This window comes from Eschrichtius robustus, chromosome 15 (genome assembly GCF_028021215.1).
Source record: "Eschrichtius robustus isolate mEscRob2 chromosome 15, mEscRob2.pri, whole genome shotgun sequence".
Lineage (NCBI taxonomy): Eukaryota > Metazoa > Chordata > Mammalia > Artiodactyla > Eschrichtiidae > Eschrichtius > Eschrichtius robustus.
Genome location: NC_090838.1, coordinates 44,898,162 through 44,970,250, shown reverse-complemented (window position 1 = coordinate 44,970,250; position 72,089 = coordinate 44,898,162).

Here is a 72,089-nt window from a genome sequence, read left to right as displayed (position 1 = left end):
GTGCTAAGGTTTAGCTCAAGGACAAGGTCACTGGGGAGGAGAAATTCAAGGAATGAGTAACAAGGGTATTATTGGATAACTCTCTGGTGGATATTGAAATCACCAAAAATTATGACAGGAGGGGTGTTGGAGAGAGTTACAATGAACCAAGGGCTAAATTCTTCAAGGAATAAGCGACATGATCCAGGCATTTGTAGATGACTGCAACAATATTTAAATAAGTAAATATAAACCTTTTACCACTTGGAGATACTTGCTCCTGTCTGATCCCTCTTCCCTGACCAGTAGACTGGGGAGCAGTTCTGGTTTGCATTAGTCCAGTGGGACTATCCTTTATCTGGAACTTCAGAGACATTGAAAACCAGAGGGTATGCAAAATTGATAGTTGAATGGGATCAGTTGAATCAATCAACTGGAGAAATGGGTACAATTGGGTCATCAAAATGAGGCAGTGCTTGGGCAAGGTAGGAGATCTGAGGACCAGGAAGAGGAGAGCATAGGAGAGTGTGAGGGTCAGGTAATTGGAAGGCTACTGGGAGACAGGAAAGGCAGAGTAGGGGTGCAGAAGGTGGTTGTTACATTTGGGCTTTTTAGAGGTCTCTAAAATGAGTGTGACAGAGGTTGCCCAGCTTTACTTACTTAAAGGTCCGAGATCAGAAGAGACAACACTCAAGTACCAAAGAATATTGTCTCTCTTGTATAAAGACATTTTTACAATTATGACCACCCCAACCAGTCCAGAACCCCATCTCTCCATTCTGACCATTGCTTATAAAAGCTTGTGTTTTTATCATTTCATCAGCCTCTTTTATTTGGGCATATTGGTACCTTAAAGTTGAAAAGCATTTTTCTTGGATTAAGAATGTTAAATCAGTTTTACTGGAAGGACTGAAGGTTTTCACTTGAGATTGCCCCGCTGGAGGGCATTGAGAACAGCAAGGCAGCATCTGCTTACTACTTCAGGGTGGATCAACATTAATTAATGTAAGTAGGGAAGGGTGGGGTGTAGAGAGGTCCTGTTTACCCCACTGATGCTCTTGGGACTCTAGTGACTGCTGTCATTTGCACTGACATTTAAAATTCTCTCTCCTTTTTCCATCATGTGGCCTGCTTCCCTCACTGAGTCTCTTTATGTTCACAGCCTGTGTAAGATTTTCTCCTGTCTAGAAAAAGCTGCTCAAAATGCAGAACCTTGCTTCCCATCTCCTCTTTTTACTTCCTGCTGCTGTTCTTGAAAATAATTGCTGTATATAGTCAATCCACAAAACATGAGACTAGGTAGAACCTTTACAGATTCTACATTATAAATTTAAGATTGCAGTCTCTTCATTTTCACAAATGTCAAAGATGGGGGTCTCTGCTTTCATTTCTTTCCTGTCAAAAGGACTAAATTTAGCTGGTTGATTTACTTTTTCATCATCCAAACATTAATTCTGAAAAGCAAAGAAGCTTTACCAGATGGACTTTAAAAAGATAATACATCTGATCCCTAAAGCCCCAAATCAGAAGTAATAAATACATTAGGGACTTTTTCTGGTAGTGAGGTTTTATTTCACATTCCCATTTACCATTTAGTAGATTTCCTCTCTAAATGCAGAAATAAGGTGTGAGAGTATGCATTCATCTGTATTTTCTATTAAGGTAAAACAGGGGTATATCTTCAATATTATACCATGCTGTGCAGATTATAAATGAACCCTTAGAATTTTGACTTTCAGTATTGACATAAGCATATTATTTATTTGTTTTCCTTAATTTATGCTGCTTGTTTGTGAGAGAAATGAGTTGATTAGAAATAAAGACCCCTGAAGGTTGTATGTGTGGAGGCAGTAAAATCACTTTTGAGTTGGTGCATTACAAAACTCTTGGCATGGACATAAAGTTATTGTCATTCCTCTCCTTAACTCCTTAGTAAAATTTCCAGTTACTGTTCCAAACTGTTCTCATACATATCCAGCTTTCAGCCTCCCATCATCCCTTAGGTAACCTTGCCTCCTCTTTACTTGGGAGATTTTGAAACCATCTTTGAAACCACGTGGCTGCCTCAGTCTCCTCCTATAGTAAACTCACTTTATCTTTGAAGGTAAACCACAGTGTTATAACATGGCCATGGTTTTGAGACATTTCTAATTGACTGTTGTCCAAGCTGTTTTTAGGGCCCTTCAGCTGCAGTTGGTGCTTTTGAGGGATCAATGTAAGAAGAATCTTTATAATAAACTTGTTTTATCTAGGTTCTGTTTATATTCAACCAGTGCTTTCCATGAAGCATTTTAACATACTTTTCACATTTCTGAGTTTTTAACTTTGATTCACCTTTTCAGGTAGCCTGTAAGGGACACATGGGTGTTGTATTTGCTGATTTCTAGTATGCTTGAGAGTGTGGATTATGTTGCAGATTAGAAGTATCTTAATGCCAAGATTTAAAATCAGAGTTTTAAAAGTTCTTTTATAATCTGTATAGCAGGTAGAACATTGAAGATATATAATTAGGAAGGGGATGGGGTGAAATCTTAATGGTATTAACTGGAAATTTAGTTCATAATTGTCCTGGAAGCAAACTACTGATTCATTCGTTCTTTAATTCCACCAATATTTATTGACCACCTGCTGTGCACCAAGCATTATTTTAGGCACTGGGGATACAGCAGTGAAAAAAAGGGACAAAAATCCTTGCCCTCAATGAACTCATTCTCCTCAAAAATAAACCACATTAATTAATAAATAAAATACAGGGTGATAAGTGCAAAGAGAAAGAAGTAAAGGAGGAAAGGAAATACAGTTGTTGATTTGGAGACTGAAACGTTAGGTTGGCGAGGGAAGGACTCACTGAAGAGGTGATTCTTATGTAAAGACCTGGTGTATGAAGAAGGTAAATAACTTGCTTTTTTTTTTTTTTTTTAAACTTTTTATTTTATATTGGAGTATAGACGATTAACAATGTCATGATAGTTTCAGGCGAATAGCAAAGCGACTCAGCCATACATATACATATATCCATTCTCCTCCAAACTCCCAGTGAAGGCAAATGAACGAGCAACACTCCCTATGAACACATAAACAGAGACTGGTGCTTCCTTTACTCTGTTTGTTGCTGAGTTAGAGGTGGAAACTAAAGCAGTGGAGTGAGACCTTCCTAGGAGGTCTTGAGCCAGTGGAGCAAGCTGTGTGCTCCAGGTTTGGGTGTTGTATGTGTTTGGCTTAGGTAACTGGTGACCTAGGAATTAATGTTGAAGTTGGAAATGACCCCTAGAAACAATCTGGTTCAACCCTCTCACTGTATAATGGAGGAAATAGAATGGGCCTCAAAAGGCTTGTTAAGCTGAATTGACCAAAATAATATCCGAGAAGATCCAGCACTAAACCCACATATCTCTTTCGTGATTGACTGTTTATTAACAATACCTCACTTTCTTCCAGTACCACCACTGCCATGGGGGTCATTATGAACTATTTTAAACTCAGCTCATAAGATGTGGCTGGGAAACTTGGAAAATAATCCCATAATAACCATTTCTCTTCTCTGTCAATTCTCTTCTTTAAAAGTGGTGAAAGTTTTCATGACATTGATTTCTGAAGACATTGACAACATCACAAAAATCTCTATAATGGAAGCTGTGGGGCTCCAATTTCTTTTTTTTTTTTTTTGAATTTTATTAATTTTTTTATACAGCAGGTTCTTATTAGTCATCAATTTTATAACATCAGTGTATGCATGTCAATCCCAATCTCCCAATTCATCACACCACCACCCCCACCCCTTGCCGCTTTCCCCCCTTGGTGTCCGTACGTTTGTTCTCTACATCTGTGTCTCAATTTCTGCCCTGCAAACCGGTTCATCTGTACCATTTTTCTAGGTTCCATATATATGCATTAATATACGATATTTGTTTTTCTCTTTCTGACTTACTTCAGTCTGTATGACAGTCTCTAGATCCATCCACGTCTCAACAAATGACCCAATTTCGTACCTTTTTATGGCTGAGTAATATTCCATTGAATATATGTACCATATCTTCTTTATCGATTCGTCTGTCGATGGGCATTTAGGTCGCTTCCATGACCTGGCTATTGTAAATAGTACTGTAATGAACATTGGGGTGCATGTGTCTTTTTGAATTATGGTTTTCTCTGGGTATATGTCCAGTAGTGGGATTGTTGGGTCATATGGTAATTCTACTTTTAGTTTTTTAAGGAACCTCCATACTGTTCTCCATAGTGGCTGTATCAATTTACATTCCCACCAACAGTGCAAGAGGGTTCCCTTTTCTCCACACCCTCTCCAGCATTTGTTGTTTGTAGATTTTCTGATGATGCCCATTCTAACTGGTGTGAGGTGATACCTCATTGTAGTTTTGATTTGCAGTTCTCTAATTGGTGATGTTCAGCAGCTTTTCCTGTGCTTCTTGGCCATCTGTATGTCTTCTATGGAGAAATGTCTAATTAGGTCTTCTGCCCATTTTTGGATTGGGTTGTTTGTTTTTTTAATATTGAGCTGCATGAGCTGTTTATATATTTTGGAGATTAATCCTTTGTCCGTTGATTCGTTTGCAAATATTTTCTCCCATTCGGAGGGTTGTCTTTTCGTCCTGTTTATGGTTTCCTTTGCTGTGTGAAAGCTTTAAAGTTTCATTAGGTCCCATTTGTTTATTTTTGCTTTTATTTCCATTTCTCTAGGAGGTGGATCAAAAAATACTTTGCTGTGATTTATGTCAAAGAGTGTTCTTCCTATGTTTCCCTCTAAGAGTTTGATAGTGTCCGGCCTTACATTTAGGTCTCTAATCCATTTTGAGTTTATTTTTGTGTATGGTGTTAGGGAGTGTTCTCATTTCACTCTTTTACATGTCGCAGTCCAGTTTTCCCAGCACCACTTATTGAAGAGACTGTCTTTTCTCCATTGTATATCTTTGCCTCTTTTGTCATAGATTAGCTGACCATAAGTGCATGGGTTTATCTCTGGGCTTTCTATCTTGTTCCATTGATCTATATTTCTGTTTTTGTGCCAGTACCATATTGTCTTGATTACTGTAGCTTTGTGGTATAGTCTGAAGTCAAGAAGTCTGATTCCTGCAGCTCCACTTTTTTCCCTCAAGACTGCTTTGGCTATTCGGGATCTTTTGTGTCTCCATACAAATATTAAGGTTTTTTGTTCTAGTTCTGTAAAAAGTGTCATTGGTATTTTGAAAGGGATAGCATTGAATCTGTAGATTGCTTTGGGTATTATAGTCATTTTCACAATATTGATTCTTCCAATCCAAGAACATGGTATATCTCTCCATCTGTTGGTATCATCTTTAATTTCTTTCATCAGTGTCTTACAGTTTTCTGCATACAGGTCTTTTGTCTCCCTAGGTAGGTTTATTCCTAGGCATTTTATTCTTTTTGTTGCAGTGGTAAATGGGAGTGTTTTGTTAATTTCTCTTTCAGATTTTTCATCATTAGTATATAGGAATGCAAGAGATTTCTGTGCATTAATTTTGTATCCTGCAACTTTACCAAATTCATTGATTAGCTCTAGTAGTTTTCAGGTGGCATCTTTAGGATTCTCTATGTATAGTATCAAATCATCTGCAAACAGTGACAGTTTTACTTCTTCTTTTCCAATTTGTATTCCTCTTATTTCTTTTTCTTCTCTTGTTGCCGTGGCTAGGACTTCCAAAACTATGTTGAATAATAGTGGTGAGAGTGGACATCCTTGTCTTGTTCTTGATCTTAGAGGAAATGTTTTCAGTTCTTCTCCATTGAGAAGGATGTTTGCTGTGGGTTTGTTGTATATGGCCTTTATTATGTTGAGGTAGGTTCCCTCTATGGCCACTTTCTAGAGAGTTTTTATCATAAATGGGTGTTGAATTTTGTCAAAAGCTTTTTCTGCATCTATTGAGATGATCATATGGTTTTTATTCTTCAATTTGTTATTATGGTGTATTACATTGATTGATTTGCATATATTGAAGAATCCTTGCATCCCTGGGATAAATCCCACTTGATCATGGTGTATGATCCTTTTAATGTGTTGTTGGATTCTGTTTGCTAGTATTTTGTTGAGGATTTTTGCATCTATATTCATCAGTGATATTGGTTGGTAATTTTCTTTTTTTGTAGTATCTTTGTCTGGTTTTGGTATCAGGGTGATGGTGGCCTAATAGAGTGAGTTTGGGAGTGTTCCTTCCTCTGCAATTTTTTGGAAGAGTTTGAGAAGGATGGGTGTTAGCTCTTCTCTAAATGTTTGATAGAATTCACCTGTGAAGCCATCTAGTCCTGGACTTTTGTTTGTTGGAAGATTTTTAATCACAGTTTCAATTTCATTACTTGTGATTCGTGTGTTCATATTTTCTATTTCTTCCTGGTTCAGTCTTGGAAGGTTATACCTTTCTCAGAATTTGTCCATTTCTTCCAGGTTGTCCATTTTATTGGCATAGAGTTGCTTGTAGTAGTCTCTTAGGATGCTTTGTATTTCTGCAGTGTCTGTTGTAACTTCTCCTTTTTCATTTCCGATTTTATTGATTTGAGTCCTCTCCCTCTTTTTCTTGATGAGTCTGTCTAATGGTTTATCAATTTTGTTCATCTTCTCAAAGAACCAGCTTTTAGATTTATTGATCTTTGCTATGTTTTCTTTGTTTGTATTTCATTTATTTCTGCTCTGATCTTTATGATTTCTTTCCTTCTGCTAACTTTGGGTTTTGTTTGTCCTTCTTTCTCTAGTTCCTTTACGTGTAAGGTTAGATTGTTTGAGATTTTTCTTGTTTCTTGAGGTAGGCTTGTATAGCTATAAACTTCCCTCTTAGAACTGCTTTTGCTGCATCCCATAGCTTTTGGATCATCATGTTTTCATTGTCATTTGTGTGTAGGTATTTTTTGATTTCCTCTTTGATTTCTTCAGTGATCACTTGGTTATTTAGTAACGTATTGTTTAGCCTCCATGTGTTTCTGTTTTTTACGTTTTTTTCTCTGTGATTCATTTCTAATCTCATAGCATTGTGGTCAGACAAGATGCTTGTTATGATTTCAATTTTCTTAAATTTACTGAGGCTTGATTTGTGACCCAAGATGTGATCTATCCTGGAGAATGTTCCATGCGCACTTGAGAAGAAAGTGTAATCTGCTGTTTTTGGATGGAATGTCCTATAAATATCCATTAAATCTAACTGGTCTATTGTGTCATTTAAAGCTTGTGTTTCCTCATTAACTTTCATTTTGTATGATCTGTCCATTGGTGTAAATGAGGTGTTAAAGTCCCCCACTATTATTGAGTTACTGTCAATTTCTTCTTTTATAGCTGTTAGCAGCTGCCTTATGTATTGAGGTGCTCCTATGTTGGCTGCATATATATTTATAATTGTTATATCTTCTTCTTGGATTGATCCCTTGATCATTGTGTAGTGTCCTTCCTTGTCTCTTGTAACATTCTTTATTTTAAAGTCTATTTTATCTGATATGAGTATTGCTATACCAGGTTTCTTTTGATTTCCATTTGCATGGAATATCTTTTTCCATCCCCTCACTTTCGGTCTGTTTGTGTCCGTAGGTTTGAAGTGGGTCTCTTGTAGACGGCATATATATGGGTCTTGTTTTTGTATCCATTCAGCAAGCCTGTGTCTTTTGGTTGGAGCATTTAATCCATTCACATTTAAGGTAATTATCGACATGTATGTTCCTATGACCATTTTCTTAATTGTTTTGAGTTTGTTTTTGTAGGTCCTTTTCTTCTCTTGTGTTTCCTACTTAGAGAAGTTCCTTTAGCATTTGTTGTAGAGCTGGTTTGGTGGTGCTGAATTCTCTTAGCTTTTGCTTGTCTGTAAAGCTTTTGATTTCTCCATTGAATCTGAATGAGATCCTTGCCGGGTAGAATAATCTTGATCTTAGGTTCTTCCCTTTCATGACTTTAAGTATATCATGCCACTTCCTTCTGGCTTGTAGAGTTTCTGCTGAGAAATCAGCTGTTTACCTTATGGGAGTTCCCTTGTATGTTATTTGTCTTTTTGCCCTTGCTGCTTTCAATAATTTTTCTTTGTCTTTAATTTTTGCCAATTTGATTATTATGTGTATCAGCATGTTTCTCCTTGGGTTTATCCTGTATGGGACTCTCTGCACTTCCTGGACTTGGGTGGCTATTTCCTTTCTCATGTTAGAATTTTTCGACTATAATCTTTTCAGATATGTTCTCTGGTCCTTTCTCTCTCTCTTTTCTTTGGGACCCCTATAATGTGAATGTTGTTGCATTTAATGCTGTCCCAGAGGTCTCTTAGGTTGTCTTCATTTCTTTTCATTCTTTTTTCTGTTCCGCAGCAGTGAATTCCACCATTCTGTCTTCCAGGTCACTTATCCGTTCTTCTGCCTCAGTTATTCTGCTATTGATTCCTTCTAGTGTATTTTTTGTTTCAGTTATTTTATTGTTCATCTCTGTTTGTTTGTTCTTTAATTCTTCTAGGTCTTTGTTGAACATTTCTTGCGTCTTCTTGATCTTTGCCTCCATTCTTTTTCCGAGGTCCTGGATCATCTTCACTATCATTATTCTGAATTCTTTTTCTGGATGGTTGCCTATCTCCACTTCATTTAGTTGTTTTTCTGGGTTTTTATCTTGTTCCTTCATCTGGTACATAGCCCTCTTCCTTTTCATCTTGTCTATCTTTCTGTGAATGTGGTTTCTGTTCCACAGGCTGCAGGATTGTAGTTCTTCTTGCTTCTGCTGTCTGCCTTCTGGTCAGTGAGGCTATCTAAGAGGCTTGTGCAGTTTTCCTGATGGGAGGGACTGGTGGTTGGTAGAGCTGGCTGTTGCTCTGGTGGGCAGAGCTCAGTCTCCCATTTCTTTTCACAAAAGCTTCCTTAAAGTTATTTTTTTTTCTCTCTCTCTCTTGAAGTGGGTAGAGCAGGTGGTTTTCTCTGAGCTATTGATTTGGAATTGGCTGCAATGATTGTTTAATTCTGTGTGCATCATTCAGCTCTAGTCTGCCCTGCTCCAGAGCAGACATTTATGGTTGAATGAAGGTGTGCACGTATACTTCAACAGGGACTTGCAAAGCACAATGCATCCTGGAAGCTCTTCTATTTAATGCAAAATACCCCTTATACTTTGTAATTATGAATTTGAATTTTGTCTTTTGGACACCTAATTTCATGGTTTCCTAGACAGTGAGGTTGAGATTTGCAACATTTTGGGTTGGTGAGCAGGTTAATTGTGTATGAAGTAAGCCTTCATTAATGCAACAAGCTGCTTCCTCGCTCTTATATGCACATTGTATTAGACAAATGGCTTCTACAATGTATAATCATAGAGGACATCTTCAGAGACTGTTTTCTGCCAGGCCTACAAAAATTATCAGGATGTTTGAGAAATCACAACCATGGTGATTACAAGGGAAATCTTGCTGTGATTCATGGAAGGCTGTTTACCTCATGTGAGTGAAGAGTTGTGTTTCGTGTGTGTCTCTGTGTGTGTACACATATGCACAAGTACATGCATGTGTCTGAACAGTATCTAATTACTTGGTTTTTCCTCCCTGCCTCTCATTGTTTCTAGAACTGTTTAATTTTCCATTACTATTCTAGGACTTTACTTAGAGATAAAAAAGAATACTTGAAATATAAATACCCTTAAAGGAATCATGATTTTTAGAGACTGACATATTGATTTATTTTAGCTACTTAAGATATTTTTACATGGCCAATCCTAGAGAAAGAATGTTTTTGATATTTAATCATTTCAGATATGCAAATTGTGACTATTCTAGTTAGCTGGGATGAAATCAAGTAGCAGATATTTCTAGCAGCAGTGTTCTTCAAAAGATTCAACTAGCATAGTGCTGCATACCTAGCATATGCTCTATAAATAGCTGTGGATTAGCTGACCATGGATATTGTCAGTTTCTTTTCATTCATTTAAAAAATTCAATTGTCCAAGTATGCATGCCTGCAGAGTGTAACAAATACTTATTATGAGTCCATTATGCTTTAGATTCTGGGTATACAATGGTGAACAAGAGAGAGTTTTTGCCTTCAAGGAATTTACTTATAATGGATGATAAAGAAACTTCTAAGGCCATTTTGTTGAATTATATATGTTATATTAAACATACTGAGTGCATTGCCCTATGCATGGTGCTAGCAATACAAAAAAAATTAACAAAGTACTCTTGCCCTCAGGGAACTTAAAGACTAATTAGAGAGCAAGACCCACACACATGACTAAATAGCTAGCAGTGTAAGGCCTTGTAGGGTGACAGATGAGGGATGCTCATCTGGTCCTTTCCTCTGTGTTCCAGACACATGGCTGTCTCCCTCATATACTCCATGGATGGAGTTTCCTGACTCCTCCAGTGACTCAGATTTCTACACTTAGAATTCTTCCCTGCTTTACTTTCATCTATCATTTTTAAACTTCTTTCTTATATTCTCTCATAGTTTCAAAGGGAAAATATCTAGTCGCTCTATTCTCACAGAATCCTTTCTGCTTGGAAGAATAATCATTCAGCACAGGGGCTGGGTTTTTTCAGGTATATTATCTCCACTGAACCATTTAAATCCCTTTTTGCTCTCAGTTTTTGATCATTTCAGATTGCATCTGCCGAAGACCCATTATTGCCACTCTTTAATCAACTTAGTGACCTTCATCACGCTGTAGGCAAAGACCCATAGAAGTAACTTTAGCAGAAGTGAATCCCTCATACTTGATTTGATGAAAGGATAAAATCGCTCTGTTCAACCTAAGTGACCCTATTTGGACTTTTTATTTAACAAAATCCTGGATTAGCTTAGATTGTCAGTGACCATCCTTGTGTAAGATAAAATATAATCACATGACAATGCTAACCTCTTGAAATTGGTTTTAAAGGGGAAAGAGGCACAATTAGGTAGAATAGTGAGAGAGGAAAGGAGGGAGGGCTTTAGGGTAGACTTTATTTTTAGTTTCTTTTTTGCAGATGATATATTCAGATTTCTAAATATGAATACAGCGTGTCAGACTGCTTTGTCATGGTGCAGACTGCATCATTTATTCTGTAGATAACTGAGCAGGGGAATGCTCTCAGGTTTTATGACTAAATCAAAAATACATTTCCTTTCTTGTAGATGCCTAAATAACACATACACCATAAAGCCTCTGACTGAATATTTCTTCTACAGAAGAGGTGTATAATCTTATAAAAAGATTGGTTGCTTTGGTTTGTGTTTGTATACAGAGATATATTTCGTTCTTTCTTGTTTTGACCATTGAAGTTGCCTTTTCACTGATTTCACTGTCTCCAATTTCTCCCTTTTCCAATCAGCTTTGTATTCTGCTATTGAATTAATCTTTGGGAAGCTCTTATATCACTCTTCTAATCCAAACTTTGACCTCATGTTGTTTCTCTAACAAAGGTCAAGCATTTTATCCTAATATTGTAAATACTCACTTCATTTTTTAAAATGTTATTTATGAGTGTTTTCTTTTATTGGTTCTGTTTCAATCAAATGAAACTACTGCTAATTGTCATATCCAATACAAACTTTTCAATTTCTAAGCCGTTTCCTTAAACACACTCTCCATTTTCTTAAAGTACGTTTCTCTGATCTCCGTACACCTAAAGCTTTTCTGTATTTCAAGACTGAAAGGCCACTACTTTTACAAAGTTTTCCCAGGATCTCCACTACCATAAGTCATCTTTCTTTAGCTTAAACTCCCAATACGTTTTATTTATGTATTTTGATGTTCTAACACTTCTTATCCTAATGTATGTAATGTATATATGTGTAAATACACACACACAGTTTATATCTATATCTTATTTACTTTGCTAGACTAAACCTACTAAAGGAAACAATAGTATAATCTTCTTCATTGTACCACTTCTTTGTGTGCTATCTTTCATACAATAGGCATCTAATAATTATTCGTAATTTAGAATTTGATATGAGGCTTGTCTGTGTTAATCTATAGCCAAAGGTGTAGAATTATGGAAATGCAGAAGTAAAAGGACCCTCAACATAAATAAATTTACTGTGGAGAACAGTGAAAGTGATTCTATTTCATGATGAAACTACATCAGAGAGTATATGGTAGCCCATCCATATCAGTTGGAATTTCTGGCAAGGGAATAGAAGGATGATGAAAATAGCTTGTGTAGTTAATTGGCAATACTGCAAAACGTATTAAAAAGTGATATAATTGAAATACTATGGTTTAGATTCAAAAGAGGAAGAGTAACAGCATGTGATAGACTACAATATGTGGTCCTGGTACCAATCAAGAGGGACAGTAAGGTCAGAAATCAAAGGCTACATACAGTTTAGGCAGCTATAAATGCTTGATTCAGAGAGGTGGCTCTCATTTTTCATGGCATTTAACTAAAGAGTTGAGTGGGGTGGGATCAATGTTCAAGATACACAATACACATACTTGGTGCCCCTGGAGGAGAAAAACAAAAGTGGGACAGAACGAATGTTTAAAACCATATTCAAGAAAATGTACTGCTATAAATGAAGATCTGAATCTACATATTACAAGGGCCATTTGTATCTGTAAAAATGGACCCATGATGATTATCTCTGAAACAGCCAAGAAAGAAGACAAAGTCATTCATAAAGGAAAGGAAGTAGGTTGACATCAAATTTCTCAATAAATGTTCAAAACAATAAGTGAAGGAATAACATCTTCAAGATATTCAAGAAAGAAGGTGAAGGATGTTATTCCATTCAAGTTGTCCTTTAAATGTGATATGGAACATGCAAGAACTCAGGGGTTATTGTCCCTAGAAGCTTTTCCTAAGAAAATTACTACAAGATGAGCTTTATAAAGAAGTGCCATGGGGGACTTTGACAGAGACATCAGTAGTGAGTATTTTATATATATAACTGTAGATCGAAGATCTTAACGTTGTGGACAAGGACTAGAGAAGAGTTTGTCAGTGTTAAATGCAATGCCAAAGTAAAAATGACAGAACTAAAACACAGAGCAAGGTGGGAGGGAGGGAATTAAATGATTTCTTTGGATATTGTTTAAAGCTGACGAATAATGGAAACTTTAGTATATTTAAGAGTACAAAGATTAGGCATAAGAAAGATATTAATATTGGCTAAAAGTACATGATGGAGAAGAGAAACGGGTGGAAAAGCTATTGTAAATGAATTTTATTGTGACTCACAATCGTGGAACAATATGTATGTATTGTCTGGTGGAAAAGGGGGGCTATGAGTGTTACCCAAAATATTAATAAAAAGACAACCAACAGAATAAAATTTCAACTTCTTTGATGCCAAAAGAACACAGAAACAAAACAAAACTTAGTGGCATACAACCTAAGAATGAAAAGAACTGCAAGGAAGTCTTAAATATCATTCAGTAATGTTATTGTAAATAGTGATATTGAGATGGCTACTTTGTGGTTTCTTGTATGTTACGGAATAAACCAATAATTAAACTGAGATTTTCAGTGTATGAAAAACAGATACAAGTATTAAATCGAAGAAATTAAATGAAAATCCCATAATGTTAAACTTGCTCTGGGAATATCAATTTGATTCATGATAATATATTTCCTGTTTCTGTCCAGGGGAAAGGCACAGGAGCTGTGGCACTCTGTCAGGAATCACCATTTTACTGCCCAAATTTTGTTTTCTAAATACTATTCTTCACAGAAAGGAATCAGGGTTCCTTGGAGAAATGGCTGATTGTAGGCTCGGAGGAAGGAAAATACAAGGTGAATTTAGGACACCTTGTGCCAGAAAGCAAGGGAAGACTCATGGGTTGGGTCATGGGGACAAGCACTAGGAAGTTCTCATTGGCCAAATTTGGCACATTTTGTACGTGCAAAAGAACATGACTATAGTGATTGAAACACATGGAGTACCTAAGCATCCAGAGTCCCGAATCTTTCAAGATATAAAAGAAGAGAAAGATTTAAAACAATGAGTTATTTGCCACTATTGGAGGTGACTATTAAGTCAAATCCTTCTGAAAATTGGTAATTAAAGACAAATTATTATACATTTATCCTGGTTCTTCAGTGGGAACTATAGTTCTGGCAAACCAAATGCTCTAATTCATGAGCAAAAGTTTTCTCTACAGAAGAATGTCAGTTAATAAATACAGAACAAATGAAAGAATTTTAAAAACACACAAAATAATATTATGATATATTTTATATATTTCTATGTATGTTTCATATATATACATATATATTTCCAGGGAAGCCTATAATTTTATATAAAAGTTTCCTGTTGTTAAATTTTTTTTTTTTTTTTTTTTGCCAAAAAGCATTCATTTATTCAGCAATCATTTGAGGACCTAGTATGTGCCTTTGGGGAAAAAAATGCTGACTGTCTAATGTTTTTGCATTATTTTCTCAAGCCAGGTCACTTAAGAGTTATGAATGCCATTAAACTATATAATTTCAGAACTGGAAGGACCCAAGAAGGTCATTTGGTCACTCCCTGCTCCATGCCCCTTCTCATTTTATAAACAGGAATCACATTATCCACTCTCATAACATGAATACTTTATGAACACTATCAGTAACTGAGGAAAGAGAAAGAAATTGACAAACTTCTAAGAAGCTAAAAAATCATTGCACCATATGAAGGTTCGGCTTGTAATTTTAAAATGCTAAGCACTTCTTTCATTTATTTGTTTTTAATCTTCAGAAAATTAAAACACGCAGATGGCCAATCTAGCTCATTATGAATTTTTTTTCTTTCTTTGACCGAATTGCTATTTCCTCTAGATTAATATCAGACTTGAGCTGCATGGCTGAGACAGAAGTTCAGGGACCAGGGCATACAAGTGCCCTCTCCACTCAATAACCAGCAAACTAATTTGATGTTCCTATTGACATGAATCTGTCTGCTTTATATCTTGAGCCTACGAGTGTGTGACCTCTTCTGCAGAGATCTGCTGCTTCCGGGCATTTTGTAAAGTGCTGAAATTGTCTGGAAAACTGCTCTTTGTGCTTTGCAAAATAATGGAAAGAGAGTATTTCCTATCTGACTCCTGCAGTGATTTCCTAGTAATAAAATTGAAGATGTATGTTTTAATTTTATTTCCATTTAGTTTTGAGAGCCATCTTGAGGTATTTTGGTTCTTAACTCTGACTCCTTATCTGTCATCTTTTATGATTCATTGTTTCTCTCAGCTGTAATTTCTTTTTGACTCTTCTTCATAAAAAGCAGCTCCATATTTTCCTGAGTCATTTTCTGTTTCTAATACAAAAGATAATATTTGGCCAGAATCTCAATCTTGAAACGCCATCCATTTCCTAATGTGTTTAGCAATCAGGCAATTAAGAAACTGGCCTTCTCTTTCATCATCTCAGGAAATTAGAGAGATTTTCTTCATGGTTGAATTGCATTTCTGAAAAAAATTGAGAGGGCTTTTGTAATTTATACAGAAATTTTGTTTTCTTTGAACTTTTGTGCATATATTGGTCATTTAAGAAATAAGGAACTTAATTTGCTCTTTTTCCTTTCTTCTTCTTACCTTTGTAATTGTCCTTTTGAAATCTTGCCAGGGCCAAAATGAGTTATTTCAGTGTCCAAGTAACTATGCTTTTGTTTTAGCCATTAAAATAACAAAGCATGTTATTTTATGGAGGTTATGAAGCAATCTAATAGTTTGTTTCTGTACTCACACAGCAGCAGGCTTTCCCTGGAGGCCTTGAACCACTTTCTGGACATAATTTATTTCCCCAGGTCCTGGGTCTTTACAGGCAGCAAGAAGTCTAAAACAGCTTAGGAAGGAAATAACCTTTGTCCTAGGATTTGCACTCATGTCATTGTCTTCTCTTTGCTAGGACTGTTGTTTCTGATTCCCTGACTGAACTCCGAGGCCTTGGGTCTTACCTCCCTGGATCGACTTACTCTGTCAGATATCTTCTCTAACGGAACTGCTCCTCCAGACCCCTGTTCACCCTGGTCACATTCTTCCGGTAAGATTTTTGCTAAGACTGTGACGTTATTGCAGGCTGGTGCTCTGTCTTCTTCATTCCTGGATCCTCTAACGTAGCATCTTGCCCAGAGTGGGAACTCGATAAACAGTGGCTGCATGATAGTATTGACTGTAGCACACAGTGAGTTGGTCAGAGGTGAGTTGGAGATGCTGCGTTGCTGAGAGTTTGTGTAGAATCTTAGTGTGAGAAAGCCGAGGAGGATGGAGTGGGTACCGAATTATTTTCTTGTATACTTCTCTTTTCCCTCTTCTGTATTTATTCGCACTGAGCTGAAGTAAGTGTTGGTCGGTGCTTGACTGGAAATAGACCATTCCTCTGAATTATATTCTCATTGGCTCCTGATTTTTCCAGTTTCTATCCTTCGTTGCCCTTACCAGAATGATATGAATCCCCTTTACCTGAGTAATAGGGCAGGGGATTATCACCTTCCTCATTTAAAAGATATAGTGATGGGCTTCCCTGGTGGCGCAGTGGTTAAGAATCCTCCTGCCAATGCAGGGGACACAGGTTCGAGCCCTGGCCCAGGAAGATCCCACATGCCGCGGAGCAACTAAGCGCATGCACTACAACTACTGAGCCTGCGCTCTAGAGGCCACAAGCCACAACTACTGAAGCCCGCAAGCCTAGAGCCCGTGCTCCGCAACAAGAGAAGCCACCGCAATGAGAAGCCCACTCACCGCAACAAAGAGTAGCCTCCACTCGCCACAACTAGAGAAAGCCCATGCGCAGCAAAAAAACCCTAATGCAGCCAAAAATAAATAAATTAATTAATTAAATAAATTAAAAAAAATTTTTGAAAAGATATAGTGAAATGTCTACATGACCCTGAGAGAGAGGGAGAAATTTGGATCGTGAGACGTCCAAAGCTCAATGAAGGTGTATCAAACATTTAAATCTAAACTTCTTTGATGGGACAAAATGTTTTAGCAGGATCAAGAGGCAAGAAGCATATAAGCTGTGCCTTCAGTGAACAGCAGGACAATAGAGTCAGGGAAGGAAAGAGGCAAGAGATGGGCTCTGAAGATTTGGAAGGCTCAGGACACTGGGCTCCTGACCTCAGGCAGCTGATCAGCTGTAAGTGTGCCTATGGGAAAGCCATGGGGGGGCTTTCTTCAAGTCATGAGTAACTGGTGGCCTTAGACATGAGCTATTGCGCCTGTCCTGCTATTGGAACGGGGTTCCCTGTAAAAACAAGCATGCGCTTCACTGACTGCTCAGATGATGGACAGCACTCTGCCTTTGGTTACCACGGAGGACCCCTTCTGCCAGCGTCCTTCCAGAGTCAGGAAATGTCTTTCTCTTTATACTTTCAACTTAAATGCATCATGTGGATTCGCGTGGCTGCTTTAAGATAGGGACTTGTTTTCTTTTCTTCCTTTTCTTTCCTGCACTTTATCTTGTGTTAGCCTTAGACTAGAAAAATGAAAACCCTGGGGGCACTTGGGAGCTTCTGCAGCCCAGACAGCAGAGGCTGAAGAGCTCTCTCCTCTCTGTGTTTTTATGTCCTTTCAAAATGTCAGTTGGCACCTTTAAAATAAAGTCTGCCATCAAAGACACGCTCTTCTCCTCCCTGTCTGGTGTGCCAAAGATAGACATTACTCTGTCTGCTTTAGTTCTCCGCTTCCCGTTATGTTTGGCAAAAATGTAATTGGCTCTCCTTTCAGAACAACTTTTATTTGTTTTCTTCGCTTCAACATTTCCTCTAAAGAAGAGGTTTTGCAGCAGGGGGAATGTAGACAGCTTTTGTTTTTGCTGCTTCATGATTGGCTTCCCAATGTTTTTTACAATGAAATTTTGTGCCCAGAAAAGATGCCACGGGAGCCAGGCAGTGTTGGTTTATACAGGGTGACAGGTCACATAAGGAGCCAAGTTTACTCAGGTTTAACTCCAGGCTGGGGCTCAGGGCAGGCAGCGGCATTTCTTTCCTGCCTTCTAGTACCCTTCACATCCTGCCTTTGCAAAATTGAATTAGGTAATAATAATAATAACAATAATACTCCCTCTCAGTCAGCTTCTCTTACCCCAAACTTATATTCCTTAGAGGGTCCTTGCTCTCCATCCTGGTGATTTTATATCAGTCCTTCAAAACCTGGCTCACATGTCATGTGGAATTAACACTGCTGTCTTCTCTGTTGCCGTATCACTTTTCACATATATTGATTGCAGTGCCACTGCACTCACTGCATGGTCGAATGACTCATTGTACATGAACCTAACAGCTTAGCACTCCCATTCCCCCCACCCAAGACTGTGAGAAGTTTAAGGTTAAGGAATGTGTCTCCTACCTTATTCTTACTCAAATCCCCAACCTTTAGCCTAGGGTACGATACATAGTGGTCAGTTAAAAGGTATTTATTAAATGAGAGGATAAATGCAAATGGTACTTTTGCACATAGATCTCACAGTATTGTCCTGTTGGATGCAAGCTGATGTGCCCTACAGGAGCATGGATTTAAAGGGAGCTGAATTTATAAGTATTTAAGTGGGATCCAAGTTTAAGGAAAAAGAAACGTGTTGAGAATAAGTAAAGGAAGGTGACTAGCTGTCTGCTTTGGATTTTTGTGAAAGAAGTCAGATTCTCTTGAGATTGGTAAATAAAGGGAATGACAAGGCTTTACAACTGAGGAAACGAGAGAATATACTCACAAGGTAATATGATACACCAGTGTGAACAAGAAGATATTCTGAGAGGGTATGGAGAGTTCAGGCTTTTCTGGTGACGCAGAGATGAGGACACTGCCACTACTCTTGAACAGAAAGGAGGAGTGACCCTGAGTGTGAATTCCACTTGGGAGACAAAACATCTGGAGAGGTTGCAACCAGAACTGGGGACTCTGGAGTCTCAGAGAGAAACTGTGTTGGAAGTCCAGGCGAGGGATGAACTATGCATGGATCATGTTGTTAGTAACCTCTGAGACAAGTCAACAAGAAGAGCATCTCCAAATTCATGACACGGGCATGTATCTTTCACCGTTACTCAACGAGGCAGTGTGCTATGGCAGGAGAAGCTCTTTCATGGGAAGGCAGGCAGGTGACATGAGTTGTAATTCCTTTCCTCTCACAATTAGCTGCATGACCTGGGGGAAGTCACTAAACTGGGTCTCAGTTGATTTATTTGTAATATGCTAATAACTGCATTTTATCTGTGTAAAGGGAAAGCATTGTGCTGAATGATTAATTGAGCTCTTCAGCTACTATAAAATCCATTGTATCTCCCTGGAAATTCTCCACTGTGTCAATTAACATGGCTGTTCTTAAGAGTTTGTTGTTTAAATTATTTCATTATGTTCACAATATGTAGTTGTCATATAGCATACTTAGGTCATGTGACCCTAAGCATGACTGCCTTGGAAAGGACTTGTTTGTAGTGTTGAAAATCTACATTTAAGACAGGTGAATTTTATATTTTAATAAGAGGAATGAATGTTAAAAGTTGGTTTTTCCTTAACATCTGAAATATGTGGGGTTGGAGTGATATTTGAACATTACATAGTGGTAGAACTCTCAGAAAAATATAATTCTTTTAACTTGAAGAGATCTCGGCACTTTGAACTCATCAAAGATATGTCTAGCTTTCTGAAAATTTAGAGGTTCCAGAAGGTTAAGACTATTTCTTAAAATCATTTTTTATTTCTTAACAGAAGAAATAACATTTAATCAGGTAAATAATCTCTTTTCATTTCCACCCAGCTTTCAAATATTGTATAAACACAACCACACTATAAAAAGATATTTTTAATGACAAGAGAATATACATATTATTGTAAAAAAGATGAAAATGAAAAAAAAGCCTTAAGAAGAAAATTAAAATCATCCTTATAAATAACTGTAGTGAACATTGACATCTCTCTTTCGACGTATCTTTATATATCTATCTCCTCTCTGCCGCGTGTGTGTGTGTGTGTGTGTATAGAACCACACACATATACATACACATATACTGGGTTAGTCAAAATGTTCATTTGGATTATTACTATCTTTTGTCTTTTGGTGGGTTCACTTATAACTACAACTCATATTCTGAAAAGTACATTTTATAATGAATCAACTTTGGAAAATGTACCATAGCTCTTTTCTGTGTAAGATGAAGAAAGAATACATCTCATTTTCCTTTAGTCTTCTCCCTCATTCCATTAGTTTTGCATCATCAAGGTGTATAACACTGATCCTTTGACCTGTAATTAGAATTGTGTTTTCTCTGCTTCATTTTGAAGTTAATTATAAAAATTGAAAACCAATGAAATAATGTAGTTGGTAAAAGCACAGGCCCTGGAACTGTACCACCTGGCTTCAAAGTCTAGTTCTGCCACTTTCTGTCTGGGCTTTTGCAAATTTGGATACATTACTTAACTTCTCTGTGCCTTCACTTCCTCTTATGTAGACTGGTCATAAAATAGTATCTACCTGCTGGTGGTGTTGTGAGCATTAAATAAGAAAGTACTTACTAAGTTCCTAGAATAATGCCTGGCACATAGTAAGTGCTCGGTAATAGTATTTCTTGGAGAGCCCCATGCTATGTATGACCCTGTATCACTAAATCTATGCTGCTTAAGGGAGAATGTTCTAGGAATCAAAGTGACATGGTTTTCTTTTCTTCTGTGCATCTCATCAATTATTCAAAAGCATGTGATGTATTAGTTTACTTCACATTTGGACTGTGACTTTCTTGTGCAACTTTTTGTTTTGTCTGGAATTTCTAATTATTTTTCATTTTGTCTGCTAATGAAGGAGAGGAATGCCCTTATCACATTATTGCATTGTTAACCTCTTCCAGGAACCTATTTATTACATTCATTTAAATAGAAATTGAAAATATAACAGCCACTTAGAGAGGCTTCCTTTTTGTAAATTATTGAATTTGATTTGATGTCTATCGTGAGGCCTTATAAGGACCAGATTTGATTCTCTCTCTGGCCTCAAAGACCAGCTCAACACAGCAATTGCAAGTAAAATTGTTTAACTTTTCTTTCTTCAACTCTCATTATTCCGATTTAATGTATCCGATTGGATAGCTGTGATCCTGACTTCTCAAGAGTTTTCTTCATCTGGAAAAATTTCTTGGAGAAATAAACTGGGTGGCTTTTTGCACCTTCAGGTCGGTGATTCAGCTTATTTCCTCTATGCACTACCTCTCTAGTACTTTATTCAAGGCCAGGTCCCCTAGACTGAATTTTGGAATTGTCCAAATAGCCTTAGTGACCTGTTCCCCTGAAAAGAACTGCACAGGAAAGCCCTATTCAGAGCCATCCATGTTTGGATAATTGCCTATTTTTGGAGAACAGTAAACAGTTCAGCATGTCTGCAGTTAAGGGAGTATCTGAGGGAGTAATAAAGTGTGAGGCTGGATAGGTGGACAGTGGTGGGGGGAGATTATGAAGGACGTAGAACAATTTGCCAAGGAATTTTAAATTTACTCTGTGCTGTAGGGAGGGAATGATGGAAAAATTTTAGTAGAAGAGTGCAGTGATCAGATTCATGCTTCCTAAAACAGATCTTTTTTTGAAAGGTATTTATTTATTTATTTATTTATGGCTGTGTTGGATCTTCGTTTCTGTGTGAGGGCTTTCTCTAGTTGCGGCAAGTGGGGGCCACTCTTCATCGCGGTGCGCGGGCCTCTCATTATCGCGGCCTCTCTTGTTGCGAAGCACAGGCTCCAGATGCGCAGTCTCAGCAGTTGTGGCTCACGGGCCTAGTTGCTCCGCGGCATGTGGGATCTTCCCAGACCAGGGCTCGAACCCGTGACCCCTGCATTGGCAGGCGGAGTCTCAACCACTGCATCACCAGGGAAGCCCTAAAACAGATCGTTGATGCACTTTTTAAAGACGGTTACAAGGAGGGCCTGGAGAGACAGAAGACTGATTGGAGGCTGTTACGTTTACATTTTTGGCAGTGGAAATTTAACATCAAAACAATTTCTGATAGAATTACTTATATGTACTATTCAGTTAGATGTGACAGATAAAAAGAAGGCCATGTTATAATGTGAACATAAGAGCAGATTTTAAAGAAGAAGGTAAAGAATCCAGTTTTAGGTGTTTGTATGCCTGTGGGATATGCAGATAGAGATGTTTAGTTGGTAGTTGGAAATCAACAGAGAGAACATCTGGATACACAAATCTAAGAATTATCCATGTTGAGGCTGTAGCCAGTGAATTGGATATGCTCCTTTTTAGAGATTCTATTGCATGAGAAGAGGGCTGAGGACAGGAAAATCCCATGGACCACAAGTGTTTAAGAGATGATTGGAAGAAGAGGAGTCAGTGGTAGGGAATGCATCTTGTTCATCTCTGTGTACCCAGTATCCAGCACAGTCTTTCACATAAATACTTATTGGTAGACTCTATGGGGCTAAAAGGAGAATTTAGGAATGAAGACATGAAATCAGGGGTACTAGAGACCTGGAAAGCAAAGGCAGAGAGAAATGTAAGCAAGAAGGAGACATTAGATAAGGTGAGAAGTATCCTTTGGATTTGACAATTAGGAGGTCATATTCTACCTTAGGTAGGTGCTTTAGTGGGATGGTGGGGCCAGAGCCATATTGCAATGAGTTGAGGGGTTTGTGCTAGACAAGGGGAGACAGAAGCTATATTAGTCTTTGAAGAAGTTGGACTGTGAAAGGAAAAGAAAGGTGGTATTTATAAGACAAAGGGTAAAAATCTTATTGACAAGTAAGCATTCCTATTTGATAATTTTGTGGAGGATGGAGGGACCTGAGGAAGGGAGAGCAGAGAAATGACCTCTCACTTGCTACTGAACATTAATTCCCTAGTGTTGGTTACGTGTGTGTGTGTGTGTGTGTGTGTGTGTGTGTTTCATTTACCTCCAAGAAGACCATCACTAACTGAGACAGGAGTCTCACCCTATACTTCTATTCTTCCTCAGCCTATTAATGCATGGTATCTGGTTATTACTGCTTGAGTTATAGCCATTCCATATCACTGTATGAGGAAATATTTGAAGACAATTCTCTGGATAATTTCTTACTTCTTTGTTTTTAAAAGTAGACAGTGTTGAAACAGTGCCACAGGTCTCTCAGCAGTCAGCGGTAGGCCTCTTGCTGTGTGGGTTGGTATGTAGTTGTACACTTGAATTGGTCCATATCATTTTGGCAGATTTGAACATTGTCACCTCTCTCTAAATAGTAAAATTGGCTCACTTTTGGTAAGATTACAGAGTTGCTAACTCTACACTTTGGATCAGGAAAGCATGTCCTCTCTTCAAAAGCAAAACCAAAAGAAAACCGAGTGTGATATTATCCCCCTCTCTTTCCATTTCACCTGTTCTGAAACTTCTTCTTTTTTGGGGACAAGGCCTCTCCCAAAGCTCTGGGCCCACAAGACTTCTGTGAATGACCGGCTTTTCAATCTCCTACATATCTTTGCAGAACCACTTCTCTGCCTATATTTAAGGAAAAGAGGAGACGTGTTTCACAGTTATGCCTTGAACTTGATTATACCAGTAGATGTCACTCTGAACAACAGGATGGGGTATCCCTTTTCTTAGCTGTGGTTCAAAATGGGCTGTGGTATTCCTGCTGCTAACCACTTTTGAACATCTCAGGACTGACACATCTGAATTATGACATTCTCTGCATTGCCAGTTTTACTTCTATGTTGTGAAATAAGAGGGCTGGGAGAGCTGCCATTTCATCTCGTTCTCATTCAGCTAGAATGCCAAATGCTTACATAGTTACACCAATCAACTAGGCAAGAAGAAAATGTTTCAGGGAAAAAATTGGAGGAAATACATATTTTAAAGCAACATATCTGAATTCAGTGTTCAGGCACATTAAATTCTGGGGAGACTTAAGGCAGGGGGGAAGCAGTAAATACTTTCCTGAGTGTATGTGGCTGGACCCAGACTAAGCTCACCTCTCCCCACCTATACAGTATCACTTTCCACTCTTGCCCTAAATCAGTGATTCTCAATAAAACTCCTGAAATAGGGAAAAAGAGGAATCTTCCTAAAATTCTCAGAAAACAATAAAGTTAATAGATAAGTTTTCCTCAAATTTATTTTTTCCTTCCGTACTCCATCCCCTCTCCACAAACCTTTGAAATCTGCTTTAGTACATGACAAGATCAATGAGCAAATAGCAAATAGGAAACGTTGGGGAAAACGAGTCTAGTTGGACAGATTTATATTTTGCAGACATATGTTTGTGGTTGTCATGCTGTATACAGTTATATCTCATTATACTTTCTTTTAAAGTTGTTTCCATTATGGACATAGTAAATAATGTATGTGAGATGGTATGTATCAATTTATGATATTCTGTCACCTGAACAAGAGTAAGGACTGTGCTCTGCATGAACCATCCTCCACAATTAGTCTTGGATACTCATTGTACCCTGTGCAAGCTCTGCTCAGTTCTAGGTCAAAGTTCTTGGTTGAGCTTTAATGCCTGAGTTGGAATTCCCTTCCTTCTCCCCTACCAGATTTATACAATCCAACCAGCACTCAGGACCCATCTCAAATATCACCTTCGCCCCTACCATAAGGAAGTATTCATCAGGCAATAGGATTATTAAGAAAGGGAGGAACAAGACAGTACATGCAGGGAAAAAAGGACTTTTCCTTGGGAGGTAAATATGTGACAGCTTTGGGGGCTAGATTTAAGGGCGCTGGAAGCTCATGCAAGGAAAGATGACTCCCAGGAGGTGTGATGGGGCACATTTGTTGAGAAGGTAGAATTGATATTCACCTCCTTGAAGGCTGAGAGGTATGTGGCTGGCTGGCAAAGAGTGAGGAAGAAGGTCCTCTAGGAAGAGAAGACATAAAGAAAAACATAGAGATGGGCAAGGCTCAAGCAGGGACAGGTGGCAGTGAGGTCAAATTGTCTAGAACCCAGGACTTATGACTGAGAGTTATTAGGGATAAGGCTGGTAAGACTTCCTACCCTCATTCCTCCTCTCTGCTGAGACTGAAGACGAAGGGAGTCGTAATATTTTCCAGAGCACACGTGGCTCTCTTGCTTCTCTATGTCAGCTGTGATTCCCCCATCAATCCCATCTTCCATATTCTCTTTATAAAATCGTCTTGAATGTGAATCAACATGAAGACACATGTTTAATAATAATAACAACAACAAAAAGATAATACTTGGCTTCTCTCTATATCTTGTCAAGGTTTAAGAGACTAGAACTGCTACTGATCTTACTAGTGTGGTGTTAGCTCAAAATGTGTCATGAAAAACAGGTATGTACAACTCAAAGGAAAAGGCTCCTAGATAAAGATGTAATCCTCTTATAGAGCAGGAGGAGAAAGAGACACAGATAATGCTGCTTTAATTAAGGTCTTCTTAATATCTCCATTATAATTTCCTACTTCAAGGGTTACATAGCTGTTAAATCTATGACACTGCGTTGAATAAGTGAATACGTTTCAGTACTAAAAACAATTTTCTCCCTAATAACTGTATTTTCAAAATGCTATTTTAATACTGTTATTTCTTTTCAAAGGTTAAGGACACATTTCTGTTTTCCGATGTTAAGATGACCGCAGCATTTTACAAAATGAGAATAGATGTGCTTCCAGGGACTTTCTTTAAAAATTCATAGTATTTTATTCTCAGAAATTTATATTTACTTACTTGGGAAATAACCTACAGAGTAACCTACAATTTAGATCTGCAGGGAAAGAAAAGGATGACTTCTCATTATGTGAAAAGTTTCAAGCTAAATCTTCTACAATCCTTTATGTTGACCATCCAGCTATATAATGCTGTAAGCTATTGGATTTTCCTCTTTATAAAATCATTATTAATCAAAACATGTTGGTGCAAAGCAGAGGATTAATTGTTTGCTCTGAAAATTAAGGGCATATAGAAGAGAAAAAAGATATTAAATAGCATGATGTTTCATTCTGTTTGGAATTAATGAGCATAGTGATCACCTTATTTGAATTCCTGAACTTTACCATATTATCAAAATTCATTATGTGCACAAAAAGCTATGGAGATTTCAGATGTATTTGTTGTGGACCTAGATGACTTGAGAAAATTACTGTGAACCTTTAGAAACTTTGTAATAAGGATTCTATGATGTCATTTAAATTAGGGCACACGGGCAGTATCTTTTAGTATTGACTTTACAGTATTTACTTGGTTGTGATACCAAGTTGCACAATAAGTTAACTTCCAATATTAGGGAAGATATGGTCATCCTTTTTTTTTTTTTAATAACGCATTTCACAAACAGGTTAAGGAATCCTTTTTTTTTTTTTTTTTAATTAATTTATTTTATGGCTGTGTTGGGTCTTCGTTTCTGTGCGAGGGCTTTCTCTAGTTGCGGCAAGCGGGGGCCACTCTTCATCGCGGTGCGCGGGCCTCTCACTATCGTGGCCTCTCATTGCGGAGCACAGGCTCCAGACACGCAGGCTCAGTAGTTGAGGCTCACGGGCCCAGTTGCTCCGTGGCATGTGGGATCTTCCCAGACCAGGGCTCGAACCCGTGTCCCCTGCATTGGCAGGCAGACTCTCAACCACTGCGCCACCAGGGAAGCCCCTATGGTCATCCTTTTTACAGAGCTTTTCATTTTAGAGAAGCGCTTTCTTCTCTTAGACTCATAACACTTGGACTTCTTACAGTAAGTGACATCTGCCGCCTAATACATGAGAACAAAGACCATGTTTTTCCCACCTTTCTATCACTGACAGAATCAAAGTGAATTGGTAAATAAATATTTATGAGTAAATGTCACGGCCCACTGTGCTGTCAAGAACCAAAAGGCTAAACATAAAATTACATTTTGGTTAAAAGAAACCAGAATCATGTTGCTGTGGCATCCTTTGTATTGTAACTTAATCCTTTTGGCTCCAACTTTTATCATTAAAAGTTGAAAAAAGAACATGCAAGAATGTAGACAATTTTCTTTTCCATTCCTTTACGTGTCAGTAAATCCCTTTCTTCCCTTCTGTACCCCTCATGCAAAAGTAGCACATGAATACAAACTTACTACTATACTTTTGATTCAAATCTGAAATAGTTTCCTAAGATGTAAGTGTAAATGTATAAAAGAATTCCAGTTTTGTACTATAGATGTAGGAAGGGAAAAATCTCCTGTAAATGATTTCCACTAGATCTAAATTATATTCAATACTGTCAGTGATTTTCTTCATACAAGGCTTTAGATTGGGAACTTCTTGTCATGACTACCCAAGAGCAAAACTTCAGACTTTCCAGACAAAGATTAATTTCTTAGGTAACTTTCTCTATAGGGCTCAACAATACAAGCTAGAGAGGCCTTGGCAGTACCAACTTGAACCCTGATAATTCTCTTTAATGGGAGACACATCCAAGAATATTAATGTTTGCTCTGTAATTTTAGATGTTATTTCTGAGATCAATAATAATACCAATATTAATAATATTATTAAGGCAATAATAATACTAATATTCACAGATATTTGAGTGCTACCTATGTACAAGGCACTGTTCTAGCCTCTTAACAGATATTACATCATTATAGCAAACCAAAGAGCTAAGTAATTGTATTATCTCATTCTCCTGAGAAAACTAAGGCATATGTCATCCAGGTTATTGCTTCATGCCCTTTTTGAAAAGCATGTGTAGCAACTAATTATCCTGGCTAAGGCTAACCCAGAGCTCATAAGTCAGGGCCTAGACTCATATCTCAATAGGATAGACACATTTGAGCTTGAGAAAAATGGGGAAATTTTAGTGTATTTCTTAAGGATGCTATCTAATGGTATGAGTTCTTAATAATCTCAAATTAATTTTGCTCTTTGATCCAAACTGTAAAATAAGTTTAGCATTGTTAAGTACTCCAGTCAGCTAGCAATCTTTAGCTGTAGCTTATAAACCCAAATGTTCTGTTCAGTACTTAGGTCTGCTCTTTCATATTACTATACTTTACTTTTTAAAGAAATTGTGTTGCATGAATGCGGTTATTTTGCATATTATTTTTAACAATACTGAATCTGCCCGAATAATGTAAACTTTGATTTTGTGGGGAAAATTAGCTTTAGTTTGAGATTTGACAAATGTAAATGCCAGCCTATAAGCCAACCTATATTTTTGTAAGTTAATTTTTATAAGACTTTTCACATTTAAAATGATGCTTCAGTTTTGTTTATCTGTTTGCCACTAGAGTCAGTGTAGAAAGCTGAAGCTATTTGTGGCATGTACAACTCAGATGTTTCTCATTAAAATATTAGGATCCATCCAAATAAAAGGAAAACTGAAGTAGGAAGCAGATTTGAACTTGAGATTTCCTCTACGATGACGGTTGCATATAGCTAATTTTTGGGTAGACAATGAATGAGACCTCCTGATAGTTCTCTGTGAAAGGGCATTTCTGCTCTTAAAATTTTGGGGATCCAGAGTCCTGAGTTCTATTTGTCTCTACCATGACTTTGGGCAAGTTACACTATCTGTGTTTGTTTCCTCAACCACAAAATTAAAGAAGGAAGGATTGGACTACATCATCTTCAAGGCCCTTTTCAGCAATAAGTGCATCATTTTATTCTGTTCTAACCAGAAAATGGCCCAGATAAGCTTTACCCCAGTTTGAAAGGGAGCAAACCAATCTAAAATGACAGTAATAAAGAAGTCACTAATGTTTATTGAGCATTCACTGTGAGCCAAGTACTGTGCTAAGGGATTAGCATATATTCACTGATTCATTCCTTGTATGATACTGGGTTATTGAAACTGTTACCGAACGGGGTTCTTGGACTCCTTAGTCAATAGAAATTGATCAGAGGCCAGACAAGAAACTCAGGCAAGGCTTTATTGGGGTCCCTGCTGCAGCAGGGGGGAGTGAGAACAAGCAACATGTTCCCTTGCTTACTTGCTTGCCGACGGGGGGCGAGCTGGTTCCTTATATGGGGTGAGGGTAGGGGTGTGTCCAGGGGTGGCTTAGGTGGTTTGCCCACCCCTTTGGTGGTGGCGTGTGCAGGGGGCATGCGCAGTAGTACCCTGCTTTTGCTCCCGACTCCCTGTTTTTGCTCCTGGCTCTTCAGAACTGGCAGTTGGGATTTTTGGTCTCTTTGTATATTGTTGTCCATAATTTGCCCCAAATGTGCATACATATGCAGTTATTTTTAGTCCCTTATAGTTTCTTTGTATTTTGTTGCTCAAGGAGATATTTGTCCAGGTGGAAGCACTGCAGCAAAGGGTCCCAGTCCCAGGCCGGTCTCAAAACCCCCCACTTAAAAGGGAGGAAGTGGAGGCACAGAGACACAGGGAAACTTGCAGAAGGTCTTGCAGCTAGTAAGATGTGGAGCACAGATCCCAATCCAGTCAGCAGGACTTAAGTAAGGGTCCAGAGCCCGAGATAACAGTCTGCCATCCTAGAGGGATTAGAATACCTCTGTGTAGAATGGTTTCTTCCCCGTGTTCTCATCCCCAGTAGGGATGATGGAAAAGATGGAGAAATACTTAATAGCTGGAAAATCAACTCTAAATCTCTTTGGGGACTACTTTATCACTTTGAATGATTTCAGGAACATTCTTCTTTCATGCTTAAGCAGGATGCTGATACAGTGTTATGCTGGCAGATGTTATAAAGTGTCTGTCATGTTGGCATTATAGTGCTACCTTGGGCTTTTTCACTGTCCAACTCCAAGCTATATTTATATGAGAGATCACAGAGGCTGAATTGCAAAGCCTTTCTCATTCAGGCCTTGCTGGTGGCACTTGAGTGTGTCAGTTTCAAGCAGCCACGGGCCATGGTGAATAGGTGGGGAAACAGAAGAAACCCTGCACAGATGTGCTCCTCTTTGAGGGAACTAAAAGTACAAAAACACAGTTCTTCAAAACATTTCGTGGGAAGCATGTCGACGCATTGTAAGTGATGTCTTAGGTTTAAACTATTTGGTACATAGTTTTCTTTAATATAGAGATTTCCTGGTATTTGTCCATCCTTGTTTACAGATTATGAACTATTTTTAGAGTCACATGGATTAAAAATTGAAAGAGAAATATAAAGCCAACGTGTTAGTCAAAGCCACTCAGAAGTGAGAGGGAAGCATGGCCCCACCCAATTTTAATGTAATTTATCACTTCATTTAGAAGACTTCCTGTAATGTGTGAAGAAAGGTCTATCTCCACTGCTCTAACAGTCAGGCCAGAGAATCTGATTTTAGGAGACATTTTCAAAAAATATTCTAGTTAAGCCAGTGGTAAAAGTTTGTTCTATTAAATTAGACCTTTCGAGTATCTGTGGTGGGCAGATCCAGCACGTTCACTGTGTTTTAATCTCCTCTTCTTCATCCCATTAGTGAAAGAGGGATTCCCACCCTGCGGTTATGGGGATGACTGAACACATAATACCTGACACTGGACAGCTGAGATCAACAAAAGTTTATTAATCCCATTACTCATTGCCCAGGTTTTTTAAAAATATCAAGAGGATGGAATGGCCCCTGGTTCCCATGGGAGGATGTGATTTCTGTGTTGAATAATTCCATGAACTGGAAGGGAATTGAAACTCACTACTCAGCAATAGGCAGGAACTATGCCCGGTTGCTTTGTTAAGGAAGGTTGTTTGGCTATAGACTGGATCTATGGGAGTGGAGTAGGGATAGGAACTTGCAGTTAGGTCATTCGAGGTCTTTCTGGTTTGACCAGATGTAAAGGCCCATAATATTGGGTCTTAACTTCAGGCCTTATACCAGACACTGCTAAATTCAACCATTGCACTTAGGGTCTAGGTCTTCCCTCTTGTGTTAGTCTGCTTGGGCTATTATTAAAAAACAAAATAAAACCACCTACTGGGTGACTTAAAAAAGAGAAATTTATTTTCTCACAGTTCTGGAGGCTAGATATCCATGATCAAAGTGGCAACAAATTCAATTTCTGGTGAGCCACTCTTCCTATCTTGTAGATGACTGCTGTTCTTACTATTTCTTCAATGGCCTTTCCTTGGTGTGTGCACATGGGAGCGGAGGGAGAGAGGAAGAGAGAGAGAGGGAGAGAGAGAGTGTGTTTCTGTGGTGTTTCTTCTTTTAAGGACGCTGGTCCTATCAGATCAGTGCCTCACCCTTATGACTTCATTTAACCTTAATTACTTTCTTAGAGGTCCCATCTCTAAATACAGCCACCCTGGGGTTTACAGCTTCAACATATGAATTTGGGGGGAACACAGACATTCAGTCCAAAACACCTCCCCCATATTTTTCAACACTCCTCACACTTTTCATAATCATTTAATATCCATTTCATTTCTGACAAATTGAATCTTGGAATATTACTAGTTCCTACCGTGGTATCTAGCACAAAGTAGATTCTCTAAAATTTGTTGAATTGAGAGAGGAATTTGGATTTAGATTTTGTTTAAGATACTCAATGTATCCAACGTTCTTCCAAATTTTCTTTGAAATTAATTTCTGAATATCATTAGTTAAGCAACTATCAGATTTGGTCAGCACATTATAATTTTCCTTTTTTTTTTTTGGTTTTTACTCTTGGAAGGAGCACTGAACATGGTGTTAGTTTTGATTCCTGGAGCTGCTGGTACCTAATATTTGTCACATTTTTAACTTTATCTGTAATGTGGAATCAATGATACCTATCCCATCTCTCTGCCTGTGAAGATAAAATGACAGCATGAATATGAATGTTCTGCATAAATTACAAATCACCATACAAAAGCAGGGTAGGATCTAAGAACACATTGCACATACTACAGCAGCATTACTTCAGTTGGATTTTTAAAGAGTCTGGGGTGCTGTTAAAAATGTCAGTTCCACTCTCCTACATTGAATTTACTGAGTTATTGTATCTGATGGGTCCCAGAAATTTGAATTTTAGCAAAACCCCAGGTGATTCTAATACACATTAAAATCTGAGAGCCAATGTACTCTGTTACAGTTAGTTGAAACGAATCAAATAAAAACATCTGCCAATGACATATAACCCTCAAGTTCACAAGGAGATATTAGTTTTTAGTTGAAAACAAGCAAACAGTGAAATTTAGCAACTTCCCACAAACAGCAGGAAGTCTTTGGGTATACTTGGTTTCTATTGTGTATGTGCTCCAGATTCAGAACTATGAATTTAGTGGTTCCCAAAACTGAATGATTTCAGAAACACATGGGAGCTTTAAATATATAGATTCCTGGGCCCCACTTTTGGAGAACTTGATTTAGTAAATCTGTGGCAGGATCAGGAAATCTGTTTCTCAAATGCTCATATGATGGTTATAGAGATTGGGGGCAGGACACTGAATTATTGTAAAACTGATTGTAAAGTCAACAAAACTCGCAATTTCTTCACTTAACAAACTTCGGATGTACCAATATCAGTGTTGACTTATGTAACATGACATTCATTAGTCTTGATACATAAAATACAGTTTAAAAAAACTGACAAAACTTACTGTAGGCCTTGTATCTTTTTGTTCAGCATTGGATTGTGTATCTACTTGGAATAAAGCCACTTTTTGTTTTGACTTAAGAAGTGCAATTGAAAGCTGGAAGCTCTGACAGAGCCTAGCTGTTCTGACTAAATGAGTTTTAGCTTTCAAATTCTTATGGTTTTTATTTACTGTCTTCTTTAGCATCCCAAGGCTTGAGATGGAATCTGAACACAAAATCTACTTAGTGAAATAGATTCTTAATAGTATTTATTCAATTTGAGAGAAGTGAGTCTTAAACACTTCTTTAAACTTCACTTACCCAAATACATAATATCATGTTTATGCTCAGTAAATAATATTGAAGATATTAAATTATTTGTCCACAGTATACCCAGAGAATGCAACAATTAACCTTATGGATTAGGGATACTACTCGCTTACTTCAACACTGGTACACGTGCATGGAGGAACATTTTGAAGTTGATTGGAGCAACTCAAATATTAGTTGAAAAATTAGTCTGGTGAAATAGTCTTTTAAAACGCTGTTGCAAATTGTTGTATGATTTATGATTGCATCTTCAGAGGCTTTCAGACATTCTCTTCATTCTTAAAAGCAGCCTAAAGGCTGGATAGGGTCTGTGTCACTACCCTCCCTTGAGAGAAGAAGAAAGAGAAATGGAATGGCTAAGCTATCATGGGCCATGGACTTAATTAGTGTCAGAAATTGTGCTAAAACTCACATCTTCTGGTCATAGTTCCCTTCTTACTGAATCTGGTGGGCAAAATACATACCATCCATATATGAAAAGAATGCTATTTTTACATGGTCTAAAAATGAGTTTAAATGTGTTGGATCTTGTGGACATCAGGAGCCAAATAATTTTTCCACCTTCCCTCATTGTACTTCTGGTATTCAGAAATTATTGGGGGCAAGAAAAGATTGTGCTACCCTGCCTGGTGTGTGTGCTTCTCAAAATTGCAGCCCATATTTCCTCCTCTTTGGTTAATTTCTGGGAACAAGATTTACAGGTTTCTGAGAACAGAAATAATTTAAAGGCTCTAAATTCTATTAGAGATTAATTTTAGATAAGGGCCAGAAAGTATTTAGACACATTAATGGAATTAACTTCATGGAATCAAGTAGATACATATAATGCTTTCTTGACGTGTATTCATTAAAAAACAATGTAGAACACTGAAGCATAGACAATTGTTGTTTTGAGAGCTCTGGATAATTAAAGAGCAATCTCAGTTTATTAGCATAGAAGTCTTTAAATTCATTTTATCTTTGTTACTGTTTATGCTGTATTATAAAATTCTTCTTTTAAAAAAGAGTAAGGGCTATCTTAAGTCACGAGATACTTCAAGAGACCCCTCAGGTGAGAGGTAGTAAGAGAATTAGAGAAAGGAGTTAACTCTAACAAAATCTTTGCATTTTGACAGTACCAATAATCACTCTCTAAGTAATCCCCAGTCTGTAGTATTTGTTACAGCAGCCCAAGCAAACTAATACAATTACATATATATGGATATATATCCTCTTAACTTCTTCCCACCTTGTAAGGATATGGGAATCTCTTGAAATTGTATGTAAAATATTTGTAGAAGCAGGGCTGGCTACATAATTTCTGGGTTTCAGTGCAAAATGAATATATGAGGCCCTTAGTTCAAAAAACAGCAAGAAAGTACTTTTTTTTTTTTTTTTTTTAGAAGCTATAGTACCTTTAAGGTACTAAAATACAAAAGTTTTCCTTTTTTCCATGGCTTGTCTTTCAACTTGCCATTTTTAATTCCTCAATAAAGAGAAATGAAAACATTTAAAATTATTAGCCTGCATTTTACCATTCATATTTGTATTGTGCATTGCAAGTTTTAAAGGCAAATATTTTTTATTAAAAAGCACTTAACTTGTATGCAGAATTACCACTTTTGCACAGTTCTTATTTTGTAGTTTGTGCATGTATATTTTGTTCTTGTCAGAACAGTAGAAACACTGCACAAAACTAACTCAACTGATTTTACTTCATTTCTTGATACACATACAGCCTATCAACACTCACTACCTATGGCTTTCTGATGAGTAAAGAAGGACTTAAAGGAATTATGGGTTGCCCTGTCTTTTCCTTCTATGTCATCATTTTCAGTGTAGGTGATTGGCTAATTCAGGGAAGCAACAGAAATAAGAAAGGATACAATAGGGCTCCTTGGTCATTTGTCTTCTTTCTGCATTTGAAGAAAGTTCTGATTTGATTTGAAAGCGTGGCCTCTTGGGGCTGTTGGCACCCTGCCTACTCAGTAGTAGATGTTCATGTTTACCTTGTCCTTGCTTTGAGTCTTGGTGAATGCCCACACATCAGGGGTCCACTGGAATTCTGTGCCCATGGGCATTGTGAATTCTATATGCAGATGGAGTGGCATGGACAGGGGACATGCATATTTCCCATTCTCCTCTGCTCATATTCCATTATCCCACTGGACTTCTCTTACAAAACACAAATTCAAAGGTGAAATTATTAAGAATTCAAGATGGCAACATCAGAGTATTAAGGCAAGCATGAGAACCTTCTAAGCAAGGAACTCTGTGTGACTGCACAGGTCACATGCCCATGAAGTCAGCATGTGTAGGGGTTTGTGTGCACTTCTTGCCTGTAGTACTTTTCTGCCAAGCAGATGCAAATCCTTTTTCGATTTTCAAATGAGTGTCTGACCTCACCAAAAACGTGAGATGATACTGTTCTAGAAGGATTGTGGTTCAGAAAAGAACTTCATCACTCTGCAAGGGAGGTGGTCATTCTTATTTCTCTCCTCTTTCAACAGCCTAAGGAACTGGTACAAGTGGATTTGCTGGTGCCACTCACAATGCATTCACCAAGCCATCAAGTTTGGCACTACCCCTCTGAAGGTTTTACTGATTGGAAATATGGGTGTTCCGAGATCATAAAATATCCGAGCTAGAATATCTATCAACTTCATTTTTATATATAAGGAAGAGGGACTCTAGAAAGGAGCTTTTCTGGGGAGCTTGTAACTGCTTAATGCCCTGAGCATTGTCCTTTAGGACTATATATAAAGCTAGGGGAGAAGGGGGCTCTCGGATGGCCAAAGAAAACCTGAGACTCAAATATTTGAAAACAACTCTTTTGGCAAAAGCAGTCGCTGTTCAGTGATGAGTAACATCTTGGGTCACATGCGCCTGGCAAAATAAATTGCCGGCATCCTGCCTCATCACCTCTGTTAGTCATTGATATCATGCAGTGTAAAAATGGGTGTTTTATGCAGGGAAAGGACACTAACATTTGTGTACACCATTCTGGAGTCTTTGCGCTGGTGGATGCTGTGATAATTACACAAAAATATTCATTCAGTCTGCCAACCATTTCTTTGTAGTTGACAGTTTCTGACTCCTGGGCTCACTGGAGAATTGTACGCTTGGTGCTGCCGAATAAAAGGCAGGCACGGGTGTGTATACATTGCTCTGTCAGGCAGACATCGTTCTGGGATGTTGGAGTCATTCATTACAGTCTTTGCTGCATCACCCCACGCAACTCCAGCCAGGATTCAGTTGCATGAAGGATTGTTTTCAAGCTTTTAAAGTAAGATGGGTTGCACTCTGAGATAAAAACTAAGAGTGTTATGAATTCATGGTTCTGGCCATACTTTTCTTAGCCATTTAACAACGTGGAGTGGAGAATTTTTTAGAAGTTTATTAATCAGTATTCATAGGTTGAAACAAATTATTTACCTCTTTGATTTTGCCCAATGGAAATTGAAGTGAATTTGAAAAAGACAGTGCAGTAACAGTAGCTGGTAAAATGCAAATGGCTTCTGTCTCTAAAACAGAGAAGGCAAGTTGGGACTATTCAGAGGTTACTTTTTCCCTCGCAAGTTTCAAACTCAATATGATGTCAGAAACAGTCAACATAACGTATCATCGCTATTCAACAAACAAAACAGTCCCTGTTTACAATAAAAACATATGGTAATTTAGAAGCATCAAAACACACGCTATAAGCATTCTGGAACTGAAATATTTGTCTAAAGGTTTGGGTGATCAGTTGCATTTTATATGTTTTATCAAACATGCCTTTTCCTGCAGTGTCAGAAAATAAAGGCAAAGGAGTGCATGCCATCAGTGGCAGGGAAAAAGAAAGGTGACTGACACATTGAAATACATGATTTCCGCACATGCTTTGCTTCTTGCCTTTTATAAAATTTGGGTAAAGTAAAACTCTGAGGTCATTACAAGTGTCTCATTTTCTGATAAGGGTTTTATTAATTTTTTCTTTTATTACTTGGTTACAATTTCAGTCTCATTTCCTCATTTGCATCTAGCCCGAACCCTCAAAATGCACGCTTGTCATGAACCCCCTTTCCAGGCATGCACTAAGAGTTTGAATTAAAGGCCTAGGTACTATTGTTGGGCATAATTTTTTTCCTTATAGGGCTTGCCACTTCTGCTCTGTTTTTGTCATAAACTGCCAAGTTCCCTTTGAACTTGAACAAGAAGATGTTTATTCTAGCAGAGTGACTAAGAGCATTCACATTAGATGCTAGGAGATCTGCACTGACTCCTGCTTTCTTTTCCCCTCCCCGAGCATCAGGGTCTCAGCAGTAAAAGGGTGTTAATATTTCATATTTCATACCTCAAAAGATTTCTATGACCATGACCGGAGTTAATATACATCCTCAGCACCATGCTTGCTTCACATTATCGACATTTCTGTTGTAGTATTACAAAGAGAAAGCAAGTTTTAATTTGAAAAAAATTTATAAACTGTTTAAAAAGTTTCCCAAAGCTTTCAATTTGTCCTATTCTATATGCCATCGCCTGAATTTATAACCTCAATCTCTCTTGCTGTTTCTGAAATTAGCGCATGGCTTCTTTTCCCCCTTAGTATCTTCCTGACTCTTGTTCTTGTTTCCTCCATATGGAAATCTTCTTTCCTTCTCCTGATACATCACACAGTTTTGTTAAGGCAGTTCAAGACTGGTGCCCTTCAATGAGTTTGCACTGGTTGGCCCATTTGGCAGTGACTCCTCCTGACTGTTGTGCCCTTAACCCTTTTTTATGTGACCTGTTGTTTCTTATGTGCTTATGTGTGTTGAAGCTTTCTCTGATGTGCTTATATAGATTATAAGTTTCAAAGGGGTACCATTTTCTACATCATACCTGTTAAAGCAGTGCCAAATACTATCTATCTATCTATCCGTCTATCATCTATCCATCCATCCATCCATCCATGCATATATACACATACATATAGGGTGCTTAATAAATGCTTGTTAAACAAATAAACCATCATTAGCATGCCTCATCTAGGAGTTAAAATGAAAGAATTTCGATTTGGAAATCTGGTTTTTACTGTGCATTGTTATCTTACTATCTCTCTGCCTCAGTGTTTCCATATATGCCATTTAGAGTGTTTTCAATTATGACCATGTAAAAATGCTTTTGAGGGTATTTCACATTACTTGTTTTTAAATATTTTAATACTAATGTGTAAACACTAAATTGTTGGTGATTTCTCTGCTATCAAACCTCAGATATTTACCATCTAGACCGGGGTTGGCAAATATTTTCTGTTAAAAACCAGGGTCAGGTAGTAGATATTTTAGACCGTGATGGCCACACACAGTCTTCATTGTCACATATTCTTTTTTAAAAATTTTAGTTTTAGTTTTAACAACCTTAATGACATACAAACCAATTTTACCTTACTGTACAAAAAAAAGGCCTGCAGGCCATGGTATGTGACCATTGATCTAGATCACTGTACTTCAGCTGTTAATGGCTCCATTGCACAGAACTTCCAGTGCATTCCACCTACTGTACTCTACGCAGTTTTTAAAGAGTGAATTTTCCTTGTGGAAATTATTTAAGAATAGCTGCAAAAATGAAGTATGATCAATAAGGAACTTGAGGAGTGTTCCTTTGGTACCAAGTTCTGTTACTGTCATTGCTGGTTTAACAGCAATCCTGTTAACCCTAACAGTTTGTGACAGCTGGCTAATTTATGGAAGCCCCACCAATTAACCTGTGTGATGTCTCCACAGGCCCAGGATAATTGTGTTTGGACTAAATATTCCAGGTGGAGTCTTGACGTGCCTTTACGGACAATTCTAACTCCCTGGGGGAGATTCTAGGCAAGCCCCCTGTGGGCTAGACCACAGAGTTTTCCTTGGAGGACAACTCAAATGCCACGTTTTTCATAAAGCTTTTCTTACTCCCAAAATCTGTTAATTTTCTGAGCCCCGTGACACCGGATTGTCACTTTCATGCCTTTTAATACCTTTCTGACTTTAATTGTAGCTATTAAAATCCTGTTTATATCCTTTGTGTTACAGCTTATGCAAGAGGGATTGTGTTTTTTTCCCTGATGTGTTTCTTAGCACAATGCCTCTTGCATGGTAGGTGTTCAAAAACATTGAATTGAATTCAGAACCTACTGATACCCAGTTAAGAGATTTTTTTTCCCCCTGAGCCTTCTGTTGCCTTTTAAAGAGACAAAGAACAATCTTACTAAATGATTTAGTCAGAGTCATTTTCCATCAAACAGAGCCTAAGGAGAAATGGCTTCCCCACAGTATATTTTTCTAGGAGTCTATTCCCTTGGCAGTCTGGTCAATTTTGATACATTTAACCATTTCTGAGTCAATGATGAATTCCCAAAGTCTAGCACTTAAGGTTTTAGTAGTTATTTTTAGTCAAACTGTGTCCAAAAAGGCGGCTTAACAGAGTTTTAAAATTTTCTTAAAATGTCTCCTTCTGATTTGCAACCCACTGAAACTCTTCTGAAATCTTTCTGTTAGAACTTGAAAGGCCATAATAATCCTCCTGTCTCCCCCCGACCCCCCAGAGGTTTGCTTCAGTTTTCTCCCAGACAGCCACGCCTTCAATAGGCTGCCCTCAGCAACACACAAAGGTGGGATTCAATGAAGGTTAGCGCTCAGATGGACAAAACAGCTTGAGGCAGAAAGAGCTGCAGGCCTATGGTTTGATTTCAGTGACCCCCCCCATGAGCAATCTTTTTCCTTGCTCTCCCTGAGATGTAACCTCAAGCTCTCATCTCAGGCAGTCATCAGCCTGGGGGTGTGGAAGAGTGTCAGTGTAAAATTTAGGGAATTAAAAAAAACCCTAATATCTAGAAATGGCCCTGTTAGTAAAGCTAAGAGTAGAATGGGAGTGCTGGAGAATTGGGTGGGGGGAGATACTCACATGGTGTGGTCTGCGGGTTGCCTGTACAACCAATTATTTGTTTATTTTTAACAATTTTTGGTTGAATAATGGGCATTTCTTTCAGACAGGTTCATACCAGTTCTTAGACAAAAGGATTTAATGGAAGTGCCTCTGATGACAGCATGTATTAACTATTAACTTAAATTTATACCTAAGTATATCCAAATCATCAAAACTTGAAAGGGGGAAGAACTTGAAAACTCGGAAAGGAACCAGAGAAGAAGATGCTAAGAAGGAGGGAGAAGGGAACAAGCAATCATGAAAAATATCTACGTGTGAAAGTACCTGTCATTACATCTGACACATGTAGGAATTTATATATATGTGTGTAGACATGTTTTCTCCTGACTATAGATCCCTCCCTGCCCTCTCTTTTCCTAGATAGAGCATTTACTTTGGAAAACTTGCCATTGTATGTTCTTTCTTTGCCCCTTTGAGATGTAAATCTTTTCCCAGCCTCTTGTAAGTTTACAACCCAGGAAAAGTCTTTCTCAAGGACGTGGGAACTATCTCTCTGAAATGTAAACATAGAAGGAGAGAGCACCCCATCTCACAGTCTCTGTGGAGGGTAGTATACTAACTTTGGCCACCAACTAGTAAATGAAGATGAACTAATCACAGAGAAAATCATTTGCAAACTCAGGATACATCCCATTGATCAAACTCCCCGCCCCAGCATCCTCCAATACTTTTCCACTAGCTCACCCCAGCACTTAAAAATCTCCCGCCTGGGAGAAGCTTCGGAGCCACGGAGGAGAGCGCAGCAACAGGGGTGCAGAGGGCAAAGCGGAGAGATTCCCGCACAGAGGATCGGTGCCAACCAGCGCTCACCAGCCTGAGAGGCTTGTCTGCTCACCCGCCGGGACAGGCAGGGGCTGAGAGCTGAGGCTCGGGCTTCGGAGGTCAGATCCCAGGGAGAGGACTGGGGTTGACTGCGTGAACACATCCTGAAGGGGGCTAGTGCGCCACAGCTAGCCGGGAGGGATTCCGGGAAAAAGTCTGGAACTGCCTAAGAGTCAAGAGACCATTGTTTCAGGGTGAGCGAGGAGAGGGGATTCAGAGCACCGCCTAAACGAGCTCCAGAGACAGGCGCGAGCCACGGCTATCAGCGCGGACCCCAGAGATGGGTGTGAAACTCTAAAGATGCTGCTGCCGCCACCAAGAAGCCTGTGTGCGAGCACAGGTCACTCTCCACACCACCCCTCCTGGGAGCCTGTGCAGCCCGCCACTGCCAGGGTCCCGTGATCCAGGGACAACTTCCCCAGGAGAACACACTGGGAACACACAGTGCCTAAGGCTGTTGCAACATCACTCTGGCCTCTGCTGCTGCAGGCTCACCCTGCATTCCATACCCCACCCTCCCCCTGGCCTGAGTGAGCCAGAGCACCCTAATCAGCTGCTGCTTTAACCCCCTCCTGTCTGGGTGAAGAACAGACGTCCTCAGGTGACCTACATGCAGAGGTGGGGCCAAATCCAAAGCTGAACCCCAGGAGCTGTGCGAACAAAGAAGAGAAAGGGAAATATCTCCCAGCAGCCTCAGGAGCAGTGGATTAAATCTCCACAGTCAACTTGATGTACCCTGCATCTGTGGAATACCTGAACAGACAATGAATCATCCCAAATCTGAGGTGGTGGACTTTGGGAGCAACTGTAGAATTGGGGTTTGCTTTATTTGCCTAATTTGTTTCTAGTTTTATGTTTATCTTAGTTCAGTATTTAGAGCTTATTATCACTGGTGGATTTGTTTATTGATTTGGTAACTCTCTTCTGTTTTTTTAATATATATATATATATATTTTTTTTCATTCTTCTCTTTTTGTGAGTGTGTATGTGTATGCTTCTTTGTGTGATTTTGTCTGTATAGGTTTGCTTTTACCATTTGTCCTAGGGTTCTGTCTGTCTGGTTTTCTTTAGAATAGTTTTTAGCACTTGTTATCATTGGTGGATTTGTTTATTGGTTTGGTTGCTCTCCTTTTTTTAAAATTACTTTTTAATTTTTTTGTGTTAATAATTAAACACATTTTTTTGGGGTAATTATTTTATTTTATTTATTTTCTTTTTTTCTTTTTTTTATCTTTTCTCCCTTTTCTTCTGAGCTGTGTGGCTGACAGGGTCTTGATGCTCTAACCAGGTGTCAGGGCTGAGCCTCTGAGGAGAGAGCTGAGTTCAGGACATTGGTCCACCAGAGAACTCCCAGCCCCGTGTGATATCATTCAGTGAGAACTTTCCCAGAGATCTCCATCTCGACACTAAGAACCAGCTCTACTCAATGAGCAGCAAGCTCCAGTGCTGTATACCCCATGACAAACAGCTAGCAAGACAGGAACACAACCCCACCCATTAGCAGAGAGGCTGCCTAAAATCATAATGAGTTCACATCAACCCCAAAACACACCACCAGACATGGTCCTGCCCACCAGAAAGGCAAGATCCAGCCTCATCCATCAGAACACAGGCACCAGTCCCCTCCACTAGGAAGCCTACACAAACCGCTGAACCAACCTTAGCCACTAGGGGCAGACACCAAAAACAACAGGAACTACAAACCTGCTGCCTGCAAAAAGGAGACTCCAAACACAGTAAGTTAAGCAAAATGAGAAGACAGAGAAACACACAGCAGATGAAGGAGCAAGGCAAAAACCCACCAGAACAAACAAATGAAGAGGAAATAGGCAGTCTACCTGAAAAAGAATTCAGAGTAATGATAGTAAAGATGATCCAAAATCTTGGAAACAGAATGGAGAAAATACAATAATTGTTTAACAAGAACCTAGAAGAACTAAAGGGCAAACAAACAATGATGAAAAACACAATAAATGAAATTAAAAATTCTCTAGAAGGAATCAATAGCAGAATAACTGAAGCCAGAAGCAAGGATAAGTGACCTGGAAGATAAAATACTGGAAGTAACTACCACAGAGCAGAATAAAGAAAAACGAATGAAAAGAATTGAGGACAGTCACAGAGACCTCTGGGACAACATTAAACACACCAACATTCGAATTATAGGGGTCCCTGAAGAATAGAGAAAAAAAAGGGACTGAGAAAATATTTGAAGAGATTATAGTTGAAAACTTCCCTAACACGGGAAAGGAAATAGTCAATCAAGTCTAGGAAGTGCAAAGAATCCCGTACAGGATAAATCCAAGGAGAAACACACCAAGACACATATTAATCAAACTATCAAAAATTAAATACAAAGAAAAATATTAAAAGCAACAAGGGAAAAGCAACAAATAACATACAAGGGAAACCCCATAAGATTCAGCAGATCTTGCAGCAGAAACTCTGCAAGCTAGAAGGGAATGGCAGGACATATTTAAAGTGATGACAGTGTAAAACCTACAACCAAGATTACTCTACCCAGCAAGGATCTCATTCAGATTAGACAGAGAAATTAAAAACTTTACAGAGAAGCAAAAGCTAAGACAATGCAGCACCACCAAACCAGCTTTACAACAAATGCTAAAGGAACTTCTCTAGCCAGGAAACACAAGAGAAGGAAAAGACCTACAATAACAAACCCAAAACAATTAAAAATGGTAATAGGAACATACATGTTGATAATTACCTTAAATGTAAATGGATTAAATGCTCCAACCAAAAGACACAGACTGGCTGAATGGATACAAAAACAGGACCCATATATATGCTGTCCACAAGAGACCCACTTCAGACCTAGGGACACATACAGACTGAAAGTGAGGGGATGGAAAAAGATATTCCATGCAAATGGAAATCAAAACAAAGCTGGAGTAGCAATTCTCATATCAGAAAAAAATGACTTTAAAATAAAGACTATTACAAGAGACAAGGAAGGACACTACATAATGATCAAGGGATTGATCCAAGAAGAAGATATAAAAATTGCAAATATTTATGCATCCAATATAGGAGCACCTCAGTACATAAGGCAAATACTAACAGCCATAAAAGGGGTAATCAACAGTAACACAGTAATATTAGGGACTTTAACACCCTGCTTTCACCAATGGACAGGTAATCCAAAATGCAAATAAATAAGGAAACACAAGCTTTAAATGACACATTAAACAAGATGAACTTGGTTGATATTTATAGTACTTTCCATCCAAAAACAACAGAATACACATTCTCCTCAAGTGCTCATGGAACATTCTTCAGGATAGATCATATCTTGGGTCACAAATCAAGCTTTGGTAAATTTAAGAAAATTGAAATCAAATCAAGTATCTTTTCTGACCACAAAGCTATGAGACTAGATATCAATTACAGGAAAAAAACTACAAATACAAACACATGGAGGCTAAACAATACACTACTAAATCTAAATAACCAATAGATCACTGAAGAAATCAAAGAGGAAATCAAAAAATACCTAGAAACAAATGACAATGAAAACACGATGACCCAAAACCTACGTGATGCAGCAGAAGCAGTTCTAAGAAGGAAGTTCATAGCAATACAATCCTAGTTCAAGAAACAAGAAACATCTCAAATAACAACCTAAACTTACACCTAAAGCAATTAGAGAAAGAAGAACAAAAAAAACAACTAACTTATCGAAGGAAAGAAATCATAAAAATCAGATTAGAAATAAATGAAAAAAAATTAAGGAAATGATAGCAAAGATCAATATAATTAAAAGCTGGTCCTTTGAGAAGATAAACAAAATTGATAAACCATTAGCCAGCCTCATCAAGAAAAAAAGGAAAAAGACTCAAGTCAATAGAATTAGAAATGAAAAAGGAGAAGTAACAACCGACGCTGCAGAAATACAAAGGACCATGAGAGATTGCTACAAGCAACTATAAGCCAGTAAAATGGACAACCTGGAAGAAATGGACAAATCCTTAGAAAAGCACAACCTTCCAAGACTAAACCAGGAGGAAATAGAAAGTATAAACACACCAGTCACAAGCACTGAAATTGAAACTTTGATTAAAAATCTTCCAACAAACAAAAGCCCAGGACCAGATGGCTTCACAGGTACATTCTTTGAAACATTTAGAGAAGAGCTAACACCTACCCTTCTCAAACTCTTCCAAAATATAGCAGAGGGAAAAACACTCCCAAACTCATTCTATGAGGCCACAATCATGCTGATACAAAAACCAGACAAAGATGTTACAAAAAAAGAAAACTGTAGGCCAATATCACTGATGAACATAGATGCAAAAATCCTCAACAAAATACTGGCAAACAGAATCCAACAGCACATAAAAAGGATCATACACCATGATCAATTGGGGTTTATCCCAGAAATACAAGGATTCTTCAATATACGCAAATCAATCAATGTGATACACCATATTAACAAATTGAAGAAGAAAAACCATATGATCATCTCAATAGATGCAGAAAAAGCTTTCGACAAAACTCAACACCCATGTAGGATAAAAACCCTCCAGAAAGTAGGCATAGAGGGAACTTATCGTGACATAATAAAGGCCATATATGACAAACCCACAGCCAACATTGTTCTCAGTGGTGAAAAACTGAAATCATTTCCACTAAGATCAGGAACAAGACAAGGTTGTGCACTCTCACCACTATTATTCAACATAGTTTTGGAAGTTTTAGGCACAGCAATCAGAGAAGAAAAAGAAATAAAAGGAATCCAAATCGGAAAAGAAGAAGTAAAGCTGTCACTGTTTGTAGATGACATGATACGATGCATAGAGAATGTTAAAGATGCCACCAGAAAACTACTAGAGCTAATCAATGAATTTGGTAAAAGTAGCAGGATACAAAATTAATGCACAGAAATCTCTTGCATTCCTATACAATAATATGAAAAATCTGAAAGAGAAATTAAGGAAACACTCCCATTTACTATTGCAACAAAAAGAATAAAATACCTAGGAATAAACCTACCTAAGGAGACAAAATACCTGTGTGCAGAAAAGTATAAGACACTGATGAAAGAAATTAAAGATGATACAAATAGATGGAGAGATATACCATGTTCTTGGATTGGAATAATCAACTGTGAAAGTGACTATATTACCCAAAGCAATCTACAGGTTCAATGCAATCCCTATCAAATTACCAATGGTATTTTTCACAGAATTCGAACAAAAAATTTCACAATTTGTATGGAAACACAAAAGATCTCAAATTGCCAAAGCAATCTTCAGAAAGAAAATGGAGCTGGAAGAATCAGGCTCCCTGTCTTCAGACTATACTACAAAGCTACAGTAATCAAGACAATATGGTATTGGCACAAAAACAGAAACGTAGATCAATGGAACAGGACAGAAAGCCCAGAGATAAAACCATGCACATATGGTCACCTAATCTTTGATAAACGAGGCAAAAATATACAATGGAGAAAAGAGAGCCTCTTCAATAAGTGGTGCTGGGAAAACTGGACAGCTACATGTAAAAGAATGAAATTAGAACACTCCCTAACAGCATACACAAAAATAAACTCAAAATGGATTAGAGACCTAAATGTAAGGTCAGACACTAGAAAACTCTTAGAGGAAAACATAGGCAGAACACTCTATGACATAAATCACAGCAAGATCCTTTTTGACCCACCTCATAGAGAAAGGGAAATAAAAACAAAAATAAGCAAATGGAACCTAATGAAACTTAGAAGCTTTTGCACAGCGAAGGAAACCATAAACAAGATGAAAAGACAACCCCCAGAGTGGGAGAAAATATTTGCAAATGAAGCAACTGACAAAAGATTAATCTCCAAATATACAAGCAGCACATGAAGCTCAATATCCAAAAAACAAACAACCCTATTCAAAAATGGGCAGAAGATCTAAATAGACATTTCTCCAAAGAAGATATACAGATTGTCAACAAGCACATGAAAGGATGCTCAACATCACTAATCATTAGAGAAATGCAAATCAAAAGTACAATGAGGTATCACCTCACACCGGTCAGAATGGCCATCATCAAAAAGTCTACAAACAGTGAATGCTGGAGAGGGTGTGGAGAAAAGGGAACCCTCTTGCACTGTTGGTGGGAATGTAAATTGATACAGCCACTATGGAGAACAGTATGGAGGTTCCTTAAAAAACTAAAAATAGAACTACCATACGACCCAGCAATCCCACTACTGGGCATATACCCTGAGAAAACCATAATTCAAAAAGAGTCATGTACCACAATGTTCACTGCAGCACTATTACAATAGCCAGGACATGGAAGCAACTTAAGTGTCCATTGACAGATGAATGGATAAAGAAGATGTGGCACATATATACAATGGAATATTACTCAGCCATAAAAAGAAACGAAATTGAGTTATTTGTAGTGAGGAGATGGACCTAAAGTCTGTCCTATAGAGTGAATTAAGTCAGAAAGAGAAAAATACCGTGTGCTAACACATATATATGGAACCTAAAAAAAAAAAAGGGGGGTTCTGAAGAATCTAGGGGCATGACAGGAATAAAGACGCAGTCGTAGACAGTGGGCTTGAGGACATGGGGAGGGGGAAGGGTAAGCTGGGATGAAGTGAGAGAGTGGCATGGACATATATACACTACCAAATGTAAAACTGGTAGCTAGTGGGAAGCAGCCACAAAACACAGGGAGATCAGCTCGGTGCTTTGTGACCACCTAGAGGGGTGGGATAGGGAGGGTGGGAGGGAGGGAGATGCAAGAGGAAAGAGATATGGGGACATATGTATATGTATAGCTGATTTACTTTGTGATACAGCAGAAATAACACACCATTGTAAAACAATTATACTCTAATAAAGATCTTAAAAAAGAAAATCCCCCACCCTTTGTATCAGCAGAGCTGAGTATCCACATTTCATCTGTTCTGTCCTCTAGTGCTGGTGACAGTATTGGAATAAAATCTACTTTTGTCTGCCCATCTGGTCCTGTTTGATTTTTCTTTAACAGTCACTGTATCACCTGCCAATATATATGTGTTAAGAGTGATTTCACATCATGAGAAAAGTAGGATGCTGCTTTTTTGCAACAAGTTTTTAAAAACAAATCTCATTTTGGAGAAATTACAACCATTATATTGTATTTAAATTAAACTTGCATGCGAAGGGAGGTGTAGGTGTTTGTGTGTGTGAATGTGTATGCATTTCTAAGTAGGACCTGAGTGATAGAAAAATCTCTGTGGAAAATTATTAAATTTTGGACTTTTTTCCCCTTTGGGGTCAGTTTTCCACCTTCATTCTTTCTCTCTCTGGTCTGAGAACGTATTCCAGAAAAGTCAGTTCTGTTCTAACATGAGAGCACCTAGTAACAGCCACTTGACCCTCCCAAGGAGGCAGATATCTTTCTCCGGGGCCTGTCTGTCATAGCAGGGAAAGAGAAAGCTGGCTTAATCAAAGGCTTTCTCACCAAACTGGAATATGATCTGACTGCTTGGAGAGGCTTCTGTGCAAGCAGGCAACAGCTTTCCTAACTTTCAACCATAAAGGAGGAGGAAAAAAATATCCCACTGAAGATTCATGCCTTGAAATGGCTTTGGAGATCACAACCAAGTCTTCCTATAAATGAAGTACTTTCCTGATGTATTTACTAACAATAGTTTGTGGGGGCATAGAGAGAAGGAGAAGAAATGTCTGAAAAAGTTGCTGCCCTAGCAAATAAAGAAGGGAGAGAGAGCAAGTTCTTACTTGACCAGCTGGAAGATAAGTTTTTTTGTTGGTGGTCATCCAAAGAAAGTAAAAATTGTCCATCTGATGTGTGAAACGTATTTTCTTTAGCTTTTTGCTTTCCCTGTGATAAATCAGTGAATTTCCCCAAACTGCTCAGTTGTACTACGGGGATTAAATATTGATTTTAACCTTGTAAGTGAGGTAGAATGTGAAGCTGGCTGATGGATCCCCTAAGGGAAGACACTATGTTTTAGGTCTTTCCTTCTACAGAAAACTTAGAGAAACATTGCTCCGTTTGAAAGAATGCTCCATTTGAAAGAAAGTAGACAGACAAGGAAGACAGTCTTTTTCTTAAACAAATTAATATTAACAGCCTGCCTACGGTGTGATGGGTACAGAGGGGGGCGGAAAAAAACGTGGAGTATATCCTGCCTTTTTGTGGATAGTGTCCAAAGTGCTGTTTGCGTAAGTGACAATGAATATACTTCAGAATTGTAATGTGCAGTGTAGCAGAGATTATGTGAGTGAGTTCTTCCTGTCAGCTGGACCATTTTATATCTTGGGTTCATCGTTAAGTCAGTTTACTTGTGGTCTATTTCCTCTGTAATTTGGTTTAAAGTTGAGGGCAAAGATAAAATCAGCTTAGAGAGGAAGTTGACAATCTGGTAAATAGCTGTGGCTTTTCTCTTTTAGGCAGTAGAAGAGATACCAAGGATCAAAGCAGTGAATAATGTTTCTTTAGGAAATAAGTTTTCTGCTGTTATGTCAGATGGCCTTGAATATTCAAAATTGCCAACCAGATAGGCTGACCTGCATACTCACAGGGAGACTCGGGGGGATTGACCTCTATACCTGCCTGAGATTCTTGGCAGCAGAGCACAAATTTCTCTGGGCTGGGTGGCAGCAAGTCTTGGTGGGTGGAGGGAGGCCAGTGTACACTGCTCTTTGTAGAAATCCCAGGGGGGGTCTTGTCTCCTTTCATGGAAAATCTGTCTTATGAGGGGAGATGAACAGAGTAGAAAAGATAAAACTTTACCTGTTGATGAGGTGGTATATGGATAGAAAGGGCAAAAGACTGGTTCTTGTGTATTGTTTTTTTAATTAAATAGCATGATGCTCTTTGCTGGACCTCATTATTATTCCAGTAGTTGGCTTATTTTACTTTTTATTTTTATGTTTTTTTGCACAGAATAACTTACTGTTTAATTTTGTAAAGTCCTCCTCTTACATAATGTCAATCCCAACTAGTTTGGTTCTGTTAGTGAGTCAACTGATTAATATATCGATATTTAAAAAAATTATTGAGAATGCTGTATGCCAGTCATTGTGCTAGATACTGTCAGATAAGAACCCAGGTATCTTTTCTACACTAAATTCTTTTTTTTTTTTTTTTTGAAATTCACGTTCTTTTTTATTTATTTATTTATTTATTTATTTATGGCTGTGTTGAGTCTTCGTTTCTGTGCGAGGGCTTTCTCTAGTTGCAGCAAGTGGGGACCACTCTTCATCGCGGTGCGCGGGCCTCTCACCATCGCGGCCTCTCTTGTTGCGGAGCACAGGCTCCAGACGCGCAGGCTCAGTAATTGTGGCTCACGGGCCCAGTTGCTCCGTGGCATGTGGGATCCTCCCAGACCAGGGCTCGAACCCGTGTCCCCTGCATTGGCAGGCAGATTCTCAACCACTGCGCCACCAGGGAAGCCCTACACTAAATTCTTATACTTTTTAAGATTCAGCCATAATCATGTGATTGTAAGTTTTTATTTTGTTTTCAATTGTACTGCATATACTGTATGGTTTTCGAACAAAATTTTAATTTCTGAGAAGCAGTTAATGTTTAATGCTTTTATTAAATTTCCTGTAGTACCTAAAACAGGGTAAAGCATCAAGTAGATACTCAGTTAATTTCTTTCAACTGTCCCCCTTTGGTCAAGTTTTGAAAGTGTTCTTTATATATTGAGTTACAATGACTGTTTCTGCACCTCCAGACTAATTTTTTTCAGTGCTGTCTCTTCCCTTTCAACCTGAGCTTTGATCATAACTTTACATGGGAAAGATATCGAATCAGACCTACCTGGAGAACTGGGAATTTTTGGAAAGCCCAGAAGATAAATATGTCAGAGAAAAAGACCTGAGGCAGATCTGAGCAAACATCAGGAGAGATGGAGCACAAAAGGGGTAGTACAGGCACGTGGACAGTATCATTTTCAGCTCCATGTCCTCCTTCTGTACCCCATCTTAATAAGTGGCAATCCTGGAATCATTCTTTGATTCTTCTCTCACTCGATGGTCAACAATTTATCAAATCCTGTTAATACTACTTCCTGCATCATATATCCCCAACCCAACCACTGAATACAACCACTCTGGTTCAAACCACCATTTCTCAACTGGACTTTTGCAATTGTCTCCTGACTGCTCTTCATGTTTCCATACTTGCTTCCTTCCCCACACGACAGCCACTTGACTTTTAAAAATATAAGCCATTTTATTTCACTTCTGTGTTCAAACCTCTCTTTTGAGAGAAGATCACAGTAAAAATAAGACTCTCAGTCTAAGCATGAAGCTTGTTCTACAAGGTCCTACATGAACTGACCCTTGTCTATCAAAGCAATTGTCTTTTGACCTTTTTTTTTTTTAAACATCTTTATTGGAGTATAATTGCTTTACAATGGTGTGTTAGTTTCTGCTTTATAACAAAGTGAATCAGTTATACATATATATATGTTCTCATATCTCTTCCCTCTTGCATCTCCCTCCCTCCCACCCTCCCATCCCACCCCTCTAGGTGGTCACAAAGCACTGAGCTGATCTCCCTGTGCTATGCGACTGCTTCCCACTAGCTATCAGTTTTGCATTTGGTAGTGTGTATATGTCCATGCCACTCTCTCACTTTGTCCCAGCTTACCCTTCCCCCTCCCTGTGTCCTCAAGTCCATTCTCTAGTAGGTCTGCGTTTTGACCATTTTTCCATTTCTTCCACTCCAGCCACATTGTTTTCCTGCAGTTTCTTGAGCACACTGATCTTATTCACACACCCGGGCTTTTGTGCTTGCTGTTTCCTCTGCTCCAAATGTTTACCCCAAGGTTTTTAAATGGCTCTATCTCTCACTTCATTTAGTTCTCTGCTGGAATTTTTCCTCCTCTCATAGGCCTTGCTTATTCACATATTTGATTATAGTCCTAATCATTCTCTTTACCCTGCTGCTTTTAAAATTTATTTGCAACACTTATCATTACCTGAGATTATATTCTTTATTTGTCTACTTAGGGTTTGTTTTTTTTTTCTTCTATCAGAACGTAAACTAAATGAAGGTGAAGGGTATTTTTCCACCCCATGAATAATGCTGGCACATAGTAGGTACAAAATAAGATTTACTGAATGAATTAATAAAGGAAGTAATGAATGCTACAGCTATTTCTGGGGGTAGGTGTTCAGTGCTGGTAAAATGGCCTTGATTTTCTCCATGCCATTTCTGTTTGTTGAACTTGACCTGGTGTTACTGATTTGTTAAAGAGTCAGTCTCCTCTTTGGGTCATCCCTGGACTAGGCATGGGGGCCACAAACTATGCAGAGCAGGACAGAAATAAAGAAAATGCTAAATCACAAGGTAAAATGTCATAGAATTATAGCCAAAGCAGTCTTAATTGTCTCAGTTTGTAAGTGACAAAATGAGGATCCACAAAGAATAATAGCTGGAAATACTTGCATGTTCTTGGGGGTTTGTCCAGGATTTATATGGATATTAAATAATTTGATCTTTACTTCTATGATGTAGGTATTATTAGGTTTTCCACTTTATGGGTGAGGAACAAAGGTTCAGGCACAGATGCCCAATGTCTCCCAGCTATCAGTAAAGGTAGATTCAAATCCAGGTTTCATAATGACCACTTAAGTAATGTTTAATGTTTTTATTCCCTGGGGACAAAATATTTTAGTCTAAAGAAATGGTTTTGCAGACAAATCCCAATCAGCTCCGCTAATTACTATCTGAATATATCACTTATATTCTAAGAACTTTAGTTTTAACCTTAGTTTTTATATCTATACAGTAGGCATTATACTATCCATTTCATATCATTGAGAGAAGTGAGGAATCATGTCTTAAGTGCCCAGCACACTGCCTGGCTGTGTGCTGGGCACTTAATTAAACACTAAATAAAATATTAACTATTTTCATCCAACCCTTCGGTTCCATTTATGGATATTACATTATCACAGTTACCTTCTTCCTAGAAAAAACATTTTACAGACATCTGAAAATCAAGGGACTAAAGAGTCATCTTACCCTTATTACTTGGTGGAATATAAGCATGATTTTTTTAAACTAAATTTCAAGTTTGTTTCTTAAAAAGCGCTATGGTAGTTAATGGAAGATACATTTCACCAGTTTTGGCACAAGCCAGCTCTCCAACTGGAAGAAAAAGTCCAGTGAATCATTCAACACACTATATTTTCAATATAACCACTGAAGAGAAATGGAAGCTTGTCATTTTCCCTGTAAAGCCATGCACATTGCTGAGTTTTCCATGGGCTTGCTGTATATACATAACTTTTAAAATGAAAATACTATTCATGTGAAAAGGATGATCAAGGTAGACTGCAGCGGATTGTCACTGCAGTAGTTTGGGATGTCAGTAATTCTTAAGCTAAAAGGATTCATGATTCAAGAGGATGCCTCTAATTTTACATTTGTTGTCATCTTTCATTTGTTTTCCTGTTTTGGAACCATTTACCAACTGTGCTTATCAGACTGCTTTTGATTCCTATGGAGGAATGGTCTCTCTTAAAATTTGTGATCCAAGAGGAAGATAGAAAGCATTTGTATTTTGATTTCAAAGTATTTAAAAGATTTGATTGTTTATATACTGTAGGCTTTTGTATTTCATTATTGTAGGCAGCACACAGAGAATACTACTTTGTGCATTTTTTTCTGAAAGTGTTGATCAATGAAGCAAGCTTAAAGTACTTTTCCAAAAGAAATAATCACACATAATTAATATAAAGAAATCAGTTGGGTCTATTTATTTTTCTCTCCTTTTTGCAAGAATATATTTGACCTTGGAAGTAAAAACAAGAAGTTTCAGTGATGTTACTTCACTTGGCAGAATCTCTCAACTATATTTGGGGTATGAGTAGATGTGTCTTTCGTAGCTACTATAACTATAATGCCCCTTGGGTACCCCACAAGCATGTTGGAGTAGGACTTTTCAACCAGAGAACAATGATATGATCCTTAGATGCATAGTCCTAGAATATTATCCTTTGACTGATTTCTGAACTTTATAAAGTTGAAGACACCCTAAATAGACTATTGAAAGTATTTATGCACAATAAAAAAGCAGATGAAATTTTTTATCAGCTTGCTTGAAATGATTGGAAACTACCATCAATAGGTCAATTGATTATATCTGAAATCCTCAAGGTAAAAAATTCCACTTGGAAAGGGATCAGTACACCTGTCCATTTGCCAGAGTCCCGTGAAAACATGGACCAAAGGAGGGAAATGCACTTTCAACTCCTGGGCAGTAAAAAACATCATGGCCTTGTTGGGTGGGATGGGTGGGAGAGGGAAGTCCCAGAGAGAGGGGATGTGTGTAGGCGTATGGCTGATTCACTTCGCTGTTCAGCAGAGACTAACACAACATTGTAAAGCAATTATACTCCAATTAAAAAAAAAAATCAAGTACAAATGGGACATTCTAGAAACCTTAAAGGACAAGAAGAATAAAGAGGTATAGTGATGTGATACAAATAATAAATTTCAGTGGGGGAAACAAAGGACTGTTTTTTAAACTGGCATTTGTGGATTGGTCTTGCCAACACTTCGAAGCAGACTTAGCAGAGAAAAGAAAAAGATCATCACTTATGTGATTCTTTTGACTGGTGCTTTCTAAAGTTCTTGAGAGGTAGATCACACTGGGAAATTGAATCAATTCACTAGCTCTCAAAACATAGAATTCTTCATTACTCAACTTTGCTGAGCTGGGCTATAATTCTGATTCCCATGAAAATACCTTGGCTGGGGAGAAGACATCTGTGTCACTAAGGCAGCAAGGTGTACCATCCAATGAATTCAGGGCTCTCTTTCATCAATGTGTAGCACTGAGGGTAAATTATAATAATTAAGATTTGGCCCTTAATGGAAGCCAATCTGCAAGCAGAACTGAAATGAAAACTCTTGAAATCTATTATTTAAGTCACCTTAAATTTCCTAGGAATCTGTGGGCTAGGAAAGCCCCAGGTATAGCACTCAAAGATTCTAGAAATTCTCTCTATACATAAGCATGCTTTTTACAAGTACTATGCCATTAAGGAATAGCAGGAAGGCACAGAGTTGCAGTGGCATATGCTATTGTCATTCTCACTAACCATTCTGCAGAGTTTATGTCCAGCCGTTTTCCTTTCCTGCTAATTTGCATGGTTGCTTCTTGATGGTGGTGATTTTCTATGTGTTAAGCTTTGAGTAATTCATTCTTACACCACTCTTCTCCCCTTCCTTGTTTATTTAGCACAGAGCTTGTAAAGCTCAGTGACATTTGACTCTGTTGCTGACTGGATTATGGGATGCAGAAAGCATGTATGTATCATTGAGTACATCTCTGAGTGATGGCCTCGGCATCATGTCAAATCACGGGGTCATCCTGTCTCACGTCACATCACATCATGCTTGACATAGACACATAGCTTAATTCTGAGTATCCAGAAGTAATCGGGAAGTAAGCCTTCACAGCAGTATGAGCAATGCTTTCAGATACAGGAAATAGAGAAGATTGACCTCTCCATTTTCTATTTTTTACGACTGCAGATACAGTGAACCCTGTTAGAAGTTGTGCATATAAATGTATTCATATCTCAATGAAAAAAACAAAGCATCTGTACAAGACAGGAATTTTCTTTCTGATTTTTTTCTCACAGTGGTAAGGCAGTGCTCTTCCTGTGTTTATTATTGTTGTTGATAAGATCTAATTTCTGGAACCAGGTATTAATATAAAGGATTCTATTCATTGAGTGAGCTACATGATAGTTATTAGGGATTTGCAATGTGACAAATCAAACTAAAAGTATTCAAAAAGAGCTGGACTATGCCATTGAGAGATTATTTCTGCAAAGTGTCTCCACTGTTAAATCAATCCAACCTGATACATTAGGCTTCTGTTGCCTGATAAATCTAGTGTATAACTCTATTAACCATTAGCACTGAATACTTCCAATTCTAAATTTTGCCTTGATTATGGAACTCTAAGACACTGGATATTAGTCCCCGAACCTCCTCTGCCTTTACTCCTCCATCCCTAAGTCTTTTCCACATCAGAAGCTAATAAAAAGGAAAAACTAATCTGAATAAAACAAGATTCTTGAAAATAAATGAATGAACTAATTAATGAATAATTAGCTGATGAACAAAATTTGGATAATATGAACTATATTGTTCATATTTGTTGTGCCCCAGGAATACCCAGGAATCTAGTGAGAGATGAGTTTGTTTCTGAAGCTTTCACCAGTGGAGAAGTAAGTTGTTCTTTCAAGAATGTGGAAGTTGTCTTCAGCCTCCCCGGGAACTCAAGGAGTGTTGGATGGAGGTTTTACCACAGTCATCAGCAGAATTAACTTTAATGAGCACTGTGGATCCAGTGAAGCTTTCCTTAGCACCCTCAGCCTCATGTTCAGTAGCTTTTCTGCTCATTTTACTCAAAATATTTAGTCTTCTCCTTTATGCTTCTCTTTCATTCTCTATCAAATCTTCCTCTCCTAGCTATGCCTGACAACTTAATATGCTATTCTTCTCAAGCGGTTTAATAGGAATCAAAACCTTAAGCACAGAAATGAAGTAATGGTCATTGGATAAGTGAGGGGTGTTAGGAAAGAGTAGACTGAATGGATTAACCCTTAAATTATAAGTATGGTCAAAAATATGATCTATTTTAATGTAAATTTATCTCTGGTCTATCACATTACTCTAAAGTATTTACATTGCCATCAGTTAATATTATTTATCACAGACTGACTGGCAGGTTGTGTTTTAACGTGCTATTGTGAAAAAGACTTCCTCATTTAAGTGGATTGTAGATTCAGCATGGGTATGTCACCACTGCTCAGAAAGCTAATGCAAATTTTGGCTACATTCATAACATATTGTGTCTTGATCAAGGGCAGTAATATTCCCTCTGTTCTCTGCTGATCCTATTGCATCTGGAATACTGAGTTCTCTTCTAGATGCCTTATGATTGTGTATTGGATCATTTCAGTTGGATTACAAATAAAAGGTCAAATGTATACATGTATTGATATAAAAGGACATATTGTTTGCTTAACTTTAAGGATGTGGTAGGAAACCTCCAGTTTACTAAAAGGGATCAAATGATTCTTGGGAAAGCCTTTCTGATGCGAGGTAAGGGTGAAGTTGGAACAAGGTTGGATTCGGGTTAGAATGAGGTTAAAATGAGCTTGGAGTGAGGCTGGCATGTGCCTAGGGTGATATTGAGATGAGCACAGGTTGAGCTTTGGGCAAGTTTAGAGTATTATGGGGATGGGAAGAATCCATCAATGAGTCTAGAGAGACACAAGAAACACTGTCAAGCTTGCACAGCAGATTGATATATCCTAGTGGATTTAGGACACATGTCATGCTAGTCAACATAACACCTCCAGACAGAGTCAACCTAACAATGGATAAAATGAGCTTTAGCAGACTGTTCCTGAACTTTTTCACCATATTTATTATATTCAGTCATCTGAGCATCTCCTATGCCTGAACCCTCACTAAATCCTCAAATATGGAAAGGGAATTTAACAAGATGTTAAAGAGTCAAGAGTTACCCAAGGCTTAAGTTGGAGGTTTGTCTAGAAAAAAATTTGGGAAGCCATAGTTCTTGTTACCTAATAATTGAAATGAAGGGCATAACATGAAAGAAACAGCAGTCTTTGTCTTTAGCTTATCAGATAGCAGAGTTTGAATGGGTACCTGGAGGTTAATGGGAGATATTTGAGGAAAGCTTTCTAATAATAAGAGCTATGCAGTGATGGTATAAGCACCCTTATAACCAGGGGAGTTCCCATTTCTACAAGTGTGCAAGAAGAGGCTGGTGTATTTTGCCTTCAATTGGAAATGCCATTGAAGGATCCCAAAGGTCTTTTCTGAGACTGTGGCCCTGAGCAGCTTTGAATTTTCAACCATTTCAGTTTCAAGATTTTTCCTTTTGAAGAGATCACTGAGTTTTCTTCTCGAGGTAAAAACAGAAAGTAAAGATGTTAATGTCTCTAAAGCATCTAGCACATACCCCTTTTCCTTAATCACTGTCTTCCTTTGACTCTTAAAGAAAACATATTGGAAGAAAATTGAGTAATTGAATAGAACATGCTGTCTAATACAGAAGCATTTCTGTTGGATGAGAAATATCCAACCAGGCAATGGAAGATTTATGGTACGACTCACAAACACATTTTATTGAATATTTTCAAACTATTGCTGACCACCAATTCTTTGTACTTCTATTTTTGCTCATTTTTAAAAAGCAGTTTGAGGCTCCAGCTGCTAAGCCAGGAATGCTCTTTTTCACTGGCAGCATTTTCCTGTGTTGGCAGAATCCACAGGCAATTGCTTTGATGCTTTTTTGGAGTTACATTCAGTGTCTGTCATAGTTCATGCAAAGATAAGCTGATTGGGTTGTCTGGTTGGTCCCAGATGCTTTTGGATTTAATGCTCCATCAATTCTCTTTGAAAATGAAGTCCTGGGCCAATCCCATCTCTCAAGAGACACTTGCAGATGACTTGTTCATGATCAAAAGGCAACATAATTTCCTGATATCCATATGCTTTCTCTGGAACTTCTTGTGGTGTCCTCAAAATTGATGTTTCTTATAAGTGGATGACAGATCGTCATTTAGAAAAGGTCTAGACTTCAGAAGTGTTTCCTCAAGTGTTCCTACAAGTGACAGTCAAGAGGGCTGAACTGGTTTCTCAGAACTCCAGGGAGTGGGTTCTAGAACCCAGAGCCATAAAATCACCCCCTACAAAGATAAAAAACTGGATTTATTGTTTACTCTTGCATCATGATTATAGTAAGTGGGGATTTGTAAAGTAGAAATTATCCTCATTTTTCAGTTTTCCGTCTTAAATGTCACGTCTCATTCACATATTTCCTCCTAGACAAACTTACCTACAATCATTTTGTTACAAAGAAATTCAAGGAGCTAGGTAAATTAGTGATGTGATTGTATCCAACATAGATTTGCTGGAACTAAGGCTTTAAAAATTGACAAAAAATTATCCAAGTGACATCTTTGAACTCCATCTGACACTCTGTATGTTACATGCTTCTCTGTAGGGGCAAGCATGAAAGGCAGATAAAGATCCTTCTGTTTTCTATGTTTGTTTTCCAAGAATCGCATATCCAACTAGAGGAGAGAATAACAGGGCTGCGCAGCAGGACTGCTCTGAGAGCCAGAGTCTATGCTTTTTGAGGAGGGACAAAGGGACAGTGTGGCACTTAAATAATGGGCTTATTCAAGTTGAGCTTCTGAGTCTCATTTTTCCTTCCCCAACAAATCCCCTTTTTAAATTTATTTTTGGGAAGAGATGTTTGGACTAGCTCTGTGTACAGTCCTGATTGAAATGTTTCCCACCTTGTATGTGAGGGAGGAGGAATGACAAAATCCCTAATTAGAAAAGTATTTAAGAAAGCCACATAAACATCTGCAATAATGCTTTCATTTGCATAAGGGAGAAAGATGAAGATGACAGTGCAAATTCATAATGTTTTTGGATGGTGTCAAGGAGCAAATCATTCTACCATCGTTTTCTTCTTTAAACAAAGCAATTGGAGTTTTATGAACAGCTTGGAAATAGAAAGATTGAGAACAAAGCCATCTGTCAGCTACCTGTTTTATCACTCATCTAGTCATAGTTTAACCTTGCCTTCCAGGGTTGTGAGCATTCCAGAGATTGTTTGAAAGATGTGTGTGTCCTGTAAGCAGCCATCATCAGGAAGCAAACTACTGAACTGAAATAGTGAACTCGTCACAATGATTAAATTTAGTATTTTTAGAAAGGGGAAGGCTCTATGCTGGTACTTTATGCAAATGATCTAAAATATTTATTTCAACAAACCTAAGTTTGATATTAACACCCTTATTTTATAGACAAATTGAGGCTGGATAAATTGCATAAGCTCATATAGCTCGTACAAGTAGAGGTGGGATTTGACCCAATTTGACCCCAAGCTCACTCTAAAATCTCACTCTTTCCAGGGTCTCTGTTTTTTTTCTGGTGGACAAGATAAATTGCTTTCTAGACATCATAATTGTTCTGTCTCTCGGAAGGTTCCTTTTATATTTGACTTTCTATTGTTTAAGTGTGAGCTTGAGAGAGCTTCCTAACAGTTACCTATCTTCTACTTCCCAGAGATATATCATCACAGAAATAATTTAAAAGGTTCAAATGCAGGAAAAGTAGGTGTTACTTCCATATATCTAATTGTCTTTGGGCATCTAGGTCTGGCTATTCTACAGGAACCTCAAATTCAGGAAGTCAAAAACTGAAGAAATTTTCCTCACACTGATATTTCTGTTTTATTTTTCTCAATTTCTGTGAATGTCATAAGCCTCTACCCAATCTGCTAATCTCTACACCCAGGTTTTACCCTAGATGTCCATTCTTTAGCCTTCTCTTATCTGTTTCCTCAGATTTATCTTCCTTACTATTTCCAGCTTTCCATTGTGTCATGTCCTTCTGTCATCCCATCCCAAAGGCAAACACATCTACTTGAAATTCTCCAAATTTGTTTTTTGTCATACAGCCCATTCTGGCACACCCTCCCCATTCTCCCCATATATTTATATAGTAGGAGGTAACCTACCTGTCTTTCAAGATTCAGCTCAAAAATAAACTCCTTTCCAAAGCCATTCCGACATCTCCCTATAGATAGATATATATCTCCAAGCATTCTCTTTTCTTTTCCTCCCTGTATTCAGATGTCCATTGTTGCAAGCATAACTTATTTCCTTCTTTACTTTTCTAGTTTCCTTGACTAGACTGTAAGTTCCTGACGGCAAGCTTTATCTTATTCCTCTTGGCGACAACAGGATCTAGCACAGTGCATGGCTCATAATCAGTTCTCAGATGCTTTGGTGAAACTAATAAATTGAGAATGAAAGCAAAATCTTGAATCCAAAGACTCTAAAGGACATCAGACTAGCAATGGTCTAAAATAATAGATCAATAATGAACTGAATAGTGCGGATCTTACATATTTTACATTTGTTACAGTCAAGAAGCTTGTAAGAGAATTTGTAAGTTAGTCTACAAAAAATACTGTGAAGTTCCCTTTCTGAGTATATATACATGAATTGTCATTTTTCTATGAATGTACTTCAGTGTGGGTCTAGAACAAAATTGTTTAGCCTAAAACAGTGGCAAGAATAACAGATTCATCCCTAATAAAGTGGATGAGTTATGGTAACAAGAGTTTGGCTCTAATTTATGTTGATAAAACATAATATTTTCTCATGTCCATTATGAATGCATAACGTGGGCCAGTGTAATGGCAAGCACCTCAGAAAATTAGAAATAATTCATTAAATAAATGAGATACAATTGAAGAAAAAATTTTAGAAAAATAAAATATTGAAAACCTGATTAGCTGAATTGTCTGTATTTACATATGTTCATAATTTATTTTCCCCAACTCTCTGTATTTAGCTCATTTGGAAATCATCTATGAGTTGCAGCTGTTGCCTAAATCATAAGTGCTTCTATATTCTGAGATAATAAGAATCAGTTTAGATTCCAGTGTCCCAAAACATAATCAACTTGCATATAAACTTCATTGCTTAAGGGCAGTATAGTAATTGAGAATGTATGGGCATAATAACTTGGGTTTCTGAGAAATTATAAGTGTTATTCTTTTTTCCTTTGTTTCTTAAACCACTCTGTTCTGAGTGCACCTTTTACAGTCCACTATTGGATGATCTATTTTTTTTTTTTCCTTTAAGTTCATGCTATTTGGTTGGAATAAAAAGCATATAGGCTCACAAATGACAATTTTTAACTGGGAGAAAATAGATTAAACAAAACCAGGGCATAGACACAATTTTCCACATGGTTTTCGTACCTGGGATTTTGGAATGGGGTACCAATAATTGAAGCACATGGTGAGGGATGATGAGTTCTGGCCCAGCTGTGTAGCCGCCTCACCTCACATCCATATGAATGTGGACAAGTTGCTTTAATTTGGTAAATGGTTCTCAGGCATTATTAGAAGCACATTTATCCAGTTCAGTCTTTCAAATTGTAGTTGACCCAGTCTACATTTGCTAACGTTTACTGATGGTGGTGACACTATCCCAGTGGTTTGTAGTTTGTACTTTAATTGTTCCATATGTGTATGAGTATACTCAGCACACTCAGAATTATTGAGTAACTGTCTTCTTTTTTTTCCCTATCTCTTTGTTTTCTCTGTCTTTTAGTTATTTTTTCCCTCTTCTTTCATTCACTCACTCAATCAAGTCCCATCTGAATACTAACCAGGTATTGAGCTGCTCAATTCTGGGCTTGTGACCTATGCCTTTTCTTCAAGGAAGGCAGCTATGCCCTTGTTGAAAATCCTTTCTCCTCATACTTTCCCCTCTCTCCTTCATGCTACCACTCCATCTTCTCCTCTCTGAAGTTGTGCATGTTATCATTTATTGAGTAGATATTATGTGCCAGGCCCTGTATGGTCACTGCATATATATTATTACATCAATTCACACAACCACCCTATGAAGGAGAATCAGTTACCTCATATTTCATCCATGAGAAAAACAGAGCCCAGTGTAACTTGCCTAAAAGTTTAGAGTTAGTAAGTAGATTTGCCATGAACAGAATCCAGTTGTATCTGACTCAAAGTCCTTTCTCTTTTATTGCTTCATCTTTACTTCTTTAATAGATTTTTAACTTAATTTACAGGTTCCAAAAAGTTTTAGAAATCAAGACACTGAACTTGTTATGAGGGATTTTTTTATGGCTATGACATCTCTAATATTGGTTTGGCTTTCAGAGAGATTACTTTTCAAAATGAATTTGTAGAAAAGTGGGGAGTGCACATGGAAGAGTGATTATTTTCAAAATTCAATTGAATGCTTAAACTTTTATAATTGAAACAATAATTGGAACATAAAATATTTTGATGGCACTTAGTTTTTTTATTTTTAGAGCAATAGATCCTTTAATAACAGTTCTGTTTAATACAGACCTTTAAAAATTGAACAAATGCAGAGCTCTCTTTCCCAGCCTGACTATGAGGTCAGCTATCTGCCCTTAGAGTTTGAATGATGGGGCTGTCATTTAGGTTGGTATTTGAAATCAACCTATTGCTGTGAATTTCTAAATTACAAAGTGAAGAGAGGATGGTTGGTTTATCAGGAGGATATGGGAACTAGCTTCAAATTCTTCCCCCTAAATATCCCAGTTTAGAAGTCATGAAGTATTCTCCCTGGTTTTGGGCAATAACAGACCACCTCTTAATCAGACCAAAAAATAAAATAATTTCCTTTTTTAAATCAGTGAATATTTCCTCAGATTCCAGTGTGCATTTAACAGTGTGCTTGATATTACGGGTAATATAAATATACTTTGAGATACGGTACTTGACCCTAAGAAATCTACAGTCTACTTGGGCTTGCAATATATTTGTTGAAATAAATATTTATCATTCCAATAGATTTTGAAGATCAAGAAGAGGAATACACTCCACAAGTGAAGTTCTTCTTTATTCCTTGGAAAATTTTCTCTAGGGTACTTTTGTTTGATTAGAGCAACACACTCACATCCTCAAATAGAAATTAAAAAACTGACATAATGATAATAGTTTCCACTTCCAGTATGTGTCATCAACTTATCAAATAGTCTAGGTTGCAGTAATACAGAGACATTTGAATCTAGGAGAAAACTAAAAGGTTCTTGGTGTAGTAAACGTGCTTCTAAGTAGGGAGATACATCAAATATCATGTTAACATTCTTAGTATTATGGCAGAATATATAGGTATGTTGGATAGGCAGTATATGTGGAGCAGGAAAACACAAATGAGATGGAGATTAGCTTATGGAGAAATATATGCAAGAAGTATCTCAACACTATGTCATTAAAGATGGTAAACAATATCACCTTCTAATCTTATGTCGTAAAACTGCATAGATTCATAATTAGAATTAGATCTTGGATTTTTCACCTTTCCTCTAATTACTAGGTAAAACCACGTTAGCTTGGTGGTTATCTTACCTGTTGATGTTAGATATTAGACAAAGCGTTAAGATACAGTTGTTATGGTGATGAGAAGGGGAAGGGAATTATACACTCTTTTGTAATATGGAGGGTATTTGGATCACAAAGCCATCTAGTGAAAGCCTCCTAAGGGACAGTTTTTTTCTTATGTAGATGAAATGTATTGGTAATTGTAGTTTTCCACTCAGTCAAGTTCAGTTTAGCATTTGGATGCAGCTTTGGGATAATTTTGTAAAAAATCAAAATTCTTGGAGTAGATTCTCAGTGAAACTGTATTTTACTTTATATGTGTTAACTCTGTGCTAGGAAGTTGAATGAACCAGATTTTTTTTCATGCCTTTGGAAAAGAGGGAACATTATATGATATATGACATCCTGGTTTTTGCTGACTATGTAAAACTTTCCCTCTGGAATCTGGTTAATACTTTCCTGATTTTCCATGTTATACACATTAAAGATTGGTTTACTAGGCAAATTGTGAATACCAGTCTCATTTTTTATTACAAATAAATTAGGTAAATTTATGGGTGGACTAAGTAGTCTAAAACAAAAACCAGTTTTGTTTTGTTTTTTTTTAAGCTAACCCAATTGTTATTTTTCCTAGGAAAATGTGTTATGTGGTGATTTCCAAGTCCAAATGTAATGATTTTGGACTGTAATTCCAAAATTATTATATCTACCTATAATTTCAAATGTCTATAGCTTTTAGGATTTTATGTTAAAGAGGAAAAAGAACTGTGTATAATCAAAACACTTGTAGTAGAAAAATTTGAGCCTATCCATTTTCAAGATAGAAAAGGATAATAATTATTATGATCATGGATATGAGTAAATTGGGTTTGTTTAAATAACAATCTGTGTTCTAATCTCATTTCCCTACCTTTTTTTTTTTTTTTTTTTTAAATCCTGAACAGCACTTTAATTCTTTCTACCTCCTTTCTTTCCTTTCTCTTTATATCCCCACTATCCAGGTCAATCAGAAATTAATTCCTCTTATCTCGTTTGCAACATTTCTTGAATCTTATCTTACCTTTTTCTTTCTTTTGCCACCAATAATATCTAGGCCTTTACTTCCTCATACTTAGATTATTGCTTTGTTCTCTAAAATAGTTTCTTTCCCACTAATATTGTTTCCATAAAGGTCACATTTTTATATAGTTGCTGGATTAATCTTCCAAATGTATGATTTTCATTAAGTTCAGCTTTGCAAAAGCAAATACTCTTTTACACTCAATTATAATAGCAATTTGCACCTTTATGATTAAGACCCATTTCCTTTTCCTAGTGTACACGATGTTCCATCATTTCCCTCCATTCTGCATTCCCAACGCTATCCTCACTTTAATTCTCTTCTGGATTCTATGCTACAACCAGAATGGTTTAACAGCTACAACATTCCATCTTCTAATGTGTTCATCCACTCTCTATCCCCAGCACTCCAATTTGTAGTGGCTTCATTTAATTCCATCAAAATCTAAGGTCCAATACAAGTTTTACCTCCTTGATAAAAAATGTGATGAAACTATCCTGCAATGCTTTTGTCTACCTAGGAACTTTCATAGCACTCATATCTATACACCTTTATGGTAATTTGGAGAATACATGTGTTTGTATATATGTGTGTCTGTGTATTTACATATGTACATACATATGCATTTATACATGTACATTTCTTTTTCTCACACACGTATATATAGATATCTGAGTTTGGAGTCAGGCTTACTGAGTTTTCATTCTAGTTTTGCTGTTTACAAGTCATATGATCTTAGATAAATTACCAAACTTTTCTTAAATTAGGTATTTTCATATATAAAGTGGAATAACAAAGAGTACTTACCTTTATTAGTTTCCTAGGGCTGCCATAACAAAGTATCACAAACTTGGTGGCTTTAAACAACAGAAATGTATTCTCTCCCAGTTCTGGATGCTAGAAGTCTAAATTCAAGGTGTTGGCAGGGTCATGCTCTCTCTGAAGGCTCCAGAGGAGGATCTCTTCTCACCTCTGGAAGCTTCCTAGCTTCTGGTTGTTGATGGAAATCCTTGGCCTTCCTTGGCTTTCAAATGCATCACTCCAGTCTCTGCCTCTGTCTTCACATGGCATCCTCTCTGTGTGTCTGTGTGTTTCTGTTTTCTCTTCTTATTAGGGCACCAGTCATAGGATTAGGGCCCCTCTGAATCCAACATGATATCTTCACTAATTACACCTGCAAAGTCTATTTCCAAATAAAGTCACATTCTGAGATTCAAGGTGGACATGAATTTTGGGGGGACATTATTTAATCCAATGTACTACCTCAGAATTGTTTTAAGGATTTAATGAAATAATCCATGTAAAGTGTTAGATGAAATGCATTGGTACATGGTAAGTGCTCACAAAGTTAGATATTGATATTATTATTACTACTAGTGCTGTTGGACAGATTTCTTTGATATCATCAAGGGACCATGTATATGAAATCAGAGACTTTAGCCATTTGATCATGCTTGTTCAAGATGTTTTTAAAATCTGAAGCTCAAATATTTAATAAAGAGAAAGTCATCCTCTATAAAAAGCAATAATTATCAAGATTTTGGTAACTTCCTTTTTTCTTTCTACCATGATATATTTACATATGTCAATGATTACTTGCAGTCTTTCAGAATTCTCATCCCTGTTTTTGATAAAACAAAAATGAATCACTTTAACACTATTAGAATTTCTTGATGGAGTACACATTTATAGAAATATAGGCATAAAAGATATAAAAGGGATAAAATTTCAGAGGGATGATTAGGGTGCTTTTAGTCTGGTGGAAACAAGAAAAGGAATTAAGGAAAGAATAAGGATACCACTGGAGGAAGATGCTGTACTGTGTAGAGATGTTAGAAAGCTTAACTATTCAGTTTCTGTTATGCTTTGTTCTTCTTTATCAAGGAAAATAACTTAAAAACTTACAAGTATAGGATAAATAAACATAATTAAGAGAAAATGGAAGTACCAGACAGATACTGTGGGTAATTTGCTCTTTCAAATCAAGTCACTTCTTCAGAACTAAGTGAATACTTTTGGGAGGGAGGTTGAACAAAGATGTAGAGGTGGGAAAACAGCCACTATTGCTAATTTTCAAGAATTGCAGAAAATGGGGGAGGTGCTAGAAAAAAAGGCCTTGCAGAATCCCTGGCTTAGTGTATAGTTTTGGGTTGGCCAAAAAGTTCGCTTGAGTTTTTTCTATAACATCTTACGAAAAAACTGAACGGACTTTTTGGCCAACCCAATATTTACCATACTGTTTTTAAGTGGGCTAATAAAGTTAATATCCCCCCCAAGCAAATTTTAGAAGACTGACCGTGGAATTCACTAAGAGTAACTAGGTCGCACTTTTCCTTTTATAGTAAATGATATAGGAATGAAATAATCTAGGTATTTGGATATCAGCAGAACATTTGACAAAGGTTTTTGTGATGTTCTCAGAGACAAGTATAATAAATATGGGAATGACAATATCATAGTTTGAGAAATTTGTAACTGGCAACACAACTCTATCCAAGGAATTTTAAATGTATACAAAGCTTAGTAAAATATAATAGGTGGGAAGGTGGACTCAACTTTCAAAATTATAATAATATGGATTTCTGGTCAACATAGCACCATGAGTTAACACTGTAATGCATCTTCTTCACTTCAAACACATAGATAAACTATGATAAGACAAAATAAGAAAACATATTACTATGCTAAAAAAACAAAAACATAAACAAAGAAAAAGAATCTCATGGATCTGAATCAGATGAGGAACAAAAAATGATGAATGTAGACGGACTACACACCTGCTGGCCCTTGACCTCAGCAGGAAGTTGTGGTTTCATTTGACCCTTGAGGGAGAAAGGGGACTTAAGTACTCCATGGGGGATGGGACCCTGAAGAAGACTCCTTGATTGTATCCAGGGACTGCACAGGAGGCTTATGAATGTAAACTGAGAGAAAAATAAAACCTTGCCATTATATGTGGTATTGGATGTAAGCAAGCATCTGAACTAGAGAAATGGACAGTCCTACATAACCTCCCAACCAGGACTGAACTAAGCTGTGCCCTGGATCATTAACTGGATTTGCAATTTTATCAACATCACAATGGGCATGAGCCCATTAGAGGACACAAGGGTCCTGAGGGTTTGGAAAGTGACAACTGCAAACCCTTGCAATGTGGAAGGAAGAACACAGAGAAAGATGGAAAGAGAAATAATATCAGAAAACAAAAACTAAATATTCAAAATGAACTTGCAAACCAAAATTCCAAAACACGTGAGTAAATGTAATCCCCAAAGACAGCCCATCAACACTTAGAACGTGAATTTATTCCCAAAGAAACTAATCATAAGAACAGTAGTGCAAGGTATTTAAAATAAGTTTGCCTAGAATACTTAAGACAATTTTTATGAAAGAGCATGACGTTATAAAATATGTAAGCATAAATAAAACAAGGACAGGTTCTTATGTGAAAAGAAGCAGTAATAATGAAAAATATAGCCATTAAAATATTTTAAAATGGAACAAATTAGATGAACTCTAGACTGTACATGGTGAGTGAGTTTGTGAACCAGAACATGATGCTGAGAAATTCACTTAAACCAGCACACGAAGACAAAGAATACAAATGTAGAGTTAGTAGATAAGAAGGGAGACTGAAAAGTTCCAACAAACATCTAAAGGAGATTTAGGGGAGAATGGCAAGAACTGTGAAACATCAATATTTGAAGAGATAAAATCTACAAATTTCCAGAATTAATTCCCTGAATTCTGAGACTGAAAAAAATGAATAAAATAAATCTACAACCTGGAAGATTATTGTGAAACTATAGGACATAAATAATAAGGAGAAGCTCTTAAACCAGTAAGACAAGATAGGTTTCCTTCAGAGGAATAGCATTTTGATGGACAGTTGACTTCTAGACATGAGTAGAGACTAGAAAGTAGTGGAACAGTGGCTTCAAAGTGCTGCAATCAGATGGTATTCAGCCTAGAATTTTACTCCCAGCTGTATTATCAATCAGGAGTTTTTTTTCCAGACCTGTATCAATTGAGATTTTAAATTTTTATTAAAACTACTTTAGGAGAAAAAATGTTTTTTAGCACAGAAGTCAAAACCATGTAAAATGAGTACTGACTATAAAATAACATTTTAAAAAGATAATTGTAAACCATTGAACAAGAATTAAAGGAGGCAGGAGAATAATTTTCAATGGGTAATAGAACTGTGGCTCTGAGACATATTTGGGATGAGATGGAAATTTAGAATAACTTCTGCTTTGTTATAGTAATTTATAGTTAAGTTTGTTAGAAATTTAAGGACAGTTACCACCTCATACCCAGGAGGATGGCTACTATAAAAAAATATCAAGTGTTAGAAAGGACATGGAGAAACTGGGACACTTGTGCCCTGTTGGTGGGAATATCAGATGGTGCAGCTGCTGTGGAAAGCAGTATGGGGGCTCCTTCAAAAGTTAAAAATAGACTCACTCTATGATTCAATGATTCCACTTCTGGGTGTATATCTAAAAGAATTAAAAGAGGGTCTCGAAGATCTATTTGTACACTCAGATTCATAGCAGCATTATACACAATAGCTAAAACGTGGACACAATCCAAATGTTCACTGACAGATGAATGAATAAGCAAAATGTGTGGTATGCATACAGTGGAATATTATTCAGCTTTAAAAAGGAAAGAAATTCTGACACATGCTACAACATGGATGAACCTTGAAGATATTATACTAAATGAAATAAACCAGTCACAAAATGACAAATACTATGTGATTCTATTTACAACAGTTACCTAGAGCAGTCAGATTCACAGAGACAGAAAGTAGAATGGTGGTTGCCAGGAGCTGGGGGGAGGGAGAGTGGAGGGTTATTGTTTAGTAGGTACAGGGTTTCAGTTTTGCAAGACAAAAAGAATTATGGAGATGAATAGTGGTAATTGTTGTATAACAATGTGAATGTATTTTATACCACTGAACTGTATATCTAAAAATGGTTAAGAGGGTCAATTTCATTATGTGTATTTTACCACAATAAAAAATTGGAAATAATATTAATTACTGAAAGAGTAGATATATAATCTATGACACATACCAACAAAGGGAAAATATAATACTTTATCAATTCCAATAGAAGAAATAAAAAGGGAAAATAAAAACAAAGGGACAGGTTAATATCAATACATAGAAGAAAATCAGGATGATAGAAGTCAGTGAGATAAATCTCAACACATTATCATATATGATATTCAAATATCCTGCCTTATGATGATACTAACAAGAAAAAGACCTAGAGCAAAACCATGCAGAAAATTTGAACATAAAGGGATAAAAAAGAATATATCAGGGAAGTATGAATTAAAAGAAAGCTACTGTGTCAAAATTATTATTAGGCAAAATAAAATTTAAGGCAAAAATCATGTATAAGAATAAATAGAGTTACTATATACTAATAAAAATTAATCCACCAAGAATATAAAACAGTTTTATACTTGGCATCATTCTAGTTATTGAGGAGTAAAAGTGAACAAAGAGCCAAAAATTCCTGCCCTCATGGACAGAACACAGGCAAATTTGAAAAATACACAATCATAGCGGGAGATTTTGTCACACCTCTATGAAATTGAGAGGAAAAAATTAGAAGGATTTAGAATGTTTAAACAAGAAAACTAGTGAGCCTGATCTAAAATATATTTAAAATTCTATATCCCATTTGTAAAGATATATATTCTTTTCAAGTGCCCATAGAGCAAAAAACTAAATAACTTGGAATAAATTTAACAAAAGTACTTAAGGTTCTTATTGAGAAAAATATAAGATATTATTGAAGAAGATTTTAAAAATCTGATTAAATGGAAAGATATAGTCATGTATGTGGTCACTTAGTGTGAAAAGTATCAATTAACCTATACATTTAATTCAGCTTCTATTTAAATCCTCACAGGAACTTTCCTGGACAAACTGATACTAAAATGTACATTGAAGAGCATAAAGCCCAGAACAATTAAGGCAGTTTTGAAGGGGAATGTATTAGTCAGAGTTCTCCAGAGAAACAAAACCAATAAGATATATAGTCATAGGAAGAGATTTATTATAAGGAATTGGCTTATGCAATTATGGCGGCTGAGAAATCCCATGATCTGCCATGTGCAAGCTGGAGACTCAGGAAATCTGGTGGTTTAATTTCAGTATAAGTTCAAAGGCCTGAGAATCAAGGGAGTTGATAGTATAAATCCCAGTCCAGGGGCATGATGAGTCTCGTATTTCAGTTCAAACAGGCAGACAGGAAGCAAAAGGAGCAAATTTCTTCTTCCTCTATCTTTTTGTTCTATTCAAGCCCCCAACAGATTGGATGACACCTACTCACACTGGGGAGGTGATCTACTTTACTAAATCCATCTATTCAAATGCTTATCTCATCAGGAAACACTCTCCCAGACACAACCAGAAATAATGTTTAATCTGGGCACCCCTTGGCCCAGTCAAGTTGACACATAAAATTAGCCATTGCGGAGAGGAACATGGTAAAGGTTCTTCCCTACCAGACACCAAGGCTAATTATGAATTATAGTTATTAAAACAGTGTGGGAAAAATGTGGCATTATTTCAGAGATTAAATAGAATAATGGAAAAGAATAGAGAATCCTGAAATGAACCATTAAAATATGAAATATGACGAATGACAGAATGACATTATAAATCAATGGGGAAAGACTGGAGCACTTAATAAATGGTACTGGGACAAAGCTTATCTCTGTGGATAAAAAATAACGTCAAATTCTATCCCATAGACACAAGTATACATCCCAAGAAGATGAAAAACATACATGTGAAAACCAGAATTTTAAAACTTTTAAAAGAAAATATAGGTTATTTTTATGACCCCATGGCAGGAAAAAATTTTGTTTAGACTAGACACAGTAATCACAAACCATAAAGAATAATATTCATAAATTTGATTACATTAGCACTAAAAATATCTGTACAGCGATAAATTATAAGCCACACATTGGAGAGACTGAATGATTTTTATCAGAATATATAAAGTAAAAAGAAAAAAAAAAAGACCAGAAACTGAAGAGGAAAAAAAGACAAAGTACATAAATAGGCAATTCATGGACAAAGAAAGCTAGATGGTCAACCACTATAAGCAAAGACTCTTAGCCTTGTCGGTAATTAGGGAAATGCAAACAAAACTACAATGAAATATAATTCCCATCAGATTAGCATAAAGTACCAAGTCTCATAATACCAACTATTGTCAAGACAGTGGAGCCACAGGGTTCCTGGTATGTGTATAAATTGATTCAATCCTTGCTCCTCTTTACTACAGCCAAGTAATTTTATGTCTAGGTTTATACCCTAGAGAAACTCTTCCAAGTGTACTTGAGTACACAGATTTTTGCAGCATTCAGTTTTTTATTTTGGTTATTCAGAAGTTAAAATGAATTAACTGGAGCTGTATGTATCAACCCAGACAAATCTCAGAAGTTAAATAGAATAAAGCAAGTTTTAGAATATGACATATGTTTAGTTGACACTTGAACAACATAGCTTAGGAGAGCTGACCCTCTGAGCAGTGGAAGATCTGTATATAACTTAGAGTAGGACCTTGGTATCCAAGGTTCCTCCATATCTATGGTTCCACATCCCCTGATTTAACAAACTGAGGATTGTGTAGTACCACAATGTTTACTAGTGAAAAAATCCACATAAAACTGGACATGTGCAGCTCAAACCTCAGTTGTTTCAGGGTCAATTGTATGTGTA